A 64991-nucleotide genomic window follows, 5' to 3' on the forward strand; every position below is an offset into this window, starting at 1 on the left:
CTCGCGGTTTCGCGAGGTAGATGATGAGGTGGTTGAGCAGCGGCTCCCACAGCACAAGACGGTGGTCGAGCAGGGGCTCCCACAACACGAGATGATGGTCGAGCAGGGGCTCCCACAACACGAGACAGTGGTCGAGCAGAGCTCCCACACAACGAGACGGCGGTAGAGCAGAGGTTCCCGCCGAACGATTCGGCGGTCGAGCACATTGGGCTCCCGTCAAACGATGCCGCGGTAGAGCAGGGGCTCCCGCGTGTTCCCGGCCCGGTCGAGTACGGTCTCCCGCGCCTAGATGAGGGTGATGCATCGTCGAGTAGCAGTGCGTCAGACTCGAGCGTAAGCTCGAGGAAGTCGAAGAAGAAGTCGAAGCGACGACGTCTTAAACCTCGTCGAGACTACACGACCAGCGATAGCCCGCCGATGGAATCGGTCAGCGCGCTGGAGTACGTGGAAGGAGGCCCGAATCGGTCGCGCAGCATCGCAATCGCGAGCCCGCCGCGCGAAGCGGCGGCGATCACACGCCTTCCAGGCTTGTCCTGGAAGAACTTTCTTCGGGACCTCAAGGCTGGAGACGTCGAGCAAGTATGTTTGGTCACCGAGGCAGTCTCGGTGGATGAGGCAGCAAACGCGGTCGCAACGGACAGTGTACGCTCACGTCCGCTAGGTGCTGAACCTAAGTCTGCTCGAGAGGAACGATTCCAAACGCAGTCTTGGGAGGCCTTGCGGGAGTCAGCGAATCCCGTATACGACACCGCCTGCGAGTACGCCGACGTCTTCCCGGATGAGATCCCCGCCGAGCTACCGGCGGATCGTGGAGTTCAGCATGAGATCGACCTCGCGCCAGGTACGAAGTACTGCGTTACCAGACAATGGCCACTTCCGCGTGATCAAGTGAAAGCGATCGATGACTTCTTCGAGGGCCGCCGAAAGGCGGGTCACGTGCGTGAGAGTACCTCTCCCCATTCCAGTCCAACGTTCTGTGTGAAGAAAGCCACAGGGGGATGGCGTATCGTTCACGCATTCAACAAGTTGAATGATGCCACTATCCCCGCGCAGACTCCGATCCCTCGGAAGGATATGGTACTGGACTCCATGGCTGGCAGCGTCATCTACAGCGCCATCGACCTGACCGATGGATTCTATCAGATCCTGATGAGAACATCTGATGTACCTCTCACCGCCGTAAGTACACCGAGCGGGATGCTCTGGGAGTGGCTCGTGATGCCACAGGGCCTCAAGAACGCGCCTGCCACCTTCAATCGCATGGTCTCCCATGTGCTTCGCCCGCTTCGAGACTTCGCGCCGAGTTACTTCGACGACATCTTCGTGCACAGCCGCGCTGAGGGCAACCTCAGTGCCTCAGTGCCGTGGACGTACATCTGAAACACCTGAGACAAGTCTTCCAGGTGATGCGAGAGAACAAGCTCTACGCAAACCTGAAGAAATGTGTCTTCTGCGCACCGGAGATTCCGGTGTTGGGATGCTACGTGAGCAAGAACGGTGTACGCGCGGACCCTGAGAAGGTATCGTCTATCTGTGCTTGGCCAACGCCGACAAGCCCCGCTGAGTTGCGTCAGTGGCTTGGTATGGCCAATTACTTGCACAAGTACACGAAGAATTACGCTGGATTGATCCAGCCGCTGTCCTCGCTGCTGAAGAAGGACGTGATCTGGGAGTGGAAATCGGACCACCAAGCTGCATTCGACTCGGTGAAGAAGAGCTTGGCGTCTGCGCCGATACTGAAGCTTGCTGATGACTCAAAGCCATTCCACGTCGTCTGCGACGCGAGCGATTTTGCCATCGGCTGTGCGCTGATGCAGTTCGACGATGACGAACACGAACGCGTTATCAGCTATCAGTCGCGCCAACTGAAGCCAGCCGAGAAGAATTACCCAGTCCACGACAAGGAGCTCCTGGCAATGCGGTACGCTCTGATCAAATTCAGAGTGTACTTGCTCGGTGAACAGTCATTTGCGGTTTACACTGATCACGCATCGCTGCGGACAGCGATGAAGAGCCCTCACTTGTCGCAACGGATGGCCCGTTGGCTGTCATTCTTCTCCGAGTACAACTTCGTTGTTCACTACAAGCCGGGCAAGAATAACATTCTCGCCGACGCGCTGTCTCGGCGTCCGGACTACGATCCCCGTGAGGCGCTAGGACATCAGCTCGCTGATGAGGACGACGACGAATGTGCGGTCTGCGTGTCGTCAGGCATCAACTTGACGTTGACCACGCCCACGCTCCCGCTGGGCGACGAGATTGCTACAGCGTACGCTGATGACCCTATATACGGCGCCATCATGAAGCACCTGCGTGCTCCTAGTAGTGACACGCTAAGTGCCCTGTCCAAGACCACGCGGAATCAGATCGATCGATATCGACTGGACGGTAATCTGCTCAAGTACAGCATCGACAGGTTCGATGGACCTCGAGTCGTCGTCCCAAACGACGCTGATCTACGTGCGCGCATAATCCACGAGTATCATGACGCCCCGACGGGAGGACATCTCGGTCGCGAGAAGACGTACGCGGCTCTGTCGAGAGACTTCTATTGGCCGCACATGTACAAGTGGGTACGCAAGTGGGTCCGCACATGTGAAACTTGCCAGCGAGTCAAACCGTCTTCGACGTCTCAGGCCCCATTGCGCCCTCTTCCGGTCGCCACGGAAGCCTGGCGCTCCATTTCGATGGACTTCATCTTCGGTCTTCCGCCCGATACAGCCGGGCGCACGGGTGTACTTGTGTTCGTCGATCGTTTCAGCAAAATGGTCCATCTCGTTCCGGTGGCGGCCTCCATCACCGCGGAAGAGTCCGCGGCCCACTTCGTCGACGTGATTTTTCGTCACCACGGCCTGCCGGAGTCTATCGTGTCCGACCGCGACCCGCGGTTTACATCCGCGTTCTGGTCACGCCTCTTCGAGCTATTGGGAACCAAATTGCTGATGTCAACTGCGGCACATCCGGAGACGGATGGACAAACAGAACGCGTCAACCGCGTCCTTGAAGACGTTCTCCGCAGCTATGCAACTTCGTACACGAGCTGGAGCTCGTTCCTACCGCTAGCCGAGTTCGCACTCAACAACGCCGAGCACTCCTCGACGGGTATGACGCCGTTCTTCGTGAACAACGCACGCCACCCACGTGTTCCGGCACTTCTCGCCGTGGGTCACCCCACGGATGCTGGCGGCTCCACCCTTGGTGGGGGAGAACCTCCTTCGGTCGACATGGATGCTGAAGCTGCGCTCAGCTCTAGGGACAACGCGTCCGTGTCGTGGTCATCACCGGTACGTGAGCCGGTGTCTCAGCACGCACCGGTAGCCTCACCGGTGTCAACAAGCCTGCCGGCGCACTCGACTTCAGGGTTATCTTCGGGTGTAGCCAGTGCGAACGCCCTGACTCGTTCTCCGTCCAAGCAGTCCATCGAGCCTCCTCGGCATACTGCATCTCCGATAACGAGATGGACGTCGCAGAACTTGATCGATCCAGGCCGCAAGATTCGTGAGCAAGAAGTTACCACAGCAAACTATACACCGAAACCCTCGGTGCTTCCTGCCGATCGCTCGGCAGTTGCGGAATTCGTCATGCAAAGGCAATCCATCGCAAGGTTCGTCCGCGACGCACTGCAGAACGCAGTGGACAAGCAAAAGGAACAAGCTGATAAGCACGGTCGAAAGAACGTGAATGTATTCAAGATAGGAGATCACGTTCTCCTATCGACCGAGAAAATCCGCGCTTCCGCCGTGACCAACCTCGGCGCCAACAAACTTGCCCCACGCTTCATCGGTCCTTTTCGTGTAACCAAGGCTGTGGGCGACGCCTACACCTTGATCATCCCGTCGTCACTTAGACTCCACCCGACGTTTTACGTCGGGCGACTCAAGCGGTACTTCCCTGCGACGATTCCTGATTCGATCCAGCAGACGGAGCATGCGTCGGGCGACCAGCCCGACGAGCCTGACGCGCCAGAAAGCCGTCAGCCCCTGGCGCCCGCTCTCGCGGACGATCTCCCTGCTCGGCAGAGCCAAGCACATGCGTCTCCAATCCCCGTAGGCGAGATAACAGCTCCCAATTCGACTGACGAAGCTCCGACGCGATCTGCTCAGCCCGCCAGGCACGATCTTCCGCCCGCTCAGCCCCAACCTGAGCGTCCAACGCGCGGTTCGAAGCTGCCTCCACCTCGCCCTGAACGTACAGGGCGTACGCCGTATCATCGTGAAGGCCCACCACCGATAATTGACTCGGTGGGTGACGCGCGCTGGATTGTGGAGCGTATCGTTGACCATGAAGATCCCCACAGCTCGACCGCTCAACGAAACGTCCGTAGTCGTGCTCCTCGCGCGGTTCCGACCGCGCGCCGCTACTTGGTACGTTGGCTCGGTTATTCCCCAGAACATGATACGTGGGAGTCCCGCGCCAACCTTCTCCGCGACGTTCCGGACGTGGTCCACGAGTATGAGACCATGCTACTTGAGAAGAAGAATTCCGCGAGTCACCCCGCGGAGACCGTGAACGAGATCGAGAACGGCCACGAGAACGACCCGCACGAGGAGGCGACAACGACGCCGCGCTCCGACGCGTGCAACGTCGGCGTGAGCCGCCGCGATTAGCCGCCTGATCCATACTGGACAGGGTGTGCTCGTACTTCCCGATCCATCCCGACTCCTCTCCGCTGAGTGGCCGCTCAGCGAGATGTTCCCTCCATTCGCGCTGAGTCGGACGGGTTGAAGTACCACAGGACTCACATCCCTCTCTCACGTGCACGAAGCAGAGTCGGTCCACATCCCATGCGTTGTTGCAGACCTTCACGCGTAGCTCTCCAATCAAATGATCCGCGAGGATCTCCTCGCGATACGTCAACCAGTCGACAAAACTTTCTCCAGCACGCGACATCCGGTTCCATCGCCGGATGAAGGCACACCAGGAGCGACGAAGTCCCTCACGATCAGCGCCTTCAATGTATTTCTTCCGCGTCGCGCGGAAGCGACGAAAGTGGCTCTTCATAGTGTCGAGCGTATCCGGATTCTCCGCTCCTGACAAGTCGTACAGGTCCCAGGGAACCAGGGCGTCGTCCATCACGCGCGACCGCGTGCTTCCGGCGCTGATCCTCGTGACTGTCGGCTCCGCCGGTGTCTCGGCTGTCTGGGTTACCGCCGCCGTTAGTGTGTCGATGCTTGCTGCTGTCACCAGCGTCGCGCTGGTGCTAACGTCCGTTGACTGCGTCGTGTTGTCCTCGGCCATCTTCGCTCCGTTGGGTTTTCGAGTTTTCTTCAATTGTGTTCCGTGCGCTTATGTTGCGTAAGCGCAACTTAGAGAGGAGGGTGATGTAATGGGCCCAACTCCAATTACATAAGTAGGTAGATATTTCTTTAGTTATTACATAAGTAGGTAAAGTGGCACACGGGTAGCGTGTGCCAAGGTGTCATCATCTGATTGGTTGATAGTGAGGAGCCAGACTCACTTATTGACCAATCAGATATAGACATGTGTTTGAGTGGTTCACACGAGGCCAGGGGTAGCCGCCCTGGTCCTAAATAAATCAGAGTTGAATTTGAAACAAACCTAAGACTTGGTTTTATTATTGCGAGCTTCCTCCGCATTACAGTGTAAGCTAGTAACGGTATCTCTTACCCCGTTACAGTAACTCGACCACATGCACAATAAGTCGACCGGTCGAGTAAACCAGCATCAGCTGCTTGCAGGTTAACTCGACCACTTGCACAATAACTCGACCAGGCGAGTAAACCAGCATCATGTGCTTGCAGATTAACTCGACCACTTGCACAGTAACTCGACCACATGCACAATAAGTCGACCGGTCGAGTAAACCAGCATCAGCTGCTTGCATGTTAACTCGACCACATGCACAATAACTCGACCGGTCGAGTAAACCAGCATCAGCAGTGTGCATCTTTGCTTGATTGGTTGGAGCGGGCGCAGTCGTGTTACAACCAGTTCTACAGTTGCTCGCCATAAACTGTTTTTACTCCAGTTGACCCCCGGCACGCCGTGCATTCGCCTCATTGGCACCTGTGCTTATCCTACTAACACCGAGCGCAAAACCGAAGGATGCCACGCCATTCCTGGGCATTATTGGCGGAACATGCAACGAGCGCAGACTTTGTCAAGCTGCGAGCATCAGATTTCTGCTGCTCCGGTGCATACGTAAAGCGAGAGATGGACTGTAAGATATGCAACGCCTACCACGCTATGATTGAAAGACGACTGGAGTGTATCAGCCCGACATGTGCAAGGAAGGAAGATATAAATGGAGGTATGCAGTGTGGTGTGCAGTGGAAATACTGGGAATGTACATCTAGACTCGCGTGGCGTGTCTACTGTAACGACAAAAAACACTTTAGGGGGGAGGAACAATGCGCTGGACAACATCGTATACCGATAACAGATGAAGTGAAAGAATTTATTACTAGAATGGATTCATGCGGAGTACGACCACGCGATATTTGGAGTAACCTTCGTCGTGCAACTGATGTTGCACCACCTCCACTGGGGTTACCATCGCGGCAGCAGGTGTCAGACTGTGTAAAGAGACTCCGAAAGAAAAACTTATCTCGGAATACACGGGAAGCCGTGAAGAAACTGACAAAATAGTATCCTTATTTTGAAAGGCATCGACTGTGACAAGGCATTTCTATTTGGGCCTGTAGATGGTATTGATGGATATCCACGGATCGGGAAGGGCAGTGAAGAAGACCCGTTCGTTTTGGGTATAACAACAGCCAATTTGCTGACAAAAGTAAAGCAGCTTCACGGAAGCGAACATTTTCGCTTGTTTCACACTGACGCGACCTTTAAACTGAGCGACCTAGGTTATCCTGTTGTCTCGTGTGGATTCACGGATCGGTCAAGGGTTTATCACCTTGCCGCAATTGTGATCGTCGTGCTCGAACCCATAGAGAGTACGAAATGGCCTTTGACAGCGTCGCCAGAGTGTATAAAAACATATTTCAGATCACCCTTCGGGTTGATGCCATCTTAGGCGACGCGGAAGACGCTCAATTTAATGCACTTCGGGCCGTAGCTGCATTCAGTGACAGCAAATATTTGATGTGCTTTTTCCACGTACTTTACAACGTTCACAAAAGAACAAGGCATCTCGAAACTGGGCCAGGGGTCGCTGTTTTCACAGGTATAATGGATATGCATTACGCGACAAGTTACACTGACTATTGCGCAGTGAAGGATAGAGTAATTTCGGGTTGGAGGTCTGAGCCATGTCTAAGTGCATTTGCAACATATTTTGAAGAGCAGTGGACGGAAGGCAGATATTGGAGATGGCAGATTTTTCATTCCCCTTCAAGTTACGCTACAACAAACAATCTATGTGAGGTATTCAATGCAACTGTAAAGAGGCATGTTCATCGCAAAACGAGTGAGGTGTGCGCACTTTTGCGAAGTATGATTAGGTTGGCTGAGGATGTGGGGTCCGACGTGCCGTCACCGACAACATCCATCGCGACACCAAACGGCGAGATCAAGAAGGCGGCAAAATGGATGCTGAAAACAAAGGCTGTGCTTGTGGCTCGTACGAATGATGAGACAAGAGTCCAGGTGATGCATATTCTAGAGGTGCATATTGACGCCACTGCGATGAAAACAATGCGACGCTTTGCAAACAACGTGGTTGAAAACGAAGAAGATCCATTCGTACTAGGTTTGGTTTTAGAAAAGGCGGAAAAAAGCAAGGCGTCTCGACTGTATCGTGACAGTGTAAAATGGTCTACCCGCCGTGCACATCGTGTCAATATGCCACAAGATGGATGGCTCGTGGATGCTGAGAACAACAAGTGTGGCTGTGCTATTCATTTAAAGTTTGGTGTGTGCTCGCATGTGGTCGTAGCGAGATCAGTTCTCGGTATCGGACCTGGGTATGGTGATAAGCTTATGAGTAGGCGAGCGCGTAAAAAACAGCGAATCCATCGTGAATCTCCTTCGAACTGTGAGATGAGGCTGCGAACGCCAGTGCCAGCTGATACGAACAACACACATGGCTTTCGGGACGGTGCACCCTTTAGTGACAGCGGAGTTTGGAGAGAGACCAACCGTATTGAAGATGGTTATATCCCCTCCAACCACAACTGGGCCACACCAGCAGCGGGGAGCACGATTGAAATGTCTACTTTTAGCGGTCAGCCACACTCTGATTTTATCCCGCCTATTGAGACTGTAGCGTGGACAGGTTCGACCCCTGTATCATGAACACACCCCATTTCCTACGGCAACCGCTCTTGCAAAACTCTAGCACCATTGGTGTTAGAGGCAGCACTTACTTCGATCTACCCAATGGAATGTTTGCGATGGCTCCAATGAACCAAACTGTCGAGAACTTGGATTGGCAAAACTTTGATACTGAGCACCATTTACAAGTATCATATTCTCTCAGCCCAATAACTACTGCTCATAATGGAGTGCCAAACAATTTTAGCCTGCGCAGAGGAATTGAAACAGAGGCAACTCGCGCGCCTTCGATTTTGTTTGGGCTTCCTTCCCCGCGTTTAAATGGTCGACCGCCACGAATGACGAGGGCTTTAGAAATGGAGACTTTGCTCAACTAAGGTAATGTAGTAAGGTAGGATTAAAATCTTTAACATCGAGACTTATGACCAGGACAGGTCTTTGCCTGCCCATCTTAAGAATAATAAATTTATCGATGGAGCAAAGTTTACTCTGGTCACTAGATGGGGTCTCCACAGAGCTGGTTTTTCTTGCTCGCGATAATACAGTCATATATGGGTATGATGGTTAACTGACATCTAGTATTTAGCACCTACGATGACCTCGATTAGACCGGCTCGCTGTTGTTTTCGCCACGTTTTATGATTAAGGCGTATAGCGACTGTTTTTTAATTTAATCACGATAAATTGGGTGTTGCTCCAACTCAACCAAACCAGTAGGTATCCAAAGCGAGAGCGAGCTTATATCTCCCGCTGCTTCTTCCAACTAATCCCATGAACCGTACCAAAGCTAATAGGCAGCCCTAAGTCAAATCAATAATTGCTATACCGACATCCACCGTCGCGATTTAAGAGAATTGCGTATCGTCAAAATGTCAAGGCTACTTTTAAGCGACACCACTGGGCTACCGCAGCTATCCAAGTGCTATCACCTACTGTCTCTTCCTCGATATATCGTGAGCCTTACCATGTCGGTTTGATATATGTCACCAGAGGTTTTTAACTGATGCCATACCGGCCTGGAATAAATCGGGCTAACCTGCATTCAGCCGACTTAACCTGCACACAGATGCAACTTAACTCGACCAGTCGGGTCGAGTTATCACGCATGTGGTCGAGTTAATTTGAACACAACTTAACTGGACCAGTCGAGTAATCATTTTTACCAACCGTAAATGTTTAACGGGTTAAATTATGGACCGGTCCGTGTTTTTTTATCTGCCTACCTCCACTGATTTGAATTTGTGCGGCATGGAAAAGAAGCGCCGCTGCGTACAGTATATGGAGGCCGACAAGACCAATGCGCTAAAGATCTGGGCGGAAAACAGAGAATGGAGTACATCCCAGGCAGCGTCTGAGTTAGGAGTAAAGAAATCCACACTTCTCGGCTGGCGCAAAGCTTTATCAGACTCAAAACTCTCCTTTGTAAAAGAGCCGAGTTTGGACCCCGGGCGATACAGGAAGAGCGGTGCTGGGCCCGACCGCCAAGAAAAACCATACGAAGATCGAGTTTTACAGTTTTACCGGAACTGCGTTGAAGGCGGTAGTAAAATCTCAGTGGCTGAATTACAGAGATATTGTGAGCAAGTACCAGAATTTGCTATACAAAACGACCACACGAAGCAAAATTGGGTATGGCGCTTTATTGACCATTATCGACCAATCTTCACGCAGTCGCAAATGGCGATTGAAAACAGTAGTCGCGCCAAGGGAGATGCCGAGGGCCACGGTGAGAGATCAGCCCAGTGTGCTGCTGAAGAGGAAGAGGGGTGTCACAGCGTTACGGCGACTACTGGTAGTGTTAATGGTGCAGAGTCGCAGGCTTCTCTCCAGAGGCAGAGCGTAGGGTCGGTGGAACATGAAGGTGCGATTATCCGCAAAGAACAGGAAGCGGTGATGCTGAATGCTGAGTGTGAGCGGCTCGGTGGCGAACCAGTAGGAGCAGTGACTCAACCAGGTGTCGAGACTAATTTAGATGCGGCTGGCATGGATGACGGCTACTTGGTGGAGGAGGTCCACAAAACTGATAATCGCGATCCGCTGACAGTAAAGTCACTTGATATGATTTTTTCAAGACTTCCGACATACGAATCAAGACAATTTTTAAAAAGCTTCAAAAGTTTTTATTTCGAGAAAACCCCAAGAATTACTGCAGTCCGTCTAAACAAGGTGCCGACCAGCTCGCTATTGTTCCCTGATAAAATTAGCAAGATCCTACCAAGGGATATTATTAGGCGCTGCTCTCAAAAGGTCACCTCGCTCCAAGGAAAAACTAAAAGTCTAGCTGAAAAGGATATCGCACTGAAAATCGAGGGTGTTGGAACATTGTCCACGACGACCGTCAACATCATGAAGAAGTGGCACACTGCCATGTCGGCTGTCAAAGATATCAACAAGGCGCTTTTATGGATCCAAGGTATCGACTTCTCTATCGTCGTCTCCCCTCACTTCAAGGTAACGAGAGATACTGGCGTCGAGGAGCGCTTGAAAAGCCTCCCCCTGTCGTCACTCAAGGTAAGATACTCACCGATCATCTTAATATTGCTAAACCATCAAACAAACTGATGAACGCAAATATTTTTTTTACTATACAGATGGAGTACATTGACGTATCTGGAAATGGTTCGCTTAGTGACGGAACTGTTAATTTACTTCTGGCGAAAAAATTTGGAAATCGAGCAGACATTGTGGCTATCAATACGGGGAGCATTGGAGTTGTGTTTAATGGGACTGTTGGGATTACTGCTGAGGACCTAGCCAAATTGTTTTTTGGTCTATCGGATGAATTGGTCCTGATCCCACTTAATTGCAACGGTGTTCACTGGTGTGGCATCATGGTGCAGCTTTCTACTGCAACAGTACTGGTGTACGATCCGATGGCTTCATCATATCAAAGTGATGTAAGAAAAGTTGCCACTAGCATTATACCACTGCTCCCACCCCCGAACAAGGGCTCCCGATACAGAATTCGGACGTTTGCATCGGATATGGGCGTCCAGATAGACAGCTATAACTGCGGACTGTTTGTCTTAACAGCCTTTGAGACATTCTGCGGAGCACCGGCATCGGGAGGACAAGGTAAAAAATTGACGCAATACTTAAGATATAGGTTTTTTTGCATGTGCTTCTAAGCAATTTGAATAACATTCTTGGTATTTAAATCCATAACATGCTAGGTGAGGCGAAAGCAAGAAGAAAATCAAATTTTAAAAGTAGTTTGTGACTTGACGGGGGTTTAAGGAATCATTGAGCTAGCGCTCAGCAGCATTGTATACTGCGTTGTAGCAGCCCAAGCCAGTTGGACTGCGTGAAAGGGCAAAAGTACCAGAAATAGCTTGAACAGCGTATCGTTTCTTTAGATAAAACAGTGCGCGCCTTCCCCGATCTTCCCCAGAAATGTCTATAAGCAAAGCGCAACAGGTTGTGACATATGAAGTATGTTAGATTTACCGAGTAACACGCAGATAAAGCGTGAGTATATAGGTGAACGGGCTTCTCACTGTTGCTGCCGTTCACAAACTTTAAAATGCGCAATTCCAAGACTGAGGACCTATGAAGCGTGTCGAGTAGATTCCCATCTAAATAATGCACCGCGCGACAGTGTCAGAACAGGTATATTACACGAGAAACGGGAGCTGCCCCTCCTCACCTTCCAGTACGCCGCTGTTGGTCCACTCCGAGTTTGTTTTTAGGAACAATTGGAAGACTATATTTAGAGTAACGGACTATAATTTTTTACAACTTGCTGAAGAAAGGGGAGAAAACATTTTGCCGGCGCCCCGTTATGTTTTTGCTGGAGCCCTGTTTTGTTTTTTGCTGAGATCCCAACTGAATTTTGTTGGCGCCCTTTTCACCGCTCCAAATGCTAAAATCTGCCAGACTTTGTATCATCGTGACCCGGGGCGGACATAATCGCTCTCGCGAGGTAAGTCTCCACGTGTACCCACGGTGACAACGTCGCACTCCGGTCCGTTACATTTGTCGGACAAACCTTTACCACCTCGCCACGACGACGATTAGTCAGAAGCGTCGGTATCAGTGTCTCTGTCCTCCATACCCATAGTCAATGCATGTCCCCCTGGGGGCGAGTCTTCTGTAAAGCGTAGTCGGCACACAATCAAATGCGTCTCATGTCGAAGTTATCGCGGGTTTCCACCTGGGGTCTGTCGACGCTCACGGGGTTGTCTTTCATCGCCTTAGATTTTAGCAAAGACAACAGAATCTCGAGTCCAGTTGAATCCCAGCAGGTATCATGAAGTCCACGCCGAGAGCAACGTCGACTCCCACATTGTGCTGCAGCACCCTTCTTCTAGAGTCGCCTTTACTGCAGCCCGACGCTTCGTCGGCAGCTGCCTCTTACCGATTCCCTGGACATCTATCGTTCGCCCATAGTTGGGTATGGGTCGCAGTCGAAGTTTCCTCACGATGGCTTCTGATACGACGCTCATATTGGCGCCCGTAACTAGCAAAATCGTCGTGGGCTCATCGTTGATAGCACCACTCACCATTGTACGCATTCGCACGCGTTGGTCATACTTCTGCGACGACCACCACCCCATGGATTCAAAGGCTAGCAGTCGAATTACCTTGGGTTCTCGTCGCGTCACCAGCTGCCCTCCCACCCCCTGCGCTCGCCAGTTGAGCATCTTTGCTCTCCCGCCAGCAACGTTGTCGTCTTAATTATTCCCTCTGCCGTCGGCGAAGGATCTGTCGTAGTTAGCTCCATTTTCAGGCGTACTCGCCGTTTCCAAGTTTTCCGGTCATTCACCACCCCCAGCGAAAGCGAAGTTAAGCGTCGCCTCCACTGGGGTACTGGTCAACTGTGCTAGCCCGTCAGGGCCCAAACCAGTTGTTGTTGGCAGGCTACCTAGTTTAAATGGCCTTTTTCCACGAAGGTCCGCAGCTCTGGCAGTAAATCAGACGTGTCTTCCTTCGTCTGAGCATACGTTAATAAAGCATTAAAGGTGTCGGTACATTCCATACTGCCCTGCATCGTGGACTTACTATCAAGCGTAAATAGCCGGTTGTAGTAATGAGCTAAATGATTCTTTCCGCCACACGCAGCTCACGGCCCGAAACGGCTGCGACGACTTTTGCGCTCTCCATGCCGTGGGATTCGACGCTGCTGTCAAAGCTTCGTTTCGAAAGGTCGCCAGATCGCGGGTGAGAGCCTGTACGAGCGTAAGCTCCTTCGGCGGCGTTCCAACGTGCAGTCTCGTTGGCTGCAGCGAGTCGTCGTTGACTCGTCCGACGACGATTCTTCGCTATAGCTGGAATAGCAATTATCGTCGCTCAAGGCGCTACTTCCTCTGTCGATCCAATCTCCGCGGTGGGCTGTCGCCCGGTCCGTTCTCGCTCCCATCGACCAGATCTGCTATCCTGTCACGATCGGCAGCGTCTGTGAACATCACTCCTAGTACACGGCGTGTATCATCGCGTGGGCGGTCCGGCTTATGTAGCTCGCGACGGTCATAGTCGCGCCGGTAATGACGGTATTGATGGTAATAGGCACATCGTTCGACGGTATTCCAAGGTCTTAATCGATTTTGCCTTCGCTCCGCCTGTGGACGTCGCTGCACTTGTACAGATCATCTTTGTACCGGAGCTGGATCGAGCCTCGGGCGATATGTCGCTCCTGACCCTTGAAAAGATCATTTAGCAGCTCTTCCGGCTCTCGGACGTTGCTCAGCCTCAGCCGTCCAAGGTCGCGCATCAGCCAATCATCACCGCACGTGTGAAGGAACTGCCACGTGATATTTGGCGTCACGCTGCATCTTCTTGGCCTGAGGCGAGCGTTGCGCGCTTAGTCATTAAGTCGCTTTAAGTAATCGCAGACGTGTTCACTACGCTCACGCGTCGTTAATAGTAACGAGACGTCGGAGGCTGCTTGTACGTCGAGCAGTAATAGTCGAGGAACTCCTTGTTCAACAGTTTCCACCAGTGAAGGGTCTTCTTTGGTAGTTGTCTGAACCATTGGATAACGCCATCACGCATACTCAGCTCAAACACCGTGCACCACTCGACCGGTGGTGTCTGGGTCCCCTTCATATTGTAGACGAAGTAGTTCAACCACTGCATCGAATTTTCGTTCTTGTTGCGACGACCGCTGAACAACTTTGCAACGGGAGTGCCGGAGCTTTAGCGTCAGAGGAAGACGTTTGCCTCAAAGAGTCACCAGTACCAAGTTCCTTTCCTGAAGGACACTTACAGCCCACAACCAGGGCTCAAAGCTAATAGCGTAATGTTATGCCTTAAACCAGAAATGTTTATTTACTATTATTGCTGCCAAACCGCATAAGGGGTAATTATGTATCTGTTTAACTAATACAGCATAGTTAAACCAAATCAAATGCATAACGTGTGGCTTTCAGCCAACGTATTGAGAAATCTTGTTAGCCTCCGGCTTATGTACTGTACGTTTGTTAACTATCCGGGTACCCCGTACCCATGTGTGCTCCACACCGCGTAACCCCGTTACACTCTCCCCGCTAAGATGAGAACATCCATGTTTCGAAACTTCCTCAGTGAGTGCACGTCTTGTCAAGACGGTGGAGGTTACTACACCTCACGCCAGCGTTGTACCGCTCCCCATGCTCTCTGACGCCTACGCATCGTTACTGCCCAGCTTCTCGTCGTCGGCCCACGTCCCCACGTTCCCAACGCACCTTCTCCTGCGGTCCTAGACCAACGCTCGCGCTCCGCGCCTGCTCCAGAAGCTGCAAAAGTGTTTAGGGCTAGGCTCTTGGCCAGGGATGCGCATCAGAGGTGATTTTAGCATCGATTATATTTTTTATTAGGGATATACCATTTATCGTACTGCTTGTATTGGCCTTTGTATTGTACCCAAAACGCTTGCAGATCTCCTTCCATTGTTAATTCTTCATGCTGAAAAACGACTCGATTGCGCTGTATCCAGAGAGTTGTTATGCATATACTGCATAGTATTCTCCACATCCTTTATAATTTGGTTTTCTCTTAAAAATATTAATATCTGATATATATAAGCCTATCGCTTTCATAAACTGCTGATATTTCGCAGATAAATTGGAAGGGCGCTCTGATCACTGATGCAGCTGCCGGAAGAGTATTCTTCAACTGGGACCAAACCCAACGAGCAGCGATGCGGTGCGCGGCGAGGCATTGCGAGTTCGGCCCCGAGGATAACGTCGTAACTCAGCCTTGCTCAACGTGTACGGCGTCAGTTCATCACATGTGCAGCTTGAGTATACACAACAAGACGCTCAACAAACGGCAAGTACTTCCGACTACTCACAACCACAGTGTCCTGGACTTACCGTATTTGTGCATTTTTGCTAGACGTCATGTGCCGAGATGGACCAGCCGCCATGTGGACAGAGAGCTGAAAGCGGTGCAGGCGTAATTGCGATAGAGAATGGGAGTGACGATGCCGACACGAGGTGTTAGCTTGATGATATGGCACCACTCGCTAGCGAAGTAGATTGCGATTCTGACGATGATCAAGGTGGAGATGATGACTGTGTCATTGATGCTGCGCAGAAGTATGACTCGTACGGCATTCCGTTAGAGGATTTCGTTTATGTGTGTAGCACACTGAAATGTTAGATAGAGCGCTTCCGTCGTGATAACTGTTCCCATAGCGTTTGAATTCATTGCAAACATTTGTCAAGCCACGCGGGTCAAAAGGCAAGGAGGCAAGCAATGTTTGTTTGCTGTGCGTTGAGAGCACCAACAGTTAGCAAAGGGGTGATTCGAACGCGTGGAAGTGACATCTCCGCTGCACCTCGACAACAACCAATGCTCTGTCGCATTTTCGTGGGAAATCATAAGGACCATTCACTGACAATAACCGCAGAGGCCTCCGCGGCGAACCATGCGGCGAAGAAGATGGCACGGAGCGATGCGGAGCTTGCTCAGGAATGCGGAAGGAATCAGCGGCTAGAATAGCGCCCAAGGAGAAAAATACCGCCGCTCCCCGTGTAAGGAAGGCATCAATTGTGGAGATCTTTCGACTGTCTCATGAACTAATCAATACTATGATAGCTAAGTGGTTGGTTAGCGAAGGACTGTCCTTCGTTACTCAAAGGGAGTCGCTCGTGGGAATGCTTCGTATTGGGGCGGAAAACACAAGCTTCAAAGTAATTCCCGAGAGATTTACGATACCACCGTGAGCGGGAGGTTCATTCTTTTCACGACAGCGGTCGCCGTGCTATTGACATTCAACGCGGAAACGTCATTAGGGCTGAAACTCGTCAATCTTATCTGCGATGGCTATTGAACCAAGTCAAAAGATGACATAACTGGAATTGCGTTGACGTTCATCGACCACTGCTAAAAATTTCGCTGCATTGCTGTGCTCGCTACCGTTATGCCGGACGGACACGGGTCTAGTTTAGTTGCTGACAGGATTCACAAGCATCTGTAAGAAGTGTATGATACGGACATTCTACCCTAGTGAAGTGGATAATGTCCGATACCGCTTCTGCCGCTAGAGCCGTAGCCCATTATTTTCCCGATCTTGATCGGATGGACTGCTCGATGTATATGATGAACTTGCGTATCAACTGCGATCTTGGAATGTGAGATAATACTGTTATAAAGGAAATCTACAACAGCCAGATGAAGACTCATCTAGTGATAAGGACTATAACTACAACCAGGAGGGAAATTTGACCAAGGGTGGGAGCAAATTTCCAAGCTTCGTAGCTTGGTGCATACTTCGGAGCTGGCAACAGGAGTGTCCAATTGATTCGAGTGTAGAGCGCTTTGTCATTGCGCGAGCTTATACTGCTTATCAGTCCTGATAGGCGGGTGGCTGGGTGTTGCAAACTGATTCGACATATAATTTTAAGCTACAACGCCATGGCTTTTTTTTTCAGGGTGATGATAGTCCCTACCCGTTTTCATGCATGACGGCTGCCGAGTGGAAGCTAGCTATTGAAATGGAGGCTTCATAAATTCCATGTCTAAGTTCTGTTTGAGTTCCAGTGCTCTGTGATACTGCCTTTCTTTTTGCTTGTTTTTTTTTCTCAACGTGGTTGTTGACGATTAACGTGGAGCACAGTTCGAGTGCTTGACCCTAAAACACCCTACGAAGGGCACCACCGATGCGTCTCAAATCAGATAATTTGTATCGCGAGACAAGCTGAGTCCTCTCATGAAAGCTTGCGTGGCACGTTGCACAGAACAAGTGAAATCACGCTTTCCTTCAATTGCAAAGAGCATGATACTGACAATACAATTGGACCCGAGGACAAAAGATATCGCTGCTTCAATTGCTGAAAGCATGGGTCAAGCTTCGCCGCACCCGGACGCCCTTATCGATAAGATGGCCATGACAGCGCGCGCAAAGTTATCGAAAGATCACTACGAGATCTACAAGAAGATGCACAATCCTATCGATTTAGAATCTCCTTCGCCGGATCAGAGCCCCTCCAACGAATCGGTAGCTCCTCGATCGAGTCGTACGTTTCTGTTCGATTCTCCAGTTCCTTCTCTATCGAAGAGCAGCGTTCGCAAAAGCCATTTGCTAGAGGAAGTCGAAAAAATTGTTTACGAGTGGATGCGATTACTAAGCTGACTGGGTGCGTGTGTCTTTGCTCGCTGCCCCCCCCCCCCTCCACAGATCGTCGAAAACAGGGCAAAAAGGGCGGATGCCACCTTAAGCGAGAGTGAAAAGAACTGGAGCCTCCAATGTTTGGAGCCCGCCGGAGCTCTATCGACAGGTAGACATGTTGCACTGGTTTTAGGAGAGCGGGCAGAAGCAGTTTCCTTTGATCGCCGCTCTTGTAAGATAGAAGCTCGGCAAGGCTTACCAAGGGCGCGTTTTTCCACTACGGGGATCGTTATGGGGCCGCTGAGCACCAGAACAGAGAACTCACGCTGAAAAACAACTCCTTCTACGACACAATCGGGATATGCTGCGAGGAACCGACGCTGAAGACATTAGCAGTGTACACAAGCAGACACAGCCTTATCACTCAGACATATAAATCTGTCGTTTCACTCTTCATTCATATTATAATATCTTAGCATTTGTATTACGACGATATGACTGATACGAAGAGGCGCTTGAACTGCCAATGATAAAAATCCCTGCTCTTGACTCGTCTGAATCATGGGCATTCGTTCAGCGGTTGAGCGCTCGCTTCACCAACGATAGGTGGGTGGCTCGATCCCACCAGGACGCTCCTCTCGCTCCACGAACGATTGTCCTAGCCTGGACAAGCTTAAGGGCAACACCCTTTTAGCTCAATGGTCGAGCGTTGGCTTTGTAAATCACAGATCGGTGGCTCGATTCCACCCGGGCGCAGCCCTCTCATATAATGAGTAGGTCGTACTCGGACAAACGTACGGATATCGCCCTTATAGCTCAATGGTAGAGCGCCAGTTTGGAAAGCCAAAGGTTAGTGACTCAATCCCCCTCCGAGACACACCACTTTCGCTGCTACATCGCATTTATACTATGATCATGCTCATCTAGCATCTTGTTTCGAAGCAACTATGCGTGTATCGGGATGCTTGTGTCTGAACCTTGTTCAGCACAACACAAAACATATGTTTCCCTCGGGGTCACGTCCCCAACACCACGAGGTCTCTTCACCTTCTACTCCCGCTGCGAGTACCGCTCATACGTACGAGCTGGCTGCTGCAGCCACAGTCAGAGCCTAAGCTCAACTCTTGATCTGTTCACTCTCCCCTCTAGTGAAAGGTATTCAGTGCCAGGCGGCGCTGTCGCACGTCATAGTGGCGGTTTGAATCAGGATGTGCCCGGTCGAAAGCGCCCACTACGTCAGGGCAATCTTGTCTGAGGATAACCTCAAACTCCCATGGGCTGTGTGAGTGAGAGTAACCCTTCCTCTTCACAAGATACGGGTACGACCCTGGTACCTACGCCGCACCATCAGGCGTTCTACGTGATAGCGGAGCTCACCATGCTCGTCGAGCAGAGCGAGAGGCGGCCTTGCCTTAGCTGGATTATCGCGGAGAGTCAACTCTTGTCGGAGCGGCATCTGCGTCCACACGGCGCCTGCGCCCACGACGCAAGCACAAACGTCCACGTTCACCGCCAAGCGGTCAATCTCGAAGAAATGATCCACCTTGTGATTAGATTTCAGTCACCACGGTTGCGCACAGCCCGGTCTCGGATCTCGAACGTCAAGTTACTCAGCTGAAAGTTCAACTTGACTTGCTCCCGCATCTCGAGCACTTCGCTCCGCGACCTGTGGCTCTGCCACTTGCTGGTAGCGGCTTACCCGTCGGCAATCAAGACACTTGGACGAATCACGTATAAGAGGCCATCAAGGATCAACCTTGCTGTCGTTCAGCCTCCCGTCGTTCTACCACCTGCTGCCCTGCAGCTGTTCGTGGTACAGCCACCCTCTGCGGGTTCGGTACCAGCAAGCCTGCGCTCACTTTGGCAGGATCCAAGTAAGCCTTTAGCAAGCCGACATAGAAGACCGGGTGCGTACGCATCTTCTTCGGAAGCTTGAGCGTATACGCAAGGCTCTTCCAGGCCACGACCTTTACCAGTCCAATGAGCCGAGGTCTTAGTTTGGTATTAATGACCGCAGACACTGCACGCGTGGGTAGGTTCTTTGCCTTTAAGAAAACTTGGTCCCCGACCTCAAATCTTTCTACACTGCTTCTGCTCCTGGCATCCGCATGTTCCTTCTGCATGTTTTGGCTTTCCGCCATAACGTCGCGCGCCTAGCGCACAGCGCTCAGTTATAAAGAGAAAAAGTCATTGACTTGCTTGCGAGCCGCAACGGGGCTGACATCATTCAGCCGCTCGACTATCCCATCGCCATCAAGCCCTGAGCCACTACGTGGAGCGTCAGTGAACGCGCGTTCTCACCAAGCCGCTCACATAGAGCGGAGTGAAGCCTGTCGAAGCATGCACCGCATTGTTTAATGCGAACACAATGAGTGAGAGCATCTGGCTCCAGCGTTTAGGCGCCTCAGCGCATACGCTCCGAAGGATATCCTCCAAAACGCGATTCACGCGTTCTGTTTGACCATTGGTCTGCGGATGACTCGCTGTGGACATGTCCAAACGCGTGCCGAGCAGTCCAAAGAGGGAGATGTTCAGAGCTTCGCAGTGAATCGCAGGTCTCAATCCGAGACAATGATACTCCTCATGTGGTCGTTCCTTACGATGAGGATCTTAAGTATCGAAATCCTCTATGGGGCTCATGATACACCCGTTGGCGGGCACTTAGGTCGTAAGAAGACCTATGGCTCGGTGAGCTCCATATACTGGTGGCCCAAGTAGTAGAAATGGGTTGGCACCTATGTACGCACGTGTGAGACGTTTCAACGGACAAAGTCCGCGCTGAACACGGCAGCTCCATTGGTGAGCTTGCCTGCCCCCAAGGAATGCTGGAAGTCCATCAGTATGGACTTTGTGTTTGGCCTTCCAAAGGATAAGGCGGGAAGCACGGGTATTGCGGTCTTCGTAGGCCGATCGAGCAAGATGTTTCATTTAGCGGTGATGACGGACACCATTGGTGGTGAGGGGTACCGCTTTGCTGTTTAGACCGAGTCTTTCGCCACCTTGGCTTGCCTGAGGTAATCGCAAGGTAAGTTCTGTAATACAACTGGCTATCATTGAGAGTGTATCGAGGCACCCTCGCGCGTAAGCGCTCAGACAATTCCTTGTCAGAGTCTTTAAACTCTTCGCTCTCAAGATCGCGTAGCAGCGCTACGCACATGTTGTTCTGTGCACACGCTTTGCGTATCAAGTCAGGCACAGATGGCATAACTGATGTGGCATGGGCTGATCCGTATTCCGGCTTGCGCGAGAGCGCAACGGCCACCACATTAAGCCGCCCTGGTCTGTATTTCACCTCGAAGATGTACTTGGCAAAGAAGGAAAGCCATCTTGCCACTCTCTGAGATAGATGAGGCGACTGTGTCGCAGTGCGTAACGACACATGATCAGTAAAGATCACAAACGTTTAATAGCTTAGCAGGTGTACCCTGAGCTTGACTAGAGCATAATTCATTGCAAGTAGCGATTTGCCTTGGACTAAATAGTTCTTATCTGCAGCGTTAAGCTGGCAAGACTCAAACGCAATCACCCGTCCACGCTCTTTGGCGTCGGCTTGGAGTAAAGCCCAACCGATTGCAATGTCGGTGGCGTCACAGACGACGCTAAACAGACGATCCGGGTCCGGTAGTGCAAGGATCGGTGCCCGAATGAGGCTCTCCTTCACAGTGTCAAAGGTTGCGTCATGCTCGACGTTCCAGCACCAAAGGTGTATCCTTCTTAAGGAGATCCGATTATAGCCGTATCCATCTCCGCGTAGTTCGCACTGTACTAATGCAAGTAATTGGCTATTCCTAGCTGTAATTCTTTTTGGTTCTTGGGAGCTGGCCAGTTCACGATGGCCTTGAGTTTGGCATGATCTGCCCGCAAGCTACAGTCCCAACGAAGCGACTGAGGAAATGTATCTCCTCCGCGCCAAAGACGCACTTGTCCAAGTTGGCACACAGCTTAATAGTGCGCATGCACTCGAGCACCGCTCGCAAGTAGTCAATGGGGTTCTTCACGTCTGACGTTCCGAGCTCAGCACAGCTATAGACGAATTAATTGTCATAGTACGTCTCAGCGTACGCCCGATGGGGCCTGAACAACAGCATCACAAAATGATTGACCGTTGCTGGTCCGTTCGACAGATCTTGGGGCATCACCACTCCCAAAGCATACCGCTCGGAGTACTCACCCTCTCATGAGTAGTTGGTAGTAACCATCGACCAAGTCGAGTGCGCTGTACAACGTACAGCCTGCCATGTTGCTCTGCAGAACATCCTTGCGAGGAGTCGGTGTTTGCGCCGGAATGATGGCCACATTCAGCGTATAGAAAGCAAGAACAATGCGCCACTTGCCGCTCGGCTTCATGACACAAAAAGCAGGTGTCGAGTGCGGAGCGCGGTTATCATGTCAATTGAGAAAGACCATGTTAGAAACGGATGAGAATCCCAGGAAGGTATCGCTAGAGTCTAGCACTGTTGGAGAAGTACTTTGTTGCTTGCCGCATCACCAGTCATGCCTACGAGATGGAGAATCGACAAAATATGCGATTTTCGCCCATTTTTTGTGCACGTGATTTCCTTGGCTTACGTCACTGGGAGTCGATTTATCTGTTTATATTCATTGCGTCTTTGAGGCATGTATGGTATACATTTCGTGTGCACCAGGTTGGCTTGGTTATGCGCCAAATAAATGCTTTGTACCCCTTGTTCACAGGGCCAAACTAAAGAGGGCCATTTCTATGGAGGGCATTTGTAAAAAAAGGGATGTAATCAGTGTTATGTGCATAAAAGCCAGAAAGAAAAACACATGTAAAATTCTTTTTGCCGTCGCTGCAACGATGTATACAAACTCAAAATGTTTCAAAATCGTGTCCGTTGCAGATTCACTTAAAATCCACTGTGTGTGACACCATACAAAAATCAAGTCGTTTAGAGGTGTGTCCGTTGCAAATAGGCGTGTCCGTTGCATTTTTAAAATGGCGCCCAAGCCAACACTCCCTGCCTGCGGCTACCTGGTAGCATACCTCGGATTGTCTACGGATACGCTTAATGCCCTACTGGATGAAGCGAAAACCCGCACGTGCACCCCCGTTTTCAAGGACGTGAGTGATGATAATTACGACACACACCGCGAACAGTCCCGTGTTCACGCTCGGTCTCCTTCTATCGGTTTACTGCGAGTAGATATTAGCGCTGTGACTGCTTGTCTGGACCCGGCGTGGCTTCCTACAGTCTTCTCCTTTCTGCGCTCAACGCCAGGAGGAGAGGAGCAAGAAGCGAATCAAGGCTATCCTGAATCTGTCATCACTGAAGCTTCCAAGAACAAGTTTACGCGTGTCCCGGCAAGTATGGTTCTCGCTTTGGAGGAAGGAACAAGTCTACGAGTCTACGATGGCTGCTTCACTGCGCGCGACGACACCAAATCTCGCGTGGTGCAAATTCCAGTGGGTTTCTGCATCATTTTCCGTGGGGACCTTATCCATAGCGGAATGCCCTATGATGCCGTGAACCACCGGATCCACTGCTTCCTGTCATTTCGCGGAATCAAATGGGAACCGGATGTGGTAAACAGCGTGTTGCCCAAGACCTACTCGTACCAGTACTGCGGAATCAAGTATGGAGACTCTGCAGCGATGCGTTCGCATCGCTGTTTCTGTACTAGGAATCCTGAAGCAGCCAAGAACGAAGAGACCAGACGCCGGACGGACAACAAGGAAGGAGAATGGACGCGTCCCCTTTGTTTGAAGACGTTCGCTAAGAGTGGATCACTGAGATCTCACACTTTTCGGGGATGCAACAAGAAGCGTAAGGCAGATTAAAACAGCATTCTATGATAATTATCAATGAAGAATGGGCGCTTTGTTGAATTATTACGATGGTAATTACGAAAGCTAAACTAACAAACACTTACTTTTTAATTCCATCTTGCATATCCCCAGAATCGCGGAGGCACAATACTCGTATGGAAATCTGAGGGATCTTGTACATCCGCCACGGGGAGAGTTGATACAGGATTAAGAACAGACACTGTTGTCTCTGCGTTTTGATACCGATCACGACTTGATGCTGGGGGTGAAGCTGGGTTGTTAAGGTCTACCCTCTCAAAAAATACTGGATCTCTTCGTGTGTTGTAAGGAAGAGTGGTGCTTCTCCTAGACCGACGTCGTTGTCGCCTACTCATTGATTCATCTTCGTTGAACGCTGGTTCTTGTATTCGAGGTTGAAAGGTAGTAGCTTGCTCACGATTAATCCACCAGTGCAAATCGAAATCACTAGGTTGTAAAATTCGTTCTCCATTAGAGGCGGTGATCTCCATGAGTTCATGAATGCAAGGGAGTCCATGCACAGCTCGGTATACGCCAGAACATTCACTACGATCCAGTCTATTAAAGACGATTGCACGTGCATCCTCCCACAGCTCGTGCGTTTTAGTAAGGGCCCACACTGAAATTACGCGAACAACCGCTGCAACACGATTGCCTTGGAGAAGATATGGAACTCGTACGGAGTTCCGTTGAGCCAAAAGTTGAGTTGAAGATGCTGCAGAGTTCCACCGAGGCAGCAAACTTTTATACACGGTAAATAAGTCGCCATTACATCCACGCAACCAAGATTTACACCTAGCGTGCGTTCCTTCGACGAATGAAGTGTCTCTGATACCAAAGTGTTGGTACTGATCCGTTCATGCTCGTACAATGTGTTTCTTGTACTTCCACCAGTGTTGATCCAAGTAACGTGAAAGAGGAGCGCTCAGAGCGCGCAACTCGCCTCGGTTTATCTCGAACTCTGCCTCTGTCGATGATTCAACAGCTCGGTAAAATAATGACATGAACGCATCCGTTTGCCAAGTGTTCTCGAACTTAGGTTGCCCTGGGGCTGGGTTTTGAACAGCTACTTGCCCAAAGACCTGGCGGGTTTTGCCGACGACGTTCTTGTTCATATGCCACCTACATATCATTGCAGGTACGCCAGGGAACACAGTATTAACAGCGTTCATCGCTGCCAATTCTCTGTCTGTTATAAACACACTTGGACAACCGACACCTCTCTCCGACAGGAAAGAGGACAGCGTGTTTATAGCCCAGATATAGTCTTCTTCTCTTTCTCGCGGTAGCCAGCATTGTGCAACAGGTAGCACCGTGTTAAATCTTGTCATAGTGATGATGTTCAACAAAGGAAGCTTGTATTTGTTGGTCTTGTATGTACAATCCATTCCAACGACATCCCAGTGAAGTCGGTACTGTTCCAGCGTACCCGGATGAGCCCAGAACAAATAAAGGACCCTTTGTGTTTCCAAATCCACCTCATATCGGTAGTAAATTCCATCTGACTCCAGCCGATTAAACAGAACTTCCATAGCGGTCTTGGTGGCGAGTTCGTGTCGACGAGAATTGCTTTGCACTATTGGAAGCTGCGGCCCGTTGACGATGACTTGGATGAACTCTGGCGTCTTCTGACGGTGGATGGTTGTGAAGACGACTTCCGTTCCTCGTGTGTACAATTTTCCATTCCCCAGTAGGGTCAGACTTGTCCACGGCTTGGAGTATTATCTTCATCGGACAACCAATACGCATGGAACCTCGCATGGGGCGCTTTCGGTCTTCATCTTTAAGATGCTGCGTACACTTTGGCTTGCCACCTCGATCACAATCGAAACCACGTTTCCAAACTGCATCCCCTGCCGTCGCTGAAGTAAAGGCACGCGTCTTGGTCACATTAAAACCATGATTCTTGGTCCAGTCATGCAGAGCTGCAATGGCGGCAACCTCTGACGAGTACGTATCCTTGGCGGAGGGGTTATTTCCACGGAAATTCCACTTGCACTCATAGACCTTGTCTCCACACGAGTATTTCTTGGCTCGCTATCCATAGCAACTTGAGATTCAGTCGGAGTACCAAGCCCAGGTTCGTCTCCTGCGTTCGCTTAATCTTCCACCAAAGGCGGCAGGTCACTAAGCGCTTCTGAGAGGGCGGAAACCGAAGGGCACGTATACTCACACGTTGGCGAAAATCTTGGACTGTTGACAGTCGGGGACACAGCGCTGAGCAGAGATGCTAGATCCATTTTGGATGTCGAAGTAGAGGCTTGATGAGTTAGGCTGAGAACTATCTCACTAGTTGGAGTATGTGGAAATGAGCTTACTCCACACTCCAGACGTGGACAGGAAGAAGGCTACACGCTCGGCTTCGTTTGTGCGATACAGTTAAATAACTTGGGCTCTCGTCTTCATCAATATCTTCCACCAAATAATTGTATTCGCGTGCTATCTCGTCTACCCGGGCAAGAACATTGTGGTATAAACTCCATCCATATCTATCCTCTGCAACGGACACGGTGGGATGCAACGGACACGGTCATTTGTAACTTGATTTAAGTAAAGAAGAACAGTCGACCCAAAAGGGCTCGCCCTGCAACGGACACGCAAAAATGCAACGGACACGTTTAAATCATCTTGGTTTCAGTATTGGGAAATTGCCTGTATTTTTTAAATTGATTACATCCTTTTTTTTTGCAATTGGCCCTCTCTAGAAATGGCCCTCTTTAGTTTGGCCCTTGTTCACAAGCATATAGTGACGTAACCACTTCGGAGACGAGCAGGCGACCAAATTGTTTGGTCATTGGGCTCTTCTATGTAAGGTACTGCACAGCTGTCCTATTCCGGTGGTTTTTGGTTGACTTACCCGCTTTCCTCTACACGCGTATTTTTTACATACTAATTTTATAAACTAATAGTAGTATGTAGCAAAACCACAATAGCCTTGTGTTGTTGGTAGCAACGCTGTGTACAATAGGCTTAAAAGTCACGACGCAGTTTTGTCATTTTATCAATATCATTACATAATGTTTCCCCGCAAACTGCAGACCATAAAAAGAAGCCGGGATTATTTTACAAACTCACCAATTGAAGATATGAGCGCCCCTCAAATCCGAGATATTTTTTCTGGGTCTTGTATACATAGGGTCACGTATACTAACATGTAAAGTCTATTACATGTAATTGTCTTGAAAATAGTCTAGGTTTGCCGTCCATAGAGACCTTTCGCGCGTTTTAGTTGTTTCCGCATAAACTTTGAAAACCGTAGTACCGTCAAATACAATATTCAAATACAATTTGGATTAAAGAAACTGGCCAATTAGCTCAAATCACATTCAGCTTCGTGCAGACAATCATGATGCCTCCAATATTTCCAGTGCAAAAATACAGCGGCTCTTAGACATTTATTGCGATTCCTTTGCAAATCGCTACCACGATTGGTGAATGCATGCACTTAGAAACTACCAAACACACGCGCCCTAATGTAGTCCAGCCTTTGAAGTAGCAGATCATCAACTCACATTTTCGATAATTAGATTTAACTGAAAAAGATAATCAAGGACTTTGTACTGGTCCTTCTTTTTAGTATAGCGAGAGCCTACTTGAAAGAGGGCTTTTATTTGGGCGAGTACGTTAGAATAAGTACACATGAAGAAGAAGGAGCAGGCGCTAAAGCTTTCAGGTAGTCAGTCAGCAGAAGATCTGTTGCCTCCTAGACACTACTCTCGACGCTCTTGGTCGATACTGGACACCATCATGGTGGTGCTGAGACTGAAATCAAGCACTTTGCGAAAGCACTAAAAAAATTCTAGTCTGACATTAAAGACAGCAATTCGTCTTGGTGTGCGCTGAAACTCAGCTCAAAAGTGGTTGCGGAAGGTCTAATAAACCACGTTTCAAACCCCTGTTTGCACTTTACTCGACTCATTCCACAGCGCAGGTGAAGTATTATTTGTGAATGCAAAGTGTATGTAATACACGATATCAATATAAGACACGATGGCCAAGTCTAAGGCGCTGGTTTTAGGCACCAGTCTTCAGGCGTGGGTTCAAATCCCACTCGTGTTATTCTTTGTCTCGTGTGCACAATTTGACCCACATTTTGAACAGCTACTCTAATCTGAAGCTTAGCCTATATTCCAGGCGTACCACTGGGTACTAGTTTCATAGCAACATTTTTTTGTGAGTGGCTCTAAAACAAAAGGTTTATACGCCGCTCTAACCGCACACGAGTGCACGCGATGATAGATCCTCAAAGTTGGCCATCTCAACCCACGAAAAACCTACAAAAAGCTGACCTAATGCCGCTTCAGCCATCGAAATACCTGCGTTTCACTGAAGGGCGTTTATTAGCTCGTGCCTTTATGTATATTACGCCAGAGAGGCATGTAGTCCGCCGCTACTGGTGCGCTCTAACACATATGCGGGCACGCATTTACGGCTCGCTGCTGGGTCTATAAAACAGATTTATCGTGCAAAGATGATTGAGCTAGACATAGAGCCATACCTTCGTCTTTGCTCTGCAATCTATCCTCTGCAGCAGCATCAGACACATCACTTTTCCTCACTGTCTTGCCTTCCCGCTGGCGGACACAACGGTCTTCCTCGTGTCATGCTCCGGATCGACCGCAGCATGGCTCACAAAACGACTGTTCAAGTCGAGGATGGACCAGATTATCGTTAAACTTATGTGCAAACGGACGTTCACCATTTACGGACAGTTAAGAGCTACCAATCAAAAACTAGTAGTTTATGCACTCTGATTGTTGATTGGTTAAAAAAAAGCCCAGGATAAATGAAACGTTTGGCGGTGTGACCCGGGACACCGCAAAAAACGTCGTCTGAGCACAACCAGGGTGAAGGCATGGATTTTAGTGATATTCGCCAAGGTGTAGCATATGCACAAATGCGTGCCATTTTTGGAGCTGGGTGTTTGTTTGGTGTGGCGTCGTGGTCAAGTAATATGCTTCTTGCTTCGGGTTCCGACGAGGTTTGTTTAGTTACAGAAAGTACTAATTGTGTATATCCCACCAGCTAAATAAAATATTCAAGTAATTTGAAACACGATCTGGTCAAATAATCTAAAACAGAGTACTATATTAAAAGCCAAGTTGTAACATGTTAGAAAAGTAAAAAAAAGAAATAACCTACGTACTGGTCAAATTGCTGGCAAAACCTTCTCCTTAAACATCTTACTATACACTGGGCGAGTCATGTTGACACACTGCGACTTTGAGTCGATTGGTAGACGTCGTAGCACCACGAACTATCGGCCAGATACCATTTTTTTATCAAAACCGCACTTTCGGTTGCGCGGTCGGGCCAGAGCGACCAAAACATAACCATTCCGATGTAGCGCTTGCTAGGTGAGGAAGTGTAGGGAGCAGTCTCGTTCACAGTCAAGTAGAATGTGTTTTTGACCTTGTACATATTAAACCAATTATCATCAATATGAACATAATCAAACATGTGATGCAATTGATAGGATCTCCCGCCTGCATATGAAAACATTAACATTAAAAATCATATTATCACGCGTAGTTTTACCTATAGATCGCTTGACATGTGCCAGCGCGTATGCCAAGCGTCTCCTCTTGTATTCTTCGGTCAGCGTCGGCTTGACGCGGACAGTAGCGCACTTAACGAGGATTTTCTTGATGTAACGGAGCAGGGTAGTCTTCGGTACCTCGGCTGAGTGGGCTAAGGCCCTCAGCGTTTGGCACCTACGGCAGGGAGTGGCCGAGATGGGTGCAAGGCGCTCAGCCACGATGGCGGACATGCTGCTGGAAGGCGGTCGACCAGGCCTTACCTTAGACTGGCTGTTGTACATCCTCCTTGACTAAAGCTTGAGCCCGCTGCCGGCAACACCCATACTTGGCTGCAGCAGCCACGGCTGTTCCACGCTTTAGCTGTCCGTTACGCGCACGCTCAGCGAGGAGCAGCGCAATAAACTCGCGCGTGGCTTCGGGGGTGTCCTTCGAGCCCTTCGTCCAGCCCATCGTGAAATGACAGCCTTTTTTAATGGAGTTGTTGGAGCTCCAGATTGCTAAGTGTCTTATTAATTGTTTTGTCCAGTAAAGGAATAAAAAAACGAATTGTTTTTTTCTTGTCCGGTCCACGTATCGCGATAGGAGCTGTATGTAAGGGCGAGCTTCGATACTTGATGCTATCTCACAAAGAAGTGTGTTTTACAAGCCGGCGTCTCCGCGACTATCCGCTGCAAGCAGGGTTTGCCGGTCTGTTTAAACACATTTATGTTCGAACAAGTTTAGGAATATCAACCCAGTCGAACGTTTTCATTAGCTGCATAGACCAGAATTGCTACCAAGACGATGGAAGATCTGCCCATATTTGAAGACACAGCAAACACCACAATTAGAGCACTACCGTGGTCAAATTACTCCCATGGTGGGAGTCCCAACATGGACTCCACCGTTGACTCCACGAGGTCTCCTTGAATTCAAGACCGTCAAGGCTTGGCAAGCTTAGTAGGCACTGCAGGCACAGTCTAATAGACTCTCCACATATTCAAACGCAGGGCTCGCAACCACCGACTTCCCACAACAAATATCTCGCCATTACGAAAGTCGGAAGTTCCCACGGCGGCGGGAGTGGCAAGAAGAATCTCAACACGTTGGGCAGCGTCGAGAAGGAGCTCCTCCTTTGCACTTCGAGGACCGCGGTCAGTAGATTATCACATTCAATTGGGCGGAGACCCGTCCGAGTTTGCTAACCACATTCTTCTAGCCGGAATACATCATTCGTGAGGGCATCGCAAAGGTCTCCATGCCGAATCTAGTGTACTTCCCTGTCCCACCAGTTTATAGGGATTTTTTGTGTAGCACACAAAAATGTTAAAGTGAGTTGATTGGTTAAAAGTTTTAGAGCAAGCGGTGTATACATCCATAGTAAAACGGTTGAATGTAGTACTAAAAGGTTGTTCACTAGAACAGAGCAAAACTGAATTTCCTTGATGGTTCGAGCGCGCGGAGCCAAGGACATATCGCCGAAGACACGCTTTGCGGTGGTGGTGTTCTGACTACACTGAGTAAGGCGGGTTGCCTCCGATATGGCACTATCGAGTGTGCCAAGAAGCTCTTTCTGCTAAGCCGGGCCGCCATTGAACTCATCTGGGACCTACGAGCGCTGCCCCGCTTGTCGTACCCTCCTCGGAAGACCCGTCTTACTACCAACGAAGTAGGCGAGCGTGTGGTTGCGGTGCCGCTTTGCCACGCCAGACTCTGCGCTCTCTAGAAATGGCCTGCGGTATCCCGCGGTCGACTCTACGCGCTACCTCAAGACCAAAGTTCTACGCCGCTTTATATCAAGAGTCAATCCTACACTAACAAGTCACCACAAGCTTCAGAGGTTGGCATGGGCTCTTTCTCAAGTGAAGCGTCCTATTGGAAAGAAATTTGTTATTATTAATATTGAACTATTTTATAGTTTGCTTTATTTTATAATATTTGCTTAGGACTTTTGTATCGCTTTGATGATATGTATGATGCTGTTTATATGGATGAAAAATGGTTTGACATGTACGAGGCATCTTCTCGATGCTATTTGGCGGCTGATGAATCTCTATTTTACCGATCGTGACATTGGTGAAGTCGTGTTTCTTGCAGCGGTAGCAAATGATTTTCCAAGAAAAATCATTTGGTGGAAAACTGGAATATGCCCTATGATAGAGCACACCAAGGCAAAGAAGAATTCCAAAAATCGACCCGCCGGAGCACAAATCATAAAAAAGTGTACGTGCAGATGCTGAAGGAAAATATTTTTCCTGCGATTCGCGAGAAATGGCCGGGTACGTTTGATTTTTTTTAAACTTTTTTTCTGACATTTATTAGCTGCTGTCTACGCCAAAGAACGGCGATGATTCACGTCCAACAGGACAACGGTGGCCCCCACGTGGACGAAGACCACGGAGAAGTTGTTGCCGCTGGGCTTGAAGAGCGTTGGAAGATTAAGATGATTTGTCAACCCCCACGCTCGCCCGACCGTAATATACTGGATTTGGGAATTAATGCTATTCAATTCATACAGTATCGGTAGCCGACAAACCAAATTGATGTGCTCATCAAAGCTGTAGATATTGCTTTTAAAAGTGTTATATATTAAACTATTGAAAAATGCTTCCTCACTTTGCAAAAATGCTGGAATGCATTATTATCGACGAGGGAGGCAATAATCCCCACACACACATTTCCAACAATCGTGTGCGAGTGGGAAAATATACATATTTTCTTCGTCCGCGGGTGAGGAGTGGCGGGTTGCGCGCTATCTATGAGGTTTCGAAATGAGCTCAGCTATTCTCTCTACCTCTACCGCGATCGGGAAACCGACATTTAGCAGTTGTCCTTTGACTCTTCGAGCCTCAGTCCGTTGCAAAACTGACCATTTCCAACAATCGTGTGCGAGTGGGGAAAATATACATATTTTCTTCGTCCGCGGGTGAGGAGTGGCGGCACCCCAATCTCAAACCGGTGCTGCTCACTCACGGGCGAACCTTTGTCGAGCACCGAACGACAATCACCCCACTTAGCACATTAGTTTCGATAACCCAGCTGATCCTTGAGCAGAAAGAACCGGATATTCTTCAAACGCACTTGACAACCACCGACCCATGACTTTTATGGCGAGGCGGTCTGCACCAGCATTCAGAAGCGCTGTCGCGCCCCCAATTCGAACCGAGTGGGTCGAGTATCGATCAGGGTTTGCACCGCATTGACGAGCTGCCGTCTTGATTGTACTTGCAAGTTCTTTTGCCGAAATACCCGTGCCGACACCGGTCGACAACGCCGGCTGCTCTGGTGACGTCCCGAACGCTCTGGCACCTTTGCGAATCCACCGAGCCGCTACTACCGGGCAGATACTGGTATCCCCGGACTTTTCATGGAATCTGACCTCTTCACGGCCATACTGATTGTTCTTGGCTCCGAGGAGTCGAATTCCGACGCGTTCAGCGTGTCGCGGCTTACAATGCTGCCCTTCGGCGCTGTGAAATGTGATATCACTTAGCTTCAGCACGTAGGCATGATGTTGATGTCCAATATACAGATATTCAGATCTTTGAAGCAGAAAAAAATAACCAAGTAGTAGCCCACCCCAAAGCAAGCGATCGCGCGCGTGCTTGAGGTCCAAGTTGTTTCCGATCACGCGAAGAATTTAAACCGAAAGCGGGTACTGCTTTGTTACTGGGGATGTAAATCGACGGATACCTCTGAGTAGAATGGCATGGCTAGCATCGACACCCGGGTCGTACCCCACGTTGTTTCGATGATACCATCTGACGGCGCACAGTTTGGCACAGATAGTCGAATACGTGTTGCCGGCTCCTGCTTTATTCATACCAAATCGCCAAAGAAACACGGCAAAGGCTCCCAGTTGTGCAGCATTAGTGGTGAGATCATTCTGCGACAGCCACGTGGGGTATGTCATCCAATCGCACCACGTCGTCCATTGCTTCCAGTATCGTTTGTAGTGTTTCTGAGATGAATCGGCAAGGGCACCTGCCCGCAGAATAGCTCCCAAACTTGCGAGAGATTCCTTGAGCTGCTCGGAAGCTCGGCCTGTGACCATCCAGACGTTAGGTTAGTGAAAAGTAAACGATGCTGCGTTGATTGCCACACCCTTGAGCCCGCATCGGCCATTATATTTTCTACTCCAGCGATGTGATCTGCCGACGCAAAGAATGAATGTTTCACTTCCAACAGGCTGAGAATTCGCAAAAGCCTTTGAGCCTCCTGATTTCGACTAGCACGACGATTGTGCCACGAAATAGCTGAGGTGTTATCGATCCAGAAGCGCACGTGACACAGTTTGTTCGATGTGGTACCTGTCCAGTGCTGACCCCAGACGAGAGCCGCGAATACCGTGCTCATCAGCTCCCGTAGATTGATGTTGTAATCGCCTGCACCACTCGCGCGGAACTGCGCTATCTCGTCAAGCTCGTGCTGGTTAAATTGTACTTGAATATATTCCTGACGAGCTGGAAAGATAGCGCACAGTCCAAAATCACTTGCGTCCATGAAAATCTCGTGGTCGATGGGTTGTGTACTGACAAAGCGAGACAAGGGCACTGAATTTAGTTCTGCGGTAAGAAGTATCAATTGGAACAATAGTAGATCATCGCGTGCGGCTGGTGTGACAGCGATCATGCCGTACCTCTTTGACCCCCAAAGCAAGGCCGATATTTGTTGAAAGAATGGTTTTGCCGACGGTATGCACGTCACTACGTGTCGGAGGCTGCCTAGCAGCTGACGAATCTTTTGTTGTCTTGTGGATGTACGACTCAGCATCTCATCAATACGTGACAACGCTTTTAGTACTTTTTCACGTGGCATCGAGAGAGTTAACAGGGGAATATTCCACATGAGGCCAAGCATTTTCCCTTCGCTCTCCCACACGGAGAATTTGTCCTCATTAATTGCTTCAGGGCCAAGTACTGCTGTCATTGCAGCACGGAGGGCAAGGTTTGCTTCGGGCAGCCGCGAGCCAATATTCGGTTCAATGAGATTGTGATCATCGCACCATGTCTTGGCGTCAAAGTTGTGTGCACCATGCTTCGGTTGGAGTTGCCATTTAGGAGACGAACACGAATACAAGTGACTGATACCTGCGCCTGCAGTCCAGTAGTGCTGTGGTGACAGTGTCCAGCCGAAAGGACAGCACAAGTCAATGACTAAAATCCCCAATTCGGGAATGGTGCCGGCAAAGCGTCCAACATGATCCGCATTAACAGCAATATGCCGAAACGCACCTGCGACGTCGCCTGACATCAATTTGGTAAGACCAGGAAAGTGTGTCTCCACCTCTAAAATGCGAGCCGCCAGTTCTTGGGGACCGTCGTAAGTGACTACCACGGAGTCATTATCAACAGTATTTTCATTCACAGAACCACCTTCGGGATAGGAGAGGTCGTGTATGACACGAGCATCTTCTGAGAGAGGTGCAGTACCTCTTTGCACAGCTCCGAATGGACTGCAGGTAATGTTCTCGAGGGAAGATAGCAGCTCAATGTCGAGGACTAGATACTGTCCTGTGTCTTGGCCTTTCCGAATTTGCTTGACTAGTGCATTCAACGCTGACTTAGCTGAGGCATGATTTTCAGGGGGGCATTCCTGCACAGGAAAAGGTTTCCTCCACTGTGGACGGACACCATTACGAACAATATCTTCCCACTCATGGCGATATCTGTATGTTGACCACGCTGGTGCATTTGGTAGGATCTCCAGGGCCTTGTTTGGACGAGAATCCCGTTTTGACTCGCCACGCAGTAGCCGAACAAACTCTGGAAGCTGCATACCTGTCGTCCGGATACATTGCGAGTAGATACGCTGCTTATCAGAATCAATCCGATACTGAGGTACGCCATCAACTAGTGCAAAAGACCCTGATGAACATGGTGATGCCAGACTGACGTTCGATAAGGCAGCTCCAATTCCAAGCTCTGTTTCGTCTCGATGGAGCGAGAGCAGGCGTTTCCGAGCTAACAATGTCTGGGAATACCTTCTCTGTTCGCGCTGAATAAATCGGGCAAGGTCTTGAACCACATCATCCTCCCCCTGAACACTATACTTGGCGACCTTCCTGCTTTGCTCAACGTTTTCGTCGTTGGTATGTATTTGAGAGGCAGAATTGTCAATTCCGTAATGACTACCAGTACAAGCACGAGCATCCACATGCGAAGGTATCTGTTCGCCGGCGCAGCGATGTGACGGCCCTGTGGCCCCGACCCACCCTGACCTGTAGTCATGGGGCAGGATATCTTCTGTACCAATAGGGCTTACTACCCCTCCTCTGGTCTGAATATGTGGACAACATGGACTCAAGCTGATGGTAGAGCTACGAGAATTTGCGCAGTCTGTTTTGTGTTCATCAGACTCGTGCGTATCCACTGTTGCTGTGAATGCCGGATCAGCTGAATCCGGTGGCTTTCTTTTCCGCCTGGGTGAGAACAAGCCAAGTTGCTCACCCTGGCGTCTTCACTCATTGGACGGCTCACGTGAGATCGATGCGCAATCTTTGCGAAGACCGCCATAGTGTTTCTGGATGAAGTCAAACACGATTGCGGGGAGAGTAGCTGGAGCAAAGTGGCCGCGTTTGCGCGAGAAACAACCTTTTTGCCTGCTTGGGCAAGGCAAATTTGAGATAAATCGCATGCAGAGGCTTTGTCCATTCATCGTCGGCAACGCGTCTTGCACCTCCTGTGATACAGGTGGTCGAGCTTGTGGCGGGGACCTCCCTTTTGGGTTGCGTGTGGCTCCGGGTGTAGCGCCGGGAACGTACTGGTGAACCACTTGAGACGTATTGAGGGACTGGAGTGCCAACATGCGCACTTCGGTGATAATTTGCATCGTACGGACAAACGAAGGGTCTGCGAACGAGAATTCTCCCGTACTTGTTGAGTACTTTCAAGCTCCTTCAATGCGAGAAAACCACGAACACGCTCGAACCGACCATTGAGCCAATAAACCAATTCGTTCAATGCGGCCTCACTAGTAAAACCTTCTCGTGATTTTAGCGAAACAACAAACTTCCTGGCTGTAACCACCAGATCGCCGACATAGGGCAAGTATACAGTGGCTACTAAGCCGGCCAAACCATCCAACGCATCGATCACTGTGCTGAGGTTCGCAGGCACCGCTGCAGTCGGAAGTAGTGCAGATTTAGAGAAATCGGTCATATTGTGCGATGAAATGCCCTTACTTCCTCCACCAAGCGGAACGAAATGCATCAGTGAGAGACCACGGAGACCAAAATCCCAGCTGTAACAGGCACGAAGAATGGCTGGGTGTGGCAAGAACGCAAACGAGTCGTACTGGATCTGTAGAGTTTCAAGCAACAACTGCGGCTCCATTGAAGCGTACGTACCGTTTACGAGCTGGCTGTGAATCACACGTTGAAGAGCCGACGGGTTGTACTGCGCCTTGGTTGACGTTGAGCCACTATAGGAAACGAGACTGGAGCCGCTGCCAGATACCATCGGCGATTCCCGTAAGGCAATGACGTGATCTATACTGCGTAGCATGGACACATATCCCGCATACGAGGTGCGAAGTCGTTTCAATGATGATACGTCTTCATCGGCGGGATTGGCCAGAACACGCTCACGCCTGCGCGTTGGCTGACCTGGCAGCGGAGGCGGCGCCTGCACCATACCATCGTCACCATCACTATCATCAGAGTCGCTGAGCTGGCCGGGTAGGAAGGATGGACCTTCCGTAACAGAAGCCTGGCCTCGTTCAGTTGGAACTGGGGTAACAGGATCCGCTGTAGCTGGCTCGTCGAAGATGCGTTCTCCAAGATGGAGATTTTGGGGAGCTTGGCGCCTACCATCGTGGTAATAGGAGAAATCCAACGCATATTTAATAGAGACAAGCACGACCTTTGCCGCCGATAGATCATACAACGGAATGCGCTGGCTTTTACAATTTCAGGAGCAGAGAGTCGCCTGAGAATCGAAGCTGAATTACGCGATGCGCGCAAACCCGATCCACTGAAGTGATCTAGTGCATCAGAGTGACGCTGACGCATTTCCGCTGGCATTACGTCTACGACTGGGACATGATAACAGGGGCGCAACGCGTAGCTGGGGATCGCGAGTTCTTGCAGTTCGGTGGGGTGAAAGGGCAGCGAGCTGCTCTCCCCACCGAAACATACGAATAATTCTCCGGCAAGCTGATCTTGAAACCACGTATACCCGGTCACAGCACCGTATTCCCAGCGCTTGGGCGCCTCCACTGGCGTTCTAGCGATGCACACGCAGCTACCCACGTATGTTCCAATGCCGCTGAGCGCTTCTTCTTCAGTCACCGCCCGCTGTTGCAACTCGCTTGTCATCCGATCGCACTCGTGGGCATCCAGGCTGGCCCAGCGGCCGCTTGAAACCCTCGATACCGACACGGTAGCTTCGGAAGCCAACGGCATCACAGCCGTTCCATACGCGTAGCCGTTCGTAGCCAGGGTTGATGGTTTAAAGAACGCAAAAACCGGAGAAGTTGGCATTCTTCAGATGGAGGAACTTGGACAAAGAAAGAAGGCTTGCGCGCTATCTATGAGGTTTCGAAATGAGCTCAGCTATTTTCTCTACCTCTACCGCGATCGGGAAACCGACATTTAGCAGTTGTCCTTTGACTCTTCGAGCCTCAGTCCGTTGCAAAACTGACCACACACACACGCACACTTATACGTTGTTTTTGACAACATGGGTGAAAAAGGTACAGTGTGTCCGTTTTACGCACATGCTGTATATACTACATGTTAAAGACACTGAAATGTACAGGGCTAGGTGGTAAAAATGCACACAACCTCATCATTTTTCCGCCAAAACGCACACCAACGCTCGCGTGGATACTGACCTTGCCGTAGCCGTCAGCCACTTATTCGCCTCATTCTACAAAAAGAAGTTTGGTGGAAAGATGGCCGCACGACGCGAAGGTCGACGGAGGGCTGAGGCGTTTCTTGCTCGGCTGGACGGCAGAAGTCTACAGGACCGCCACCGCTTGGCTGTAGAGCACAGGGCGTACTTGAACGGGGAGCGAGCGACGGATGCTGTTTTTGAAGATGGAGATGGAGCCATTGCGGCATCACCGGCGGTCACCAGCGCGTCAACGCCTTCCACGAGAGCGCCAACACCGACGTTGAGTGAACCTTCAGCTACAGCGTCCCCATCCCCTTATCGTGCTGCACTACCACGCCGCCCACCGATGGGTAAGAATGCTGCTTACCTTGCAGCAGCCAAGAAGAAAATGAAAGACCCGCTTGCAGCTGAGGCGTCTACAAAATAGAGCCCAGGGGGAAAGAGAATGTTCAAGCCACAGCGTGCTGCTTTGGCGCGAGAGGAGAAAAAGACGAAGGCTGCGCATACGATAGACCGTGCTGCGGTGGTGGTTGCTCGACGTGCGAATGAGGGACGTGCGCGAGTTGCGGAAGAGGAAAGACGAGGCGTAGAAGCGCGCGCTGAAGCCCTCCTGGTTTTAGCAGCAGAGAAGAAGAAAACGAGAGGCACCAAGAAGCAAGCTACCAAGAAGCAAAAGGTGACCAGTCCTTCCGTTGTTGACTCAAATGGGGATGAAGCCGCTGATGATGAGAGTGTAGCGTCCGCAACAAGGTGCAAACGCATATTTGCTGATATATACACCACGTACTAATACGAACGATGTTGTATATTGTGTGCAGATCGCCTGCTCCATCCACCGAAATGCCAGCAGCGAGACGTCAACCAGCAAGGTATGTGCCATGGTGTATATACAGCCTGTGAAGATTTGAGCATGCTGTATAGGAACACTTGTTGATGTGGTTAAATCTTGACAGGTCACTGACCATGGGTACAGCTGACCCAGACCGATGCTCAGCAGTAGCTACGGACGCTTCTATCCAAAACCGTGATGATGGCGCGCTCAACTCAGACTTGGACGGGGAGGGTGGGGACTCCGATGACTGGTACATCGAGGATGACGAATTGGTTGCAGAAAATGTTAGCTTCGAGGACAAGGACAGCGATGCGAGAGATGAGGCTGAGAATGATGGCCGATCAAGTGAAAGTGATGATGGCTTCTTGGATAGCGTTGCTCTACTCAATCGCCAGAAGAACAAATTGCAGAGACAACGTCAGCGGGATCATCTCAAAGCTTCCATCGTCAATCTTTCTCGTAGTTGGGAAACAGCGACGACAAATTGGGATTCACTTACCAAGGAAGAGATGCAAGTTCTCGCGAACGACGAAGCAGCACTGAAGAAGATGCGGGCTGATGGCTGGGAGTTTGGTGTGTATTTGTCAAATGGTATATATACAAGCTTCACTTATTGTTTTCTTGTTGTATGTTATGCCTAGACACTACGAAACACCCTGAAAGACGGGATCCGTATCCTGGACTCTACAGTGGTGGATATGGACCTAGCGAGGCAGTGTTGGGAGCTGCCGAGTCACCTTTGAGCTTGTTTTTCTTCTTCATTCCTCGTCGACTGTGGCGTCGGATTGCTACTCAAAGTAATCGTTATTATCATTGGCATCTCAATGAGCGAGTGGATAGAATTTTTGGCACCCGAGCAGAAGGCAGTGAGGGGCTAACAAGAGAAGAAGTGCATCTCCAGGAGACGAAGAAGCACCAGAAGATAGCACCCGAGGACGTTGTCCACTGCATCGGCCTGCTAATTGCGGGGATTCTTTGCCCTCACAAGCGTCGGTTTACTGATCATTGGGCTACGAAACCTGTAGGCGCAGTCTCCAAAGGCACGTTTGGTCCGTATAAGGGGAAGTCGCGCTTCGAGCGCATCATGCATAACCTCCATTTCACTGACAACGCGGACGCACGAGCTGAGACGGATCGCGCGTGGAAGTCGTAGAAACACTTCAGCATACATTTGCACGTGGCTGCAGCGTTCCTCCGGTGCTCTCATTTGACGAAGTAATAATACCTTCAAGAAGTCGCCACAATGTAACGAGACAATTCATGAAGGACAAGCCTTATAAATGGGAACGAAACTGTTCATGACTTGCTGCGCCACTACTGCATACTGCCTACGGTACATGAAACGCTGGTTTTTTTAGGCTAAGTATCTTATGTTGTATTTAACCACTTTTTAATTTAATTTGCTCGGTGTTTTTACAAGATGAACATATCGGAAGTGTTCTGTGGCACAGATCAGCATACTGATGAGCTTGGAAGAGACTCGCATATCCCGATCACTGCTGACCCAAACTCTGGTCCTGCTGCAGTTATCAGGAATCTGGAAGCAGTACTTCCTGGTCAAAAAGAAGGTGTATACCATACCGTGGTTACAGATCGATTTTACACGTCGGTCCAGCTAGCGATGCAGCTTCTGGCGCGGAATGTATACACCGTTGGAACCATCCAGATCAACAAGAAAGGACCAATCTCACAATCTTCCCGCAGTACGTAAAACGGGTTCGTACTTACAGGGGGTAATACAAAATTCAAGTGTAGACTGTCTTTAACATGTAGTATATACAACATGTGAGGTTGTGGACAGGGGACAAAATTAGCCGTAAGTGTGGGGGGGATTAATTTAAGCTCTCTCAAATTGGTATGACCGTTGGCCTATTCGGTATTAGCCCCATGTCGCTCTCTACCTCTGTAGTGACGGTCGAAAAGGTCTACAGATCACTTATTGCTCAAATCCTCAATCAATAAAAATCTACTTTGATAAATCAACGCTTTTACTTAAGTAATTCTGCTCAAAAAAAATCCCCAGCGATAGCTTATTGGATATAATTATCTTTGGATTTGTCACATACCGATAAAGCTTTCAGATACGGGCACTCCGGTCCTGATTGTGTCTCTGGATCAAGTGCTAAGGCCGAAAAAAAAAAATTCCTATAAATTGGTGGGAGGATAAGTATTGTAGGCCTGCCAGCAGCACATGATCTGGCCAAAGTAATAGGATCCAACGTGGTGAGTGTAGCTGCGTAATGATCCTCTCACTGGTACTCCACAATAAGCAGGTAATTGATGGGAAACGGGGCATCTCTGGTATTTCCAACGCTTACGACAAAAAAACGCGGGGGCACCGCGCTACTGGGCGGATCGGTCTGCGTGTGCTACATCTCTTTACTTGATGTCTGCTTCTCCGTGTCCAAATACTTATCACAAGACGTCCTTGCACGAGTCGGTTTGGCCGCGCTTAAAAAAGTAGGAGCAGATTCAAGGTCGTCTTGGCCAGTATACCACCACCTTGCTTACTCGAGCTGCAGACCACGCGTCTGCTTATTGATGCCGCCATGAAGCACTCCGTCGTACAGGGCTGGGATGGGTTCCTGATACGCTTTAAAACCGGAGCGCTGGTACGTTGATCGTGCGCACTTGTAGTGTCAACCACACAAAAAAACGTATGCCATCTTTTGGGCACGTGCAGCCACATTGAACAGCATTTGTCCCAAAATCAGATTCACGCAAAAACGCGTGATAAGTGGTTGCACCAGATCTACACCATTTCAAGTCCGTTCTCCATAGAGGACGGACTCAATACAACCACCTCCTGGCCGACCTGTGCATAGGGCTGGACAGGCCTCAGTTCAAATAAACCACCAGCAGTATTAAGAAAAACAGTGTGTCTTTTTTTCTTGTACCACTTAGGGACGGATCAACTTTTGTCATTTTTTAGCTTCCTACCACTTCGAGAACTTTCGAGAATGCAATGTCGCCCTTTCACCGTTCTCCACACTTTGCCGTCTGCAAGATGGGTAAAACGTACCTGAAGACGTTCGTGCATGTGTCCTGGCGGCAGCGCAAGCAGGCGATAACTGGCGACTGGCTACGGCTCATAACGGTGTCGTAGGAGAGACCGCGCGGGGCTGGGTGCGTCGTGCAAGGAGCTCTGGAGATTTTACTCCCTCTCTGGACAAGAGAGGTGATGCCCGCAACCGGAAGCTCAAGGCAGCTCATATGGAATTTCTGGAGGAAAGCTTAGAAGGGAACTGCTATCTAACGCTGGAGCAGATGAAGGAGATACTGTTCGATCGCTTTAACGTCAGTGTCTCGGTCGAGACTGTGCGAGCTAGCTTGGATGCACTTTGTTACACAGTAAAAAAGTGCATCCCGACAACAACTACCGCAACACCCCGCCAACAAGCTTAAAAGACAGCAGATTGCTGTCAAATTGCTGCAGTATGTGGCGGCGGACAAGAAGATATCGTACCTGGACGAAACTAACTTCAACCTGTGGATTAGCCGGAGCAATGGGTGACGCGCTTAAGGGACACGTGCGGTGGAGTGAACACATGCAGCAAAGGCAGCAACATCCATGTAATTGCCTGCATTGTTCGCGATGGAGTTGAGTATTCGGAAGGGTGGTTCGGATTGTTTAAGTGGGAGGTTGCAAACGAGTTTATTCGTTGCATGCTGCGTGAGCAAACTTCCCATGAGGATCTAAGTAACATTGTCGCTGTGCTGGACAACGCATCATACCACAAAAAACCGCGCCGAAGAAGTGTTTGAAGAGGAAGAATTTGCTCAAGTAGAATGCCTACGTCTCAGTCTGTACTCTCCAATGTTAAATGGAATCGAGAACGTATTCTCGGTGTATAAGTCAGCAGTGAAGAGGTTCATGGCAGTAAGCTGGCGCAATATTCTTTACGTTCCTCAAGACACGACCATCACAGCTCATCGCTCGACATTTTTGCTGCATGCGGCAAACAACGTCTTTCGTGGGGTCGTCACATCCCAGCTATGTCGTAAGTGTTTCCACCACACTTTTGACTCTGTTGCCAATGCCATTTTAATGAAGGACATGGCGGTAGGAAGCTAAAAAATGACAAAAGTTGATCCGTACCAAAGTGGTACAAGAAAAAAAGGCACAGTGGTTTTTTTAATACTGCTGGTGGTTTATTTGAACTGAGGCCTGTCCAGCCCTATGCACAGGTCGGCCAGGAGGTGGTTGTATTGAATCCGTCCTCTGGGGAGAACGGACCTGAAATGTCCGTTCTACACCCTTGCACTTAGAGCCGGAGCTGGGTGTGTCCACCCAAATGTGTCTGCAGTCCAGTGGCTAGAAGACATTGGGTGGAAATCTGGTGGTGTGTCTGACGCCTGTCGGCTGACGATATCACAAACACTCGGACAGCCAGCGTCCTTGTGTGCTATACTAGGATTTAGTAGGGCCTACTGCATGTTTCCTTTCATGTGGATGCGTGTCCATTTCTGACTACTGTGTAGTAAAAAAGAAAAACACAGTCAAGCGATTTTACAAGGAAAAATTGACCATATTCTTATCCAACCCTGGTAGCGTGGGCTAGCGATTAATGCAGCAAATTGATACGCTGAGTAAATGTCAACATTGTGGCGCAAGTGGCGCCGCAACAATAAAATAAAGACCTTCGCTCTAAGCCCTGAGTCGTTAAAAATGGTGTCAACGGCCGGGTTCGAACCGGCGACCTTCTGCGTGTAAAGCAGACGTGATAACCGCTACACTACGCCGACTATGACGATATCGTTTTTCACATGCATTATAAACTGACATTCCATCAAAATGTTGGCGTAGGATTTATGGATTAGGACCCCAACACGAAATCCAATTGCTAACTGCCTTATCAGTGTTGGCACACGGGGCTTTTACGATTCTGCCAGGCTTGGCTGAAAATGGGTTAAAATCAGGGGTTTTGACAATTACGCCAAGCTGTTTGCCTAAAGGCAGTGGCTTAAATTGTTTTAGAGGTTACCATTTTTTATAAAGTCTGGTAGGCGGCGATTTACCCGAGATGGTTTAAATATTTAAAAATTCAAACAACAACTCCAACCTTACCTTACTCCGCAAAGATAAGCACGAAGAAGAATGAATCGTTCAGGAAGGCCGTCGGTCCCTGAGCGCAACCACTTCATCGAGCTCGACGAGATTACGCCTGCCAAAGGAGTATGCAAAATGTGCGTGTGCAAGCACTGCAGCAGGGCGTACTCGGAGGGCTCACGGAACGATCCCTTAGGTCTTATTCAAGCTAGGTCACGGAGCTACCACAAAGGTTGCCATCACTATCGTGAGGCACATGAACAGTTGGTTGGGGCAACACCACCATCTGCTTCAGTCGGTTCCAAGCGTCTGCGCGAATCGCACCACAATGACAGCAGCCTCGAAGATGACGAACCCAGCCGCAAGCGCATTACCCGATCCCGTACGCTACCGCCATCCTCAGCTGTCGGTCACAAACGCTCAAGATACTCAGAGGGCATCGATGGTGAAGGAGACATGCAGCCGCATGCCAAGCGCGCTGCCAGGGCTCTCGAGCTGTCGAGCTGCCATAAGAAGGCAAGCGATGCCAGTAGGGCGATTGGATTCTTCAAGAAACCGCCACCTCGCCAATTCACAACGGGGGAGACATGGCGGATCTTGACTGCGCTTGTGGAGCTACATGCAGATAACCACTTATCGGACCGGTTTATTGAGCAACCGTCTACGCGCTACTTCTTGGAACTGCTGTGTCCTGGTATCACGAGCATTTTGCCGTCTCGTCGTGCACTTGGTGGACGACTACTTGACGACCCACGCTAGACTTTGCTACAAGACAGATGCCAGTGGTCAGCGGGAGCTGCAGAATAGTGGCAGCCGTATTAGCCTCCTGATCGATGTGTGACAAAACGTGTGCAAGGATCATTTAATGGGATGCTTATAGACGCTATTCGGCAATTCGCTAACTTACGCCCTTCCAAACGCGAGAGATTGTCATGATGGCCTAGCAATCGCGGAACAGCTCGAAGACGTTCTTATCCAAGCCCAAACGGAGGGTTGGAATGTTGGAGGAATGGTGACTGATGATGCCGGTCAGTGTAAGCGAGCACGTGATGTTCTCGCGCTTCGATGGCCAAAGATTGTGTTTCTCTTCTGCTTTGCGCACGACATCAACAATCTCGTCAAACAAGTATTGAAGACGTCATTTTCGCAGATTACTCGTGAGACTTCTGCTGCTGTCAACGCGCTCAATGGATCTTCAAGCAAGTGGCTTAAGCACGCACGAGATCTTATGGTAAAGATGTATGTTTATCGTTTGAGTCTGTGCTCCCTCTACGTAGCCCGCTGGAACTCGATGCAGGCGTGTTTTGCATCCTTGCTCCGTGTGCAGGCGGCACTGCAGATGCTGGCAAAACAGTCTCATGGAGACGATGAGTTTCCAACTGCACTCAGTGTGTTCCTACGGGATTATTTCTGGGAAGACTTGAAAAGAGCGGAGCGTGTCATTGCTCCACTGTCGTTGGCGTCGTACAGACTGCAGCGTGATCGAAACACGGTTGGGGGTGTGATCAAGTCGTTTGGCGCCATATATCTAGGCTTTATAAAGGCTCCACAGCACCGTGAACAGCTCGTTGCCTGTGTCGAACAGCGATGGAAGAAGTGCGAGCAGCCGCATATAATGTTAGGCTACGCGCTTTATCCACGTTACGCTGTCGAAGCCCGGAAGCTCCCGGTCACATCTGTATCCGGCGCTGGCGTGCTTTGCAAGTTTGCGGTCTATTACTACCGGCGCTTGATCAGCGAGGAGATCGAGCAGCTTCGTCGAGACATGTATCGCTGGATGAAAGGGCTTTTCACTTTTACAGCCGCTGACGAGTTCATTGAGTCTCCGTATGAATACTGGCAGTTCATGGCTGATGAACACCCCTCCAGCAAGCTGCCAGATCTGGCACTGAAAGTTCTCTCTCTTGCCGTAAACACGGCAACGTGCGAGCGTTTATTCAGCGACTTAGGTCTTATCCATACCGCAAAGCGCAACCGGATGAAAGTGTCGATAGCGTTGAACACAGAAATCATAGCCAAGCATGTCCGCCAAAGAGCACCGAAGCGCCCAAACAATGATGTCTTCTTGAAGCACATCGTGGTTCTCGATGAGCGGAAAATTGTGTACGAGGACACTGACGAACGGCGGCTGGTGACCCCACCAATGGAGGCGTCGATGCGAGTCCAGACTCTTATTGAAGGCGATGACAACTTGGAGGATCCAGGTGACGTATCCGACGGGACGGGAGACTCTGGGAAGACTTCCTAGACGAGGTATTCGAAGACGATGAAATCAACGACGAGTACACTGCAGCTGAGACGTACGCACTCAGCGCAGAAGCAGAAGTAAACGAACTCGTAGCAATTCCAGAGCCGAACAGAACACCTTTTCCAAAAGAGAACCTGCAGACCTTTCCTCGCCAGACAACACTCACTGGAATCCGAAGTTTAAAAGCAACACTAACCGCAATCTTCGGATAACTTCATCCATAATTCAATTGAAAAATCCCGTCTTTCATTAGCCAATGTCACTCCTCGTCATCAGTTACTTGCCCAAGCTGCTCCTCCACCCCAACTTCTTTAAAAGTACTCAAAGAGGTTCTCAAGGAAGCACACACGCTCTTGAACGCCATCTTCGCGGCGGTGAACCCAAGGCCAGCCAGCAAACAATGATACAATGTTCAGGATGTCACGCGTCTCTAAATGGTTCAAAACGACCAAGAAAGCCTCCCACGCTGCTTTTGAACGTCAACTTGTGATCATTGTACACCTTTTCCGTCAAGATCAACCAGGCTTTGATCACGTTGTCGATTCCAGTAAATCTTAGAAAGACGGTTAAATCACCAGAATTGTACTTGAGCGTAGGTTCTAGCGGTCGTGGGCCGCATCAATCGCAGTGAGTGACGCGTTCCCCTGCTGCATATTGGTTTCTTCCTTCTCTCCTCTCAAGTGCTCCAACAATTAGTCGGTGGACGATTGCTCCTCGAACAGTTAGACCATCGCTTACTTGAGGTTCACCTGCATACACAGCCACCTCGGCCGACGTGGGTATCCAGCCAGGAGATCTGTCGTCAAAAGTCCGCATTTCCCTTCTGGATATCATAGCTGATCAGTTCTCACGGACGCCACATATTTGTATGCGCTGCGTCAAAAACTAGTCTTTGCTCGGTTAGTCAGGTGCAAACGTACCCCCCTATGTAGGTAGAGCCGTGTCTTGGACACCCAGAAACTACTTCGCAAAGCTGGAGGAAATTCGCACGACGGCGCCGCATGGTCATCGGTCGAGCCAATCCATGGCGACGTCGTTAATTTGCCCTGAGCAGCAGCAAGCACATACACAGAAGACGGTGGGAGAAGCAGAAAACTTTATCGAGAGGAAATCCATGAGCGTGTCCATGACGTTTGGAACGACCTTGCTCTTTGCTTCACATCGTAACACGTCAGCGGCCGTCAAAGTAATTTTTCAGATAGACAGAGAGAGTGATCGAAGATTAAGCGGATCGGGATAGCAACATGTCGTTGAGGTACACCAGGAAACGCACGTTGACATCTGCGAGTTCGTGGCGAAGGAGATCAACGGTAGCTCCCGCGCGCCTGCATCCTTGAACAGCGCGCCAGGCTTTCTCATCGATCTAAACCTGAACACAGACAATTGATTTACATCGAAACCCCCAAGGCACGTAAACTCAAGCAAGACCAACGGCTTCCACCAACAATGAGTATGACATTTCCTCCGGTGACGATTGTATCAGATGACATTACACGCGCGTCACATACTCGATAGCGTTGCTAAACCATTCCAAATTCAATCTCCTGCTCGTGAGCTGAAGTCGCCCAGCTGCTCCATTACTACCTTCTTAAAACTTTCGCTGCCGCCACGGGGGTCAAGGCGCTGCCGGCTCCAATCAAAGTCGTCGCTAACGTCGTGAAGATTTTTGCCAGCACTGCTACGCTGTCTTCAGAACATGGAGGAGGAGGGAGGCGGCTTCTACGCGACGCCTTCCCCACCTCGCTCAAATCCCGACATTTACCCAGCGTATCACGTTGTGATCTTAAAAAAGTCTGCAGTCCCTAGTAAGATTGCAGAGTGGTGTTCTTTATTGACTTCCTGTAATTGATAGACCTTGAGGATGAATGCATCGTCAAACAGCTTAACACACCAACGCAGCCTTCTTCTCAACACAGTATTTACCGTTGGAGTCAACCCACGCCGATAAACAGGTTTTTGGTGAGCAGTAGGGAAATGGGCGTGCCAGTGTACAGGCTTTGAAGTCTAATTGAGTACTTATCAGTACATTATCGCTCTCCACGTCGGGCTCCGCTCGCTTTTAAATGCTACGTCCTTCCAGCTCCGCATTCGCTGCCCAAATGCTTCAGTCGTAAAGGAACAGCTTTGATTTCCCCATGAGCTGATACACTCAACAAAGCCACCAGAATTCTTGAGATAATAAAGCCGCAGGTAGATGAAATTGATTTGGTCGATAGCCAAACTCTCCGATGGCTACAGGCGACGTTCCACCGGCATGTACTTAAATAACTGCTCCGCGTCCTCGTATCCTTCTTAACCCTGGCGTAGTGTACACACGTGCGGCATTCTTGAGCTGCAGGCTGGCGACTCTGCTTCGAATGCAGACGAATTATAAAATCGTACTTAGTGAATACGTCTTTAAATCTTACGGCTGAAAGCACAACGTTTCAGCCTTTCAGCCTGCGGTTTTAAACTTTCAGCCAGCCAGGCTTTTACCTATTGGCGTAAAGTTAGGGCTTTTGTTAACACTGGTCTTATGGGGTCGGCTTCAAATCAGACCAGGTCGCAACAGAAAATTTGATTTTACGACTGCCTTTATACGCACGCAATCTTCTCACCTTTGACTGCAACCAGTTGTTGCTCGACTAAGTAAGTAAGTATTTCAGTGTGTCCACACTTCGAAGGTCTAAAAAAACCAACCCTGGAAAGAAGACGTAAATGATCAACTACCCAATATCTGCGTTGACACGATTCATAATCCGATTCCCAATCGCCCATAAATGCAGATAAAAAGCTAATTTTATTTAGGTAAGGATAGCAACTTTCATTCATTCTCAGCTCGACCTGAGAACAGCCAAATGATACGTACGCATTAGTTCCATCCATAAGACATCCGGATGCTTAATATTCAAGCAAAACCAAGTGTAAATCTGATAACGTTTAACAATAAAATGAAAAGGATGATCACACGATTTGAATCACTTGTCGCACGCCTAGGAAGCGAACCAAACCACTCTAATTGCAATGGATCGTATACATCGTAGGGGACAGCTTGCAAAAGCCAACCCTAAACTATCATTTATTAACTTGAAGCACTAAAAGCTAATTCGGGACAATTAGGTTTAGCTCTAAGTTCAGTTTAATCGACTTAGCGCACTAACTCCGCTTTTTGAGCTGTACAGGCATTGCGAAAAGGGTTCTGTGGACATTAGAAAATATAACTTTATGTAACCTCGGCAGTAGAAGTCGTTTGATAATCCAGCAACGAGCCGTATATGCGTGCCCGCGTATGTGTTAGAGCGCACTAGTAGCGGTATACTACATGCTTCTCTGGCGTAATATACAGAAAGGTATGACGTTATTACGCCCTCCAGTGAAACGCAGGTATTTCGAAGGCTGAAGAGGCATTGAAAGACTTCCAAAAATCTCCTAAACTGCGAACTAAGCGCGCGGTATAGTACAATACTTGGTACGCATTTAATCTGTGCTTAGTTTAGCATCGGCTGCCAGAATGGACCAAACAGCATAAGGCTAGATAGCCACTCAATATGTCACTAAAACAAATCGAAGTTGTTAACAACATGCGCAGCGGACGTATTGCGCTCCAGATTCAAGTCATCCGCACCGCCCGGCAGCAATAGCGCATACGACGGCACCGAGTGCTGCGTAAACGCCTAATTTATATTCCTCGTCTACACATGCTATTGCGAGAGCGTAACTATTTGACAACTACAGTCTTGACAGCTAACGTGTGTTGCGCCTGGCCATGCATGTACAAGGCGCGGTGCGAAAATCTTTATCAACACGATCTCAATTTCACTAGCTGCGTACGACTTGCTTCTCGAAGCTTTCAGTCGCCACTTTGTCGTCAAATCAGAGCCTTCGAAACATGGGCGGCCAGCTCGATTTGTTTCGAAGAACAACGTTCTTGCGTGTTTGTTACACCTACATACTGCTGCCGTGGAGAGCAAAATCTTGTGCGAACTCTTCGGGGTTCCTCCCTCTACAATGAGCCGAGCACTCAAAAAGGCTGCGATCGCGCTTGTTGTTGCTTTGGGAGATGTACCATTGGCCGCTGTGAGATGGATTCATATCGTGGAGATTGATCACTGCAATAATTGATTCTATCGCACGCTTTGCCCGCTGTACCTCATCGGGACATACACCATTACCTGTCTAATAGATTACATGTAAATTAATAATTTTAAAAATAATTTGTTCTTTAACAGCGCTTATCTGAGGGCATTGGAAACCGCACGAGCTTCTGGAACTTACGCTTTAGGCTTTCCCCATCTCGTTCAGTCCACCCCGTAGGTATGTTTGTATTGAATTGAGAGGCAACGTTTTGTCACTGCTCAGAGCCGAGCGGTAATATATCTTGAACGATGTTCAGCATTCCTGAAAGACGCGAATAAGCTTAGCGACTTAAACACCCGTAAATTAACCGTATCTTTTACTTATGACTTCAGACGTGGTGAAGTTCTTGCCCTTGGTCGTGCTCTTTGCCTTTCGCACCCGCCCTTTCAGTGAAATTGCAAACTGGTAGAACTCGTCAGGACCCATGCTGTTCAAGCACACGCTGAGGCGAGCCCCCTCTAATTCGATTGTTTGGTCCGTACCAAACTTAGCGTTTGGTTAGACGTCCTCTGCGTCTGACCGTCGTTTGGTACGCCTTTTGTACACACATGGTACACAACATAGAAGCGGTTTTCTTTTGGTACTTAAGTCATTTTTGAAAGTCTCTCATTAGGTACCCTACAAGCAGCTTTTTGTAGGTTTGCATGGGTTGGGAGTCGTGGCCAACTTTGATCGATCATATCATCGCGTGCACTCGTGTGTGGTTAGAGCGGCGTATAAACCCTTTGTTTCTAAAGAAAGCGTTTGTTTTAAAGCCACTCACATATAATTTTTGTTGCTATAAAATTTGTACCTCGGAGTAATCGGCCTTTTGCAACCATGGTTGTATTTTCTAGCATTTCTGACTTCTCATTGGCTGGAAAGTGGTTATCCTGCAGTATCGGCAAGTTGTGGTGCAAGAACTACGGCAAGAATCATGGTGTCGTTTGCTAGATTTGTTGCATAGAGCGTTTGTATTATCGCTAGCAAATGCAACCCCGCCCATACAAAAATGCAATGACGCATTTTCTCTCACGGTTGCACGCTGAACACAAAGAGATTTGCTGGCCGGCACCCACTACAAACATGACATCAAAACGCTACAAAGCAATCCTAGTGGAGTTCATGAGCTTTAATGATGGCCGGGCCTACACAACGGAGACGGTGTTCAGCAGCGAGGAGCTTCTTAGCGTTAAGCCGGAGGATGTCTGCAGATGGATGAGCTTTCGTGCCTTCGGAGAAGCGTATCCAGGCGAAGATGCCAAACCTGTTTGCGCTAGGTCCTCAACTCTTGCCTACGCAAAGAAAGCGATTTCCAGTTTTATGCCTCGTATTGCTGTTTCGTGGGACTCCATCCGAACAGAAGGCAATCCTACGCGCTCACAGCTGGTAAACAAGGTCATTAAAACAGTGAAACACTTCGAGGTTCGTCGAGAAGGGGTGCAGTCGGCAGCTCGTCGTCCAATAGAGTACGAAGAGTTCCTCAACCTGATTGAGCTGGTACACGCTACACAAGACAACAAGAACCTGAAGTACGTCGTATGCAGTGTATTAACGCTACAGTGGCATATGATAACAAGAGTCGACGACATGATGCAGCTCAAGTTTGATAGTTTCTCCCACAATGTCCAGCACCCACGGACACTATTGTGTCAGCTTCGGTGGTCGAAGAACATTTCAGAGGAGCGTGACGCTCCAGAACAAATATTGTTGGGAAGCGTGGGTCCACGGCTGTGTGTCCTTCTTAATCTTGCTATTCACGTCGAGATGCTTGCTGATCGCGGCAATTCGTCTTTCCTTTTCGGGAATCCGCAGGATGAAGATCGAGTAGCTCACCGCTTTCTACAAGAGATGTTTGACAAAGAGGAATTCCACAAGCTTAAGGGAGGTAATTTAGGTACTCATAGTTTGCGTAAGGGAGCTGCGACGTATGGTACGAGAAGTGGTTTGCCAAAAGACTTCATTAACCGACGCGGAAGGTGGCGCACGCAGAAAAGTGTGTATATCGACGATACACAGCCGTATCCGGACGCTGTTGCAGCAGGTGTGTTGACGGGGCCCCAGGGGCCATGCTTTTACGCCGCCAAGGATGGAATAGAAAGTATCACCGATGATCGACTCGTAAATCAGATTTGCAGTCATATCAAGATGAAAATGGGGAGAGATATAGCCCGAGAGCTTGGTGTCTTGCTGTTGTGGGCTGCCCTGATCCCTGTTGGTACCTTCGACAACGATCTAGTTCCTGCACCACTTAAGCAGCGAATCGTCGCTGCGTACGCTAACGCTAGAGGCAACGTGGAATTTAATCAAGTACAGCGTGTACCTATTCAGGTTACTGGCGAAGGCGCCCAACTGCAGTTGATTGAGCTCCATGAAAGTAGCTCCAACATTTCTGTCGGCGAACCTGTTACACAGCAGATCCGTCGCAGCGGTATGACTATGGACAGCACTCAAAAAGAGTTTACAGCTGTTCACTCACAATTATTTAGTGTCAAACACCAGATCGGTAGCGTGATGAATGAAGTTCTCCGTCTGAGAACAGATATGCACCGCGAGTATCAGAGAACACAGGCCGTGCTACGTCGAATAGCACTGCAGCCAGTGGCTCGCACAGTACAAACACCTGGTGCTACAGTTCGTTCCTCTCGCGAAGAACCTATGCACTGTACTGTACGCCGCATATCAGCTACATACATTTTCTCTACGGGTCTACTTATAATAACCATAATTGACACCTCTCATGTTGTGCTGTTATCTTACCGCTGCCTATAAAACCTTATTCTACGCCCTTGTCGGCAACGCGTCTACCTATTAAGAAGTATAAGAATTTTGTTGTCTAAAAACCCGCTTAGAAAACAATGGTCAAGTTCAATTCGCTTACAGTAGTAATTGTCATCAGCACATATAACTTCTTTTTGTTCACACGTCAATCTAACACTATGTATCTTTGTGGATCAAGTGACAACGTTTATAAGCACAGTTTTGTTCTTACGGCCAGTCTACACGACCGGCTACTGCTGTACATGTAACATGTACGATTTAGCAATACCAGAAACCCACTCAGATAACCTATTAATGCTAGTATTTCTACAGAAAATATTTTGAAATTATCATTTTAGTCAGTGTAGCACGCATATCCTACTGAGTACGGAGTATTTAGTATACTTAAACCATGTCCTCGGAAACACGCATGCTTACGTGTACGCTAAGCACCCTGCCCTCCGTTTACTGTAGTATTCAAATATCAATAACAACTTGCATTATGAAAAAGTATATAGTAATTAAACGATGCCGCCTTCGGATAATGTATAGCCTTGTGCAAATCCCCATATGTAAACAGGGAAACACATGCATTTATTGATGTCAACCACACTATCTAGTTTTAACCAATTGAAGACACCTTCGCTGCGCTCGCCAGCCAGTAGAAATATTTAAATTATTTTATCCAATGATTTGTCCGGAAAAGCGTGACAGGCACGACACTTTAGTGTGACGGACAGACAGGTTGCTGCAGTAGATGTTTAAGACTAGCGGTCCGGGCGTCGGCTCCGCGGACGCTAGGGCATGGTTGGTTGGTGTAGTGTGGGCCGACCACCTCCGCTGCGCTGCGGTGGGCTTAGAATTTCTACTCAAAGCGAAGCAACATATAGTACATGTATACTGTGATCTACGTATATTACGTTCCAAAACAACACCGCACACAGTATCCTTAGTGCTCACATGTTATGGTAGACACGACCAGGGTTTAACGTGATCTGCAAGAAGAGCACCATCTTACCCGGGAAGGTTATGTCTGTAATCTCATTTTAGCGCATTGCTCCCAAAAAATCACGAATCGGAGGCGCGCGTGGTTGCAAAGCTAATATATGCTGTACGGAAGACGGGTCAATATCAATGATGCTACGAAGTATGCGTAGATCGGTGAGGAATCCCAGTGTAGCTGGAGTAAATACGCCTACTCAAACATATTACCCATCTGCACGTCATCGCCGTGAGGCAGTCGACACATATCATCTATTGCGACGGTATAATAGAGCAATGTTAATCAGCTCCTCGCGCGATGTATCTTTTAGGATAGGTAGTATTTGCCGATGGTCGCCACAAATATCAATATTATGCTTTGAAATTATTCTGCTGAGCTGTTTGTGATGTTACTGAAGGGTATTTGCACTATCTTCCGCATGCATTGATCTTACTTGCATAGCTGACGTACTTTCTGACTTATTTGCATAGCTACTGACTGACAGAGTGGCGTAAATCCTTTCCAGCTGACATTATACTGGGTCCGATATGTACGACGAACATACGAAGCCACATAACTGTAGGCAGATTATCAGATCGTAGATATCTTAGACTTGATTCGGTTCGTCGCTCATGTACATTATATGAAGTACTTTTCCTGCCTACTTTTTAACTCGGCGTGCTATTTGATGTATCCGTGCATATATTACGAGGTCGTTAATGTGTGTATATCACGCGCTCGTGATATCTAAAGCTTATGTATAGGATCACTGTCGCTTTCTCGGTTAGTTTGCGTCGTCGTGCTGGCTTACTGTGTTTACGCTTCTGATGTATCAGTCTATATGACCAAGCAGGTCACTAACTGGACACAGGCCATACTGCAGCGATACTGGCAAGCTGACCGCGCGTCTGTCACCTGTATTCAACGCAATATCTACGCGCGCGGCGGGTACACCTTAATACACCTTATAGCCACCCGCGACTGAGCCGAGCTCTTATCTCGACCATTATGGACATGGAGGCAAAGTATAGTACTGCATACAGATACATCGACCTGCCACGCACACCTGTATGGTCAGCACTACCGCACACGTGCTCGTATCTATGTAGTGTAACGGGCCAGGTATTTACTCCGTTACTTGCTTACACTATAGTGTTGAGGAAGCTCGCAATAGGACGACTGAGTCTTAGGTTTAAGGAAAAATCAACTCTGACTTTATTTTAGGACCAAGGCCGCAGCCCTGGCCACTCAAATACACGTCATAGTCCAATTGGCTAATAATGGGTCTGGCTCCCCATATATCAGCCAATGGCATGACAGCATTTCAGCACACGCTAGTCGTGTGCTGATGCACCTACTTATGTAAAGAAATCTACCTACTTATGTAATGGAGGGGCCCATTACATTACCCCCCTCTTAAAGTTGCACTTACGCAACATAAGCACTGATGAAGAACATTGGAGAAGACGGCTGGAACGGCGGAGACAGCGGCGACATCGGCCACACTCACGACATCAAGCCACTGGCGTATCAACAAGAAACACCACGCTCGGCAACGAGCGTGCAGAGCGAGAAGCCATCTCAGACAACAGCTTGGAGGCCACCGTCGCTGGCGCTGGTGTCGACACACGTGGGCTTCGAGGCGCCAGGTGAGGTTCTGGTGGAGTGAAGCTTGGATCTCTGGAATTGTCCTGAGGCGCATCAAATTCTCTGCGACGTCGTGTCCGAGCGGGTAACGGAGCATGCTCACGCGCAGTACGCGTGAGTTCGATTCCCACGGAGACCAAACTCCGCGACAAGAGCACGAGCAAGTGTTTTTGCAAGGAAACGCTGGTACGATGATCACCACAGACGCAAAGACTGAGCGCCGACTGGAGACTTCCTTGTGCTTGGGGATACGCTCATCGTGGAACGTCCACGATGTTCTAGCAGACCACGAGGATCACGAAGACAGCGCACGAGGTACTTGAGACTGCGAATACGGGGACGACAACTACTTCGCTCAGTTGACTGAGCGACGATGTGCGACTGCACAGCGTACGAAGAAAGTATCTTGTAGACCCAGGCGACTGCGACGTCGGAATATAGGTGACCTGCGAGCTGGGGTTTCACTCGTCGTCGTGGAACCTCGCGTCACTCACGCCGCACTCACTCACTCACTCATTTGTTCACTCGGCTTACTCACCGAGTGGCTCAGCGGTACAGTGCCGAGTTCTCGTGTAACTGGTCACCGGTTCGATCCCGGCGTCAACTCCAGTTTTCTTCTTAATCATCATGGCGAGCGCCTCCGTGTACCCGCGGAGGCTGGTCGCCTTCTTCACCGCGGATATCAGCACCCGGCTCACTCACGCTTCGGAACGTGAGTGTCTTCTCGTATTCGTTCACGATGTCGGGAACGTCTTCCCGCAAACGACTGCGCGGCTCCCAAGTATCTTCACCTGGGGGGAGTCCCAGCCAACGCACGCGATAGTGTTGTTCCTTGTCCCGCAGGGCGCGACCCTGTGGAAACAGTCAGTGTGACCGTCACGGGTACCATGACACTGGCGAAAGTCGTGGTCGACGATTCGCTCAACGATCCAACGCTGAGCGCCCGAAGAGTCGATCAAAGGAGGAGGACCATCTCGCTGGAAAGTTGCCGCGTCACTCGAGGACAAATCAGCGTCCGGGATCTCGGACGGATGGTATTTCTTTAAACGTCCGACGTAGAACGTCGGATGTAGCCGTAGTGTCGAAGGAATATCCAGAGTGTAAGCGTCACCAATGGTCTTGATCACCGTAAACGGCCCAATAAAGCGCGGCGCGAGTTTGTTCGCGCCGAGGTTGGTAACCGCAGAGTTTCTGATACCTTCAGTCGACAGGAGCACGCGTTCGCCTGTCGTAAAGTGGCCGTGTTCTTGCGGCCGATCCTATCGGCGTTCTCCTTCTGCTTGTCCACTGCATCCTGCAGTGCGTCTCGAACATAGCGGGTGACCGCTTGGCGCTGTAGTACGAAGTCGGAGACGACTGCGGAGTCGATTGGTCGCGCCGCATGCTTCGGCGCGTAGTTAGCTGGCGCAAGTGAGCTCGATGCGGAGCGTGTCGCTGCGTTGACCGACGTGGGAACAGGGGATACACTCGAGATATCATTAGCAACCGGTGTATGTACCGGTTGACCCAGTACCGGTGTAGCCGCCGGAGACATCGCAGATGGAGTAGACGGCTTGTCGGCAGCTTCTTCCCCACCCAGAGTGGAGACACGCGGCGCTGTGGGATGGCCCACGGCGAGGAGAGCAGGGACACGCGGGTGTCGCGCGTTATTAACGAAGAAGGGCGTCAGCCTAGTCGACGCGTGTACCGCGTTGTTCAGAGCGAACTCGGCCAGTGGCAGAAACGAGCTCCAGCTGGAGAACGACGTCGCGTAGCTTCGAAGGACGTCTTCGAGGACGCGATTTACGCGCTCCGTCTGGCCGTCCGTTTCCGGATGGGCTGCTGTGGACATCATTAGCTTCGAGCCCAGTAGCTCGAAGAGCTTTGACCAGAAGGCCGACGTGAAGCGCGGGTCGCGGTCGGAGACGATAGATTCGGGAAGGCCATGATGACGGAAGACAGCATCGAGGAAGTGCACCGCGGTATCTGCCGCGGTGATCGCATCCGACACCGGAATCAGGTGAACCATCTTGCTGAAGCGGTCTACGAATGCCAAGACACCTGATCTATCTTTAGCATCGGGTGGGAGCCCGAAGATGAAGTCCATCGACACCGAGCGCCAGGCCTCGGTGGCCACTGGTAGAGGACGCAAGGGAGCCTGCGAAGACGAGGCAGGTTTCATGCGCTGGCAGGTCTCGCAGGTGCGCACCCACTTACGCACCCATTTGTACAGGTGTGGCCAATAAAAGTCGCGTGACACAGCGGCAAATGTCTTCTCGCGACCGAGATGAGCGCCCAGCGGGGCATCATGAAACTCATGGATAATCCGTGAGCGCAGATCGGGGTCGTTAGGGACAACGACACGTGGGGCATCGAAGTTGTCGATGCTGTACGCCAGCAGCTCGTCCTCGAGACGATATCGGTGGATTTTGTTTCGTACAGAGCGGGAAAGGGCTCCCAGTGTGTCGGCGCTGGGAGAGCAAAGATGCTTCAGGATACTGGAGCACGTCGAGTCATGTTCGTAAGCAGCTCGGATCTCGTCGCGAAGTGGCATTACCGGGGAGACGCTCGTCAGGTTGACGCCTGACGCCTCGCACGTGGCACACTCGTCTACATCGTCTTCATCCAGCGAAGCTTGTCGACCCAATGCACCGCGTGGGTCGTAGTCGGGACGCCGAGACAAAGCGTCGGCGAGAATGTTGTTCTTGCCGGGTTTGTAGTGGACAACGAAGTTGTACTCGGAGAAGAACGAAAGCCAGCGGGCCATCCGCTGGGAGAGATGAGGACTCTTCATCGCTGTCCTCAGCGATGCATGATCGGTGTACACCGCGAAGGTATCCTCACCCAACAAGTACACTCTGAACTTGATCAGAGCGTAGCGCATCGCAAGGAGCTCCTTGTCGTGAACAGGGTAGTTGCGCTCCGCCGACTTCATCTGCCTAGACTGGTAGCTTACGACACGCTCTCGATCTTCTTCATCGAATTGCATCAGCGCACAGCCGATGGCGAAATCGCTCGCGTCGCAGACGACGTGAAAAGGCTTCGAGTCATCCGGGAGCGCGAGGATTGGGGCCTCGGTGAGACTCTTCTTCACCGAGTCGAAGGCGGCTTGATGTGCGGAAGTCCACGACCACGACACATCTTTCTTCAACAACGAAGAGAGCGGCTGGATCAATCCGGCGTAATTCTTCGTGTACTTGTGGAGATAATTTGCGAGACCCAGCCACTGACGCAGTTCAGTGGGATTCTGTGGCGTAGGCCACGCACATATCGACGACACTTTCTCGGGGTCGGCGCGGACGCCGTTCTTGCTCACAAAGCAGCCAAGCACCGGAATCTCCGGCGCGCAGAATATACACTTCTTCAAGTTGGCATACAGCTTGTTTTCGCGCATCACTTGGAAGACTTGCCTCAGATGCTTCAAGTGGACTTCAAGCGCGCTGAGGCCTCCCTCAGCGCGACTGTGTACGAAGATGTCATCGAAATAACTCGGTGCGAAGTCGCGGAGCGGGCGCAGCACATGGGATACCATGCGATTGAACGTGGCGGGAGCATTCTTCAACCCTTGCGGCATAACAAGCCACTCCCAGAGCATACCACTGGGAGTGCTTACCGCTGTGAGCGGTATATCGCTCAGCCTCATGAGGATTTGGTAGAACCCATCGGTCAAGTCGATGGCGCTGAAGACCTCACTACCCGACATTGCGTCGAGCACCATGTCCTTCCGAGGAATCGGCGTCTGGGCAGGGATGGTAGCGTCGTTTAGCTTGTTGAAGGCATGGACGATGCGCCATCCGACCGTGGCTTTCTTCACACAGAAGGTCGGACTGGAGTGCGGCGATGTGCTCTCACGCACATGACCCGCCTTGCGGCGGCTCTCGAAGAAGTCATCGATAGCTTGGACCTGATCTCGCGGGAGCGGCCACTGCCGCGTCACACAATACTTCGAGCCGGGCACGAGATCAATCTCGTGGCGAATTCCTCGGTCAGCTGGCAACTCAGCTGGGATCTTATCCGGAAATACATCTTCATATTCGCGGGCGGTCTCGTAGACTGGATTGCCGGATTCGCGTAGCGCGTCCCAAGACTGCGCTGCGAAGCGCTCCTCGCGGGCCGACTTCGGCTCAGCGCTCTTTGGGCGCGAGGGAGCGTCGCCGTCACTGACTGCATTCACTTCGAGCGACGCCGAATCGGCGTCGGTGATCAGGCAAACCTGTTCGATTTCATCGTCCTTGAGGCCGCGAAGGAAGTTCTTCCAGGAGAGACCTGGAAGTCGAGTGATCGACCCTGCCTCGCCAGGCGGGTTTGCAAGCTCGAGTGTTCGTCGGCGGCCAGAGGTACCTTCCACATACTCAAGCACGCAGACCGACTCCGTCGGTGAGCTGTCACTTGGTACGGGCTCTCGGCGAGGTTTCAGCCGACGCCGCTTCGACTTCCGCCGCCTCGAGTTCGAACTCGAGGATGATGAGTCGCTCTCGCTGGACGAGATGTCACCCCCCTCTAGCGGGAGCCCCTGCTCGACCGCGGTAGTGCTCAGCGGGAGCGCCAACTGCTCGACCACCGGCTCAATTGACGGGAGCCCCTGCTCGACCGCCATCTCGTTCGTCTGCGGGAGCCCCTGCTCGACCGCCATCTCGTTCGTCTGCGGGACCCCTGCTCGACCGCCATCTCATTCGTCTGCGGGAGCCCCTGCTCGACCGCCGTCTCGTACATCTGCGGGAGCCCCTGCTCGACCGCCAGTTGGTCTTCATCCCCGCGGCGCCGCGGGGACTCGTCAGTTAACAGCACTGCGCAAGCCGTGCAGAGAGGGCCATCGCTCACTCTGTGCACAACGTGCGTCGTGGATGACCGGTCCACGACGGTGACGTGAGGCCAATCCTTCTGGGCGACCAGGAGGTGCGTGAACACCTCGCTCACATCATAATCACTGCGGCGCTTGACCGACCGGGCCAACCAGTCAATCTCTGGTTGATAGCGCGTCAGCCACGGCATACCCAGGATGCAGTCAAACGCGTAATTCATCTCAATGACGAGGAAGTCGTCGTTGCTTCGGAAACCGTCGAACGTGTACGGAAGGGTAATCTCGCGCCGCGCTACGCGGCGTGATTTCCCATCGGCCAACTTGACAGCGACCTCCCCTCTACCTTTGCGGACAGTGATGTCCGACGGGAGTACCGACAAGCACGACGCGCGGAAGAAGTTGTTGGTCGCTCCTGAATCAAGGAGCGCTCGCAGTGGTTGCCGGGCACCGGCGACATGAAGACTGACAATGATCAATCTTGAATCGCTCGGCGTGGTGGTGGCATGAAAGTGTGCATGCAGCACAGGAGGGCTAGGAGGTTGGGTTGCCACCGGGGGACCCGGACCTCCATTCCAGCCAGTAGGGCGCCCCGCACCTACTGACCCTGACCGTTTTTTGGCTGGTCAGAACTCACGGGCTCGGCATCGACATGCGCAAGCACTGGAGCTGGCGCGCGGCACTCCGCCGCGCGATGACCGACCTTCCGACAGCGGAAGCAGGTGAGAGAACGATTGTTCCGAGCACCGCTCCGACGCGCTGCATAACGCTGACGATTGCTCGTCGCATCGATAGCGTCGATGTCCATGGGCTCGGGCGCAGAATCCCGAGCAGAAGCAGGTAGCGCGTGAGCGTATGACGCCGCAACCACGTAGTCCTCGCGTAGGGCGAGGGCGAATGCCTCTTCGAGCGTAGAGGGGTCCGATCTTGTAAGGCAGTAGCGCGTCATGCCTTCGCGCATACCGAACACGAATACATGAACCTGAGAGGCCATATCGATCGGCTTAGACACGATGCACGACGCGAGGTGTCGTGTCTTCTGGACGTAGTCGCGCATAGTCATCGTGCCTTGCCGAAGGGCGAAGAAGTCTGCCCGAATTCGGGATTCATCTTGCGGCAGCTCGAACGCGAGCCGAAGGTCACTCTGGAGGGTATCCAGAGTGGGGAAGACGTTGGGATCGACAACCAACTTGCCGAGAGCCCATTCCTTGGCTTTCCCAGACAGCCGCGAGAGGAGGAAATGGACCTTCGCGGAAGGCGCCTCGATCAACCTCGAGGCGATGGCGATGTCGATCTCTCGAAACCAGCGATTCAGCGGAAGTCGATCTCCTCCGGCACCGGAGTAGGTGGACGTCTCTAGCTTCACGACGTCATTCGTGGAGATACGCGAGAGAGTTGACACTCGCCGATTCGCATCGGCGAGCTCGCGTTCCATGAATTCTTGTGCCGCAACGCGCTGCTCGTCGGGCGTCGCTGAGCGCAGCAGCGACGTGACGACGGCTTCTCCGGACACCCCCGCAAGGCGGTGGAGAGCTTCCCACTCGATTCGAGTGAGATGGAGAAAGGCAGCGTGGTCGAGGTCTTGGCTCATGTCGAACTTGGTCGTTGGAAGGACTACAAAGTGCTACCAGGTGTAACGGGCCAGGTATTTACTCCGTTACTTGCTTACACTATAGTGTTGAGGAAGCTCGCAATAGGACGACTGAGTCTTAGGTTTAAGGAAAAATCAACTCTGACTTTATTTTAGGACCAAGGCCGCAGCCCTGGCCACTCAAATACACGTCATAGTCCAATTGGCTAATAATGGGTCTGGCTCCCCATATATCAGCCAATGGCATGACAGCATTTCAGCACACGCTAGTCGTGTGCTGATGCACCTACTTATGTAAAGAAATCTACCTACTTATGTAATGGAGGGGCCCATTACATGTAGACAGCAACTTAATCGTCGCGTGTAGTGCTCACTCGATGCTGTAGTTTCAATTTCTGAGCGCACATTAATGGAACATACGCTGTGAGCGCTGATGGCACAGATAGCATGGATTGTATGTATCCAAGTGAGCGAGTGTACTCTCGATCTATTGTTACGCGGAAGCAGATAGGGGCGGTCAGCTTGCAAGGGTTCACAGTAGATACCGTGCGCTAATTAATTTTTGAAACGCGCTACCCTCTGTAGGTGCGTCAACACTATTGGCAGCGCCATAGTCAGTTTACCGTATGTGCGGCTCCAAGCCTCGTACCGTCAACCAGTATACTAAATACAAATATAGGTAGGAAAATGGGGGCCTAAAAGGGTGTATTTACCAATTACTTGCTCTTCTGCTGCTTCTTTTGCTCGATGTACTTGGCGTTTCGGGCGGTCAGCTTGCGAGGGCGGCTGCGCCTCTTTTTCTTCTTGGGGTACCAGTCAGGACCCATCGCCTTCTTGACGTTCGCCAGGCTTTCCTGGCGGCGCATTTCGGCCGAATCAGGTGGTGGGGGCTTTTCCTCCCAGAACTCAACCGCTTTTGGGCCGTTCTCGCAGGCAATACAGCGCCGCACGATGTCCCGCCCGCTGATTGTACGGAATGCGTAGCCGTACTGCAGCTTCCCGCAGCAGACACAGCGCGCTCGGGGGTCCGTCGTAGACCGCTGCGGGCTCAGCAGAAGCGGGTCAATCTTCGCCTCGCATTGCTTGCACGTAGGGCCCACCAGTATGTTAGCAAAATATATTGTTTTAACCAATTACTTGCGTCCAAATATTAGCCAATTGCACAGTACTGTAAGGCTGGTATTTATTATTAGGCAAAATATTAAAATGTTTTATACTATTACTATTTGGCTTTGCTTTAATTTATTATTATTATATTTCCAAACAAATACATACTGTACATGCAATATAAATTGACTAAAACGATTATCTATCGTGCGCGCATGCATTCGTCGGGTGCGGTGCACGGGAGCAGATACCGCAATGACCGTGCAGCCGCGCGCCTTCATTGCACGGTGGCAGTGGTGAGTGCCAGGTGAAGTAAAAAAGATATATATTCGCAAAGTCCCTACAAAAAGCGCTGGTCGTGAAGCCTACTTTAATATTAAAAAATACTATCGTCTCTACTTTAGAAAGTGTGTGGAAAATACCATCGCCGAGCTCTTACAATGCGGCCTGTGAAGCTTATATTAACAATATTAATAATATTAATATCGTCTTTACTTTGAAAAGTGTGTGGAAAATAGCATCTCAGAGCTCTTACAAAATACTGATCTGTGAAGTCTACATTAATAATAATAAATATCTCTATTTGTGAAGTGTGCAGACCTCTTAGAAAATAAAGTGGTTACTGTGCCCGATTTGCAGTACATACGACAGGTTTTGCGTAGCTAAGTGTCAATAATCAATCATCTGCGCAGCTCGCCTGGCTGTTTGCAACCAATCGATGCGTTTCGTGCTCGACAGAAATATTAACCTTATGTCCAATCGCGAGGGAGAGAGACGGTCTGATCGTGCGACAGATCCAGTCAGTGTCGCAGGTCGGCAGGTACTGCCCAATCAGGGCGCGAGTTAATTGTGTAACGCTTTTGGATACTACTCTGTTCCATGTCAAATCTAGCGCAACGAGCGACCGCACAAAAATAAATGATATCATTGGCTATTATTAGGCTAAGAATAGAGATTTGCTATTTTCTAATTTGTGGCTACCAGCTACATAATACGTGTCAGCTGTGCCGATAAGCATGATGTGCTGCCGTCTGATCGCTCTAACGGCAGGCACAACAAATGTTGATGTTGTCAATATCGCTATCAAATACCAGCCAGCTAAGTCGCCCGATATGAACGTACTCGAATTAAGTCTGTTTAACTTGCTACAGTCGGCTCAATACCGCACACCTACGTACAAGATCGATGCTTTAATTGCGGAAGCTGAAAAAACTTACTGTGATCTTTCTAGTAGGACTATTGATAAGTGCTTTTTGACAGCACAAAAAATACCAGAATCTGTCATTGCGTGTGATACATACAAACTCCCCCGAGTTTCGAAGCACCACATTCGCAACGGAGTACTTATAACCTCATTGCCTTGCGACCCTTTGGCAAAAAGGGCCAGGAGACACTTAAAAAATTGAGGGCCACCAACTCAAAATTAGTATCTTTTATTTTATGATGAACTCTTTTCTACACACCTTGTTTTATTTATTTTCACCTTTTGCGAGATCTAAAATTTGTCAGATTGTAAATACATAGATGTAATTGGTCAAAAGCGTTTTTCAGGCAAACGCGGCACAGACAGCAGCTTTTGAAGAACTATTTTCACATCTTGTAAGACCGTAACAAAATCGATATCTTCTGAACACCTCAGCAATTTTCCAACACTGGGAAGCCCACTGCGAAACCAGACGTCCACCCCGTCAAAACGAATGACGCTCTTTTGCTCTGTACTTCGCTGCTGTTTGACTATGATCTACCAAAAAAATACTGCTTTATACAGCTAAGGCAGGGCTTTCCGTAGTGGGCTCGTTTAGCTAAATCACACCATTAGTTTAACAAATATGTCAGCAAAGGAGAAGTGTTAGATTTGAGATGGAACAGAGTGGTATAATTGTAATTTTGGCATAGTTAGGTCGAGTCAGAAAGATAGGCGCGAGGTGGTACGATGGGAGGAAACTGTATTAGACAGGCTCCCTGTACCGGCATGCGAAAAGGCAGCAAAAGCAGCAAGACGGGGAATGGAA

The 64991-nt window shown here is 50.1% G+C and overlaps 1 protein-coding gene, 1 non-coding gene and 1 pseudogene across 3 annotated transcripts; 1 reads left to right on the forward strand and 2 right to left on the reverse strand.

Annotated features, from left to right (window-relative positions):
* Positions 1–18412: 18412 nt before the first annotated feature.
* On the forward strand, positions 18413–18484 carry PITG_28025 (annotated as a pseudogene). Its single transcript has one exon. The product of its transcript is annotated as a tRNA-OTHER (tRNA).
* A 13582-nt stretch (positions 18485–32066) lies between these two features.
* Positions 32067–32876, reverse strand: PITG_13358 (uncharacterized protein; the record flags this gene model as incomplete). Its single annotated transcript, XM_002899952.1, has 5 exons — positions 32067–32098; positions 32150–32194; positions 32249–32432; positions 32484–32657; positions 32700–32876. 5 exons carry the CDS (start codon positions 32874–32876, stop codon positions 32067–32069), a joined length of 612 nt encoding a protein of 203 aa, XP_002899998.1.
* Positions 32877–43395: 10519 nt separating this feature from the next.
* Positions 43396–43468, reverse strand: PITG_28026. The gene has a single exon. It is a non-coding gene; the product is annotated as a tRNA-Val (tRNA).
* Positions 43469–64991: the final 21523 nt, after the last annotated feature.

Source organism: Phytophthora infestans, genomic scaffold (assembly GCF_000142945.1).
Source record: "Phytophthora infestans T30-4 supercont1.28 genomic scaffold, whole genome shotgun sequence".
NCBI lineage: Eukaryota > Oomycota > Peronosporomycetes > Peronosporales > Peronosporaceae > Phytophthora > Phytophthora infestans.